Source organism: Pelobates fuscus, chromosome 8 (genome assembly GCF_036172605.1).
Source record: "Pelobates fuscus isolate aPelFus1 chromosome 8, aPelFus1.pri, whole genome shotgun sequence".
NCBI lineage: Eukaryota > Metazoa > Chordata > Amphibia > Anura > Pelobatidae > Pelobates > Pelobates fuscus.
Window position 1 is genome coordinate 69,701,794 of NC_086324.1, and position 72,089 is coordinate 69,773,882.

The 72,089-nt window shown below is 42.4% G+C and overlaps 1 protein-coding gene across 1 annotated transcript; it reads right to left on the minus strand.

The window, feature by feature from the left end:
* Positions 1-29,798: 29,798 nt before the first annotated feature.
* ACKR3 (atypical chemokine receptor 3) lies at positions 29,799-47,532 on the minus strand. The gene is made up of 2 exons (XM_063430011.1): positions 47,455-47,532; positions 29,799-31,763 (listed from the first exon to the last, which is right to left on the minus strand). Exon 2 carries the CDS (start codon positions 31,734-31,736, stop codon positions 30,627-30,629), a length of 1,110 nt encoding a protein of 369 aa, XP_063286081.1. The 5' UTR covers positions 31,737-31,763; positions 47,455-47,532; the 3' UTR covers positions 29,799-30,626.
* Between the last annotated feature and the right edge of the window lie 24,557 nt (positions 47,533-72,089).

Genomic DNA, 72,089 nt, shown 5'->3' on the forward strand with positions numbered 1-72,089 from the left:
TCTTAACAAAGAAAAACTGATCACTATGGAAAGTCAAGTATGCACACTCCTTGATAATCCATCATGAATCTTAACAAACGTAAAACTTCATCATGCACATGCAAACAGACTACCGTATATACTCAAGAAATTTTAGTTGTAAGCTTAATTTTAAAACGCAGATCCACGGGTCCATGCTAGTTTCGATAGAATTTAGTTCACATTGAATGCGGGGTAATATCGAGTTACCGGTAGTGCTAGTGTACTTAGCTGTACGTTGACCCAGATACCGGGTACACACACGGACAACAGCAGGCTGATTTAGAATACAGTGCAGCGATTGCTGATTACTGCCACCTATCTGTACGCTTTCCACGTCACTGTTGCAGCGGTGGCTGTTATGAGCCACAAGCAGGACCACTAGCTGGCCAGATAACGCTAACCGAATGTGCCTTTGGAGCTGAGCGTGTGCACTGAGATGCAGAGGAGTAGTTACCGCAACAGTTTGATTGTTCCAGGATCTTTGCCGAGGTAATATCTGACAAAATAATAAAAATCCCAGGATTTCATAGCCCCAAGTTTTACCCTCGACTTATCCACGAGTAATAGCATATTTTACAATTGTTGGTCAAAAAACAGCACTCGACTTATAGACGAGATCAACTTATAGACGAGTATATACGGTAGATATATTCATTCTTGTTATCAAAAGAGTGAATATACATTTCTGTGACATGAAATGTTAGAACTAGCCTTAACTTTTGAACTTTTAACATACCACCGAAAAAGATAGTTTCATTTGCTTAGGATCCCTTCCTGCTAACTCAAGTTCTTTGGACCGTTTTTCTCTCATTTTCTGAGCACCACCTTTCTCTTTAGATGTTGTTTTACTCTCCATATTTATCAATATGAAACCAACTGTAAAATTTATTTAACACCAAAACACGACAATGAGTTACATAAAAACAGCAAACATTTACTAATGTAGTGATTTAACTCCTAAATGGCAGATCTATACAGGGGCATGATCTATACACCAAAACTGCTCCATTAAAGGACCACTCTAGTGCCAGGAAAACATACTCGTTTTCCTGGCACTAGAGTGCCCTGAGGGTGCCCCCACCCTCAGGGACCCCCTCCCGCCCGGCTCTGGAAAGGGGAAAGGGGTTAAATCTTAACTTTTTCCTCCTGCTCTCCTCCTCCGATCCTCCTCTTCTCCTCCCCGTCGGCTGAATGCGCACGCGCGGCAAGAGCTGCGCGTGCATTCAGCCGGTCACATAGGAAAGCATTCATAATGCTTTCCTATGGACGCTGGCATGCTCTCACTGTGAAAATCACAGTGAGAAGCACGCAAGCGCCTCTAGCGGCTGTCAATGAGACAGCCACTAGAGGACATAGGGGGAAGGCTTAGCCCATTCATAAACATAGCAGTTTCTCTGAAACTGCTATGTTTATGAAAAAATGGGTTAACCCTAGAAGGACCTGGCACCCAGACCACCTCATTGAGCTGAAGTGGTCTGGGTGCCTAGAGTGGTCCTTTAAGCAGGGGCATGATATATACACCAAAACTACTTCATTAAGCTAAAGTTGTTGTTTTGTTGACTAAAGTGTCCTTTTAAGTGAGCATTTTACAATCACTTAGCGCACACCTCACCTATTGTAAAATGAAAGAAGATTGCAGATTTAGTGTCAGGAGAGACTGGCCAGTGGCCAATATATTTATATTTAGTCAAAAACATAATGGTGGCACTTTGCAAATTGACATGTTCGGCAATGACACAAACAAAGGGCACGGGGAGAGACAGACATAGTACCTGTAATTTACACTAATTATATGCTCTGGGGACCAATATACAGCCTGCTTGCTGCCAGAGGTAAAAATGTACAAAGCAGCCTGGTGTTTTACACCCAATAGACAGCAGCACCTGTCGGTAAAAGCCAAATTACTCATCTTTATATGGACACAAAAATAAAAATATAATTTCCTGGGATTTTGACAAATAAAACTCAAAAAGACTTTATCTGCATCTGATCATTAAGTACATAATGAGCCTTACAACCCTGGTTTGAGAATCAGATTATTTTAACTTGTCAGTTATAGCAATGTGTTTTAAAGAAAGCAGCTATGTGAGGGGTTTCATCTTGTATTAGTAGTGCCACAGCAGCAGCATGGACGGCTTCAATTATATTTTTGTACTGGGAAAGACTACCGGCAGTAAGTTAATATTGATGAAACACTGCAGCTCTCTGATTACATGGTTTAGGTGGCCGCGAGGATCTTAACGAGAGGCTGTCTAAATCGCCTAATTAGAGAGACGCCTCTGGCTAAGAGACCCGGTCTCTGTGCAGCATATCAGTGTATCACTGAGCTCTACAGCAATAGAACTCACAGTAATGTGCAATTTGTAAGTATATCACACATCACCTCATCAATACAATGCACAGGACTGGGCAGTGTTTGAGTATATCTCAGCCAATCCACTCCTTTCCTATAGGAAAGCATTGAGAAGCTATTGCGCATGCATGGCAAAATGCGATGCATTGAATTAATAAATCTCTATGGGGAGTGTACAGCGTGGTGCTAATCATCAGCGCTGCACATTATGCAGCACTGACCTAGAAAGCACCTCTAGCGGCCATCTGAGGTGTGGCCACTAGAGGTGTTCCTAGGCTGTAATGTAAACAATGCTTTTCTCTGATAAGGCACTATTTACATTAAAATGCCTATAGGGAATGACTATCTGACACCAGATCAAACACATTAAAGGACCACTATAGTGCCAGGAAAACATACTCGTTTTCCTGGCACTATAGTGCCCTGAGGGTGCCCCCACCCTCAAGGTCCTCCTCCCGCCGGGCTCTGGAGAGAGGAAGGGGTTAAAATCTTACCTTTCTCCAGCGCCGGGCGGGGAGCTTTCCTCTTCCTCTACTCCTTCCTAGCGACGTCATCGGCTGAATGCGCATGCACGGCAGGAGCCGCGCGCGCATTCAGGCAGTTCATAGGTAAGCATTTACAATGCTTTCCTATGGACGCTGGCGTCTTCTCACTGTGATTTTCACAGTGAGAAGCACGCAAGCGCCTCTAGCGGTTGTCAATGAGACAGCAACTAGAGGCTGGATTAACCCTCTGAAACTGCTATGTTTATAAAAAAAAAAAGGGTCCTAGCTGGACCAGGCACCCAGACCACTTCATTAAGCTGAAGTGGTCTGGGTGCCTATAGTGGTCCTTTAAGCTGTAGTTTTTCTGGTGATTATAGTGGCCCTTTTAGTATTCCTGTGTACATTACTACGTTAAAACAGTAGATTTTATTAGCAGGGATCAGTATTTCTAAATCTACATGGCTCCCTTCTTAAGTAAAAAAAAAAAAAAAAATTGTTAAAGGACCACTATAGTGCCAGGAAAACATACTCGTTTTCCTGGCACTATAGTGCCCTGAGGGTACCCCCACCTTCAGGGTCCCCCTCCCGCCCGGCTCTGGAAAGGGGAAAAGGGGTAAAACTTACCTTTTTCCAGCGCTGGGCGGGGAGCTCTCTGCCTCCGATCCTCCTCCGTTACGCCCCGTCGTCTGAATGCGCGCTTGCGTGCATGGACGCTTGCGTGCTCTCACTGTGATTTTCACAGTGAGAATCACGCAAGCGCCTCTAGCGGCTGTCAGTGAGACAGCCACTAGAGGCTTTGGGGGAAGGCTTAACCCATTTATAAACATAGCAGTTTCTCTGAAACTGCTATGTTTATAAAGAAATGGGTTAACCCTAGCTGGACCTGGCACCCAGACCACTTCATTAAGCTAAAGTGGTCTGGGTGCCTAGAGTGGTCCTTTAAGATTTAATCTGCTAATCAAATGTCACTTTAGTGAGAGAGAATCCTTACAATGATAGAGAAAAAAAAAACTGAGCAAATTTCTAGATTTTTAGAACACAACTTTAATTTGCAGATTATTTGTTTTTATAAATGTGCACATTACAAATATTGTACTGTCCCCCACCCCCCCAAAAAAGATCTCCCTCATTACAAGATTTTTCAATTTTGCAGATTATTTTTTTATATATGTACACATTGCATTTATTTTACTGCTCCCCTCCCCCCAAAAAAGATCTCCCTCATTACAATCTTTTTCTATTTTGCAGATTTTTCTTTTTTTAAATATATAAATGTGAACATCATCGCATTTATTGTACTTCCCATCCACCCCCTACCCCTAAAAAAAATATCTCCCTCATTACAATCTTTTTTTATTTATTATTTTGCAGATTTTTATTTTTTTATTTGATAAATGTACACATTGCATTTATGGGACTGCCCTCACCCCCTCCCCCTAAAAAAGTATTATCTCCTTCAATACAATCTTTTTTTATTTTGCAGATTATTTTATTTTTATATAAATGTGCACATTCTCGCATTTATTGTACTTCCCACCCACCCCTTAAAAAAATATCTCCCTCATTACAATATTTTTTCATTATTTTGCAGGTTTTTATTTTATATATGTACACATTGCATTTATTTTATGGTACTGCCCCCACCCCCTCCCCCTAAATAATAATATCGCCCTCATTACAATATTTTTTTATTATTTTGCAACCTTTTTTTTTTATATGAACACATTGCATTTAATGTCCCCCAACCCCTCCCCCACCCCTTAAAAAAAAGTTTCCTTCATTACAACTTTTATATTTTATTTTGGAGACTTTTAATTCTCTTTTAATATATGAACATATGGATTTACTGCCCCTTCCCCCTAAAAAATATCTCCTTCATTACATAAATCTTGTTTTATTATTTTGCAACCTTTTTTTTTTTATATGAACACATTGCATTTACTGCCCCCCAACCCCTCCCCACCCCCTAAAAAAATATTTCTATCATTACAACTTTTTACTTTGCATACTTTTATTTTATTTTATACAGGAACATATTGATTTACAGTAAATTTCTGCCCCCACCCCCTCCCCCTAAAAAAAAGAAGTCCCCTCATACAGTCAATATATAAAAAAAAAAAAACGAAAAAAAAACACTTACACTTCTGAAGATACTGGCAGCTGCTCTCTCAGGGCTCGGATGCTCGATAAGGAAAGGGTGTGAGGGTGCTCCGTTCCGCCGGCCTTGAGGTGGAGGCTATGCGCATGCGCTGTTACCGGCCATGACGTCACGGTACGCGCTTGCGTATGCTCGCTCAGTCGCAGGGGAGGTCAGAAGGAGGAGCCAGTTCGCCCTTCACTATGCGGTAATGCCGACCGCATAGTGAAGGATCGGAATTTGGAACGCACGTCCGGCGGGGCTGAAGAGGCAGCTGCCTTGGTGGCCCCCAGAAAGAACTCGGCCGGCGGGGCTGAAGAGGCAGCTACCTTTAGCCCTGCGTTAAAGACGGCCAGCGGCCGTTTTTAACATGCTTTGGGGCGGCCTGGGGGGCAATTGCCTCCCTGCCCCCCGGCCCAGCCCGCCCCTGGTTGTAAGACACACTAAAGAGGGAATAAAATACACGAAAGCACAAAAGGGGTATTACATTCAAAAGAGGGGATAAGAAATTCAAAAGGGGGGGTTACAAAACACACAGGTGAAGATGCACTTTTTTTGAGGGGGGAGAGGGGGGGCAAATTGCATCTTCGCCTGTGTAGCTAAAAAACCTTGCACCGGCCCTGATTATGTGCAGTGTATACTGGGATATTGGCACTTCTAGCTAAATAACCACTATAGTGCTTTATAGTGATTATAGTACCTGGAGTGTTTCTTTATTATTATGTCATTTGGCCCCTCAAAACTTTCAGCTCCCGGCCCATGAGGCTCTGACTACTTTGCTTTTAGCTCCTAATTTATGTGGGGTGGGATCTGCTTTAAGGATGTTTGTGAAATGTGAAGAGACACTATATCATTTTAATGATGTCAGAGACTCCAGGAATGTTGTAAAATTTAAATTACACTGTTTGTTGTGTGGTGAGGAAGTCGCTAAATTCAAATGTTTTATTGGTCTTCTGCAAATTAACTATCGTGGTTTTTGTATTAGGTGAATGTTAAAGATTGTGCAAGTGAGACAGTTGTAACGTTATACAAAAAAGAAAAACTGAAGGGTAAGGAGTAGGGGGTTTACGAATGCATTCCTAGAATGGTGGGTACAAGCAAAGTGCAATAAATGCTTGAAAGAAACAGTGCAGTGAGTGCAGTACAGTGATTAGAATAAAGATTTTATTTTGTTTACATAAAATACCATGTATATACTTTATATATAATATAAAATAATTACAGCATGTGTACAGAATGTTAAAAAAAAATAGCATTATGATCACCTACCATCTTGAATTTCCTAAACATGTTAAAAATGCCTCATTATGTACATAAAAGATATTTTGGAACTGTAGAAGATGTTGAGGATGTGACGACTTTTTTGTATTAATACCGTATTTATCGGCGTATAACACGCACCGGCGTATAACACGCACCTCATTTTTAGAAAGAAATTCCAGGAAATTTCCCCCCCTCCCATAGTATTCCCCCCCCCCTCATCCCATAGTATTCCCCCCTCATCCCATAGTGTTCCCCCCTCATCCCATAGTGTCTGTCACGATCCCGGGGAACCCAACACGCTAACACACACACAGACACACACACAGAAAGTGTGCTGTACCGGTCCTTAGAGTGGCCGGGCTAAGCACACAAAGAATAGTCAGGAGACAAGCCGAGTAAGGGGAACCAGAAAACAGAATAACGAGAAACAAGCCGAGGTCAAAGGGTAGGAGAAAGTCACAAAGTCAGTATAACAAGCCAGAGGGTACGTAACCAGAAAGCACACGTTCACAATCGATACTATAAAGCAAAGACCACAACAGGGCACAGATAGACAGGAAAGGTAAGTATTTAAATCCTAGCCTGAATCCTGATTGGCTAACCACCAATCAGTATTAACAAACACACGTGGGGGATATCTATACCCCCCACTGTGTTTGTTGCACTGTAGCTTTAACGCCGGGTCACGTGAGTGACCCCGGCGCTTAGATAATAGTGCCGGCTCCCAGCGTGCAGCGTTAGACATGCTGCCGCTGGGAGGAGGAGAGGAGGACGCGAGCGGCGTGTCAGGAGGAGAGGACGCCGCTCGCTTAACGGTAAGGGGAGAGGGGACCGCGGGCGGCGACGGACCGAGGGTGAGTGCTGCGAGAGGATTGCAGCCTCCCCTCACCGCTGCCCGCGGAGCCCTGACATAACCCCCCCCTCGAAGACCGCCCAGGGGGCGGGAAGCCGAAGGCTTCAAAGGAAACCGCGCATGAAAGGAGCGGATCAAGGAGGGGGCGTCCAAGTCAGAGACAGAAACCCACGACCGCTCCTCCGGGCCATAACCCTTCCAATCAACCAGATACTGCAACCGACCTCGAGAGAAACGAGAATCAAGGAGAGCAGCCACCTCATATACGTCACTAGAGACCGCGCGGAGGGCATCGGAACGCCTGAGAGAGCCAGTGAACCGATTACAGAGCAAGGGCTTCAAAAGGGAGGTGTGAAAGGTGTTAGGTATGCGCATGGAAGGGGGCAAGGCCAGGGAGTAGGATACAGGATTCACCCTACGCAACACCTTATAGGGACCAAGGAACTTGGGCGCGAACTTCATCGAGGGAACCCTAAGGCGGAGATTCCTAGAGGACAACCAAACCCTATCACCCGGAGCATAAGAAGGAGCCGCACACCTACGACGATCAGCAAACCTCTTTTGAGTAGCAGCAGCACGACAAAGAGCAGCATGGACCTGATCCCACATCTTCCGTAAGGAGGCGAGGTGCTCGTCCAAAGCGGGCATTCCCTTGTCGGAGAATACACCGGGAAGGACAGCGGGTTGGAACCCATAAGCCACCATAAAAGGACTTGCGCCAGTAGAAGAATGAGACACAGTGTTCCTGGCAAACTCAGCCCAGGGAAGGAGACGGGACCAGTTGTCCTGGTGTGCATTCGTGAAACAGCGTAAATACAACTCCACAGACTGATTTGCTCGTTCGGCAGCTCCATTAGATTGCGGATGATAGGAGGAAGTAAACGATAAGGAGACCCCCATCTCAGCACAAAAGCCTCTCCAAAACCGAGAGACAAACTGAGGGCCCCTGTCAGATACGATATCTTGTGGTATACCATGCAAGCGGAACACTTCTTTGGCAAACACCTGAGCCAACTGAACCGCAGAAGGTAGCTTCTTAAGCGGAATGAAGTGCGCCATTTTGGAGAACCTATCCGTTACAGTCAAAATTACTGTCTGCCCATCAGATGAAGGAAGATCCACAATAAAGTCCATGGATAAGTGTGTCCACGGTTTCTTGGGTACAGATAGGGGCATAAGGAGTCCCAGGGGTTTAACATTAGGGGACTTACACTGTGTACAGACACGGCAAGCCTGCACGTAATCTACCACGTCTTTTTTGAGTGAGGGCCACCAAAACTGTTGGAGAAGACCCTTGTAAGTCTTGGTAACCCCTGGATGACCAGCCGTTTTGGCTGTGTGAAATAAAGTCAACAACTTCTTTCTGTCTTTTACTTTCACGTACAGCTTACCAGTAGGTGTCTCAGAGGGTGCTTGGGGTTGGTATGACTTGATACCATCAAGAAAAAGAGACGAGATAACCAAACGGGTAGTAGCTATTATATTAGTTGTGGGTACAATGGGCTCAGGAGTGGAGGTAATAGAATCTACAGGTTCGTACTGGCGGGAGATGGCATCAGCCTTGACATTTCGATAACCAGGCCTGTATGTGATTATGTACTGAAAACGTGAGAGAAATAAAGACCATCTAGCCTGACGAGAGGATAACCTCTTAGCATCTGCGATATAGGATAGATTTTTATGATCGGTTATAACCAAAATCTTGTGTCTAGCTCCCTCTAACAAGTACCTCCATTCTTTAAATGCCATCACTATAGCTAATAATTCCCTGTTCCCAACGTCGTAATTCTTTTCAGACTCTGACAAGCGTTTTGAAAAGTAACCACAGGGAAGGAGGGGTTCGTCATACGATTGTCTTTGTGACAACACTGCTCCTATACCTGATTCAGAGGCGTCTACTTCCAGTACAAAGGGAAGGGAAGGATCAGGATGGTGTAACACAGGGGCAGTGGCAAATGCCTTTTTTAGAGTCTCGAAGGCCACAATAGCATTAGGATTCCAAACCCTGGGGTGTAAACCCTTTTTTGTCAGTTTAGTGATAGGGGAAATAATGGATGAGAAGTTTTTAACAAACTTTCTATAATAATTGGCAAACCCTATAAATCGCTGTATTGCCTTAAGTCCTTGGGGAAGGGGCCAGGACAGTATAGCTTCCAATTTTGAAGGATCCATGCTGAATCCTTGTTCAGAAATAACATAACCCAGGAATTGTACAGAGGTTTGGTCGAATAAGCATTTCTCTAATTTACAATAAAGACCATTCTGCAACAACCTTTTAAGCACCATCCTAACATGAGTATGATGTGTCTTCAAATCTGGAGAATATACAAGTATGTCATCTAGGTAGACTACAGCACAGACATGCAGTAGATCTCTAAGGACATCGTTTATGAGGTCCTGAAAAACGGCAGGAGCATTACACAATCCAAAAGGCATGACCAGATACTCGTAATGCCCACTACGCGTATTGAACGCCGTTTTCCATTCATCATTCTCCTTAATACGAACAAGGTTATAAGCCCCCCTGAGGTCTAGTTTAGTAAAATATCTAGAACCTTTGACACGATCAAACAATTCGGTAATGAGGGGAATCGGATAGGCATTTTTAATCGTTATATTGTTTAGGGCTCTGTAGTCTATACACGGTCTCAAATCGCCCTCCTTTTTTGCCACAAAAAAGAAACCAGCACCAGCAGGAGAGGAGGACCTTCTAATAAAACCTTTACTTAAGGCCTCTCGTATGTACTCCTCCATGACCTGGTTTTCTTTCTCAGAAAGAGGGTAGACCTTACCCCTAGGAGGCATAGTACCCGGTAATAGGTTTATGGCACAGTCATACTCACGGTGTGGGGGTAGCTTATCTGCCTCCCTTTTTTCGAAAACCAAAGCAAGGTCTGCATACACAGAAGGGACAGAAACAGAAAGCGGTTTAGCCGTGGGCACGTTAAGTAAACAAATGGGACGTACTTGGGCCATACAGTCTCGTTGACAAGATTCCCCCCAGGAGAGTATGTCTAAACAACCCCAATCAAGTACTGGGTTGTGTTTCACTAACCAGGGAAAACCCAGAACTATGGAAGCAGTAGGGGAGTCAATTATTTGGAAGGTTAACCTTTCCTTGTGTAAAGCACCCACACACATCTCTATATCTTGGGTCTCATGGGTCACCAGAGGTCTCTCAAGGGGTCTACCATCTATGGCCTCAACGGCCAAGGGTGTGGCCTTTTGGATCAAAGTCAAGGCTGCGGTTCTGGCAAAGGTCTCATCCATAAGGTTGTCAGCCGCACCTGAATCGATCAAGGCTTTAGTTGTTATGGTGGTTTTATTGACCAAAAGAGAGACCGTAATAAATGGTCTGGAGATGGACACATGAGGGGACAAAGTCATAACACCCGAGGCCGACCCCTCTCTAGGCCTTAGGTGCTGGAGTTTCCCTGTAATTTAGGGCATGTATTACAGTGGTGACCCCTCTTTCCACAATAGAGACATAACCCCTCCCTTCTACGATACGTTCTTTCAGCCTCAGTTAACCCCGTAGCACCCAATTGCATGGGTTCGGGGGATGGTTGCCTAGGAGCGGGTAACGCTAGTAATGCAGTACTGGGTAGAGCAGGTAACACCCGTGTATCCAGCCGTCTTTGACTACGTCTCTCTCTAATGCGGTTATCAATAAGGATTACATAGTCTATAATATCATCTAGAAGGACAGGCAGTTCCCTGGATGCTATTTCATCCAGTATGTAAGCGGCCAAACCCTCCTGAAAGGCTGTTACGAGGGCGTCGTTATTCCAAACCACTTCAGCTGCTAGAGTGCGGAATTCGATAGTATAATCCGCTACAGATCTGTTACCCTGTCGAACCCTAAGCAGAGCTTTGCCAGCAGAGGCAACCCTACCGGGTTGATCAAACGTGCGTTTGAATGCGGACAAAAAATCCGCAAAGGACATAGGAGACATATTTTCCCACATGGGGTTTGCCCATGCTAAAGCTCTCCCAGACAGGTGGTTTATCAAAAAGGCAATTTTGGATCTGTCGGTGGGATAGGAACGTGGATTCATCACCAGATGGATGTCAATTTGATTGAGGAAACCACGACACAATGCTGGGTCACCACTATAGCGCTGTGGCGGTGTCATATGGACTACATGGGCAGGAACGGGTACTGGAGTGGCAATGGGTTCGGACACAGCAGCAACCGCCTCCTGGACGGCAGGCTGCAGGTGTGCAGTACGAGCCAGTATGGTCTGCAAAGCTTGAGCAAACTGATCCATACGGTGGTCCAAGCCATCCATTCTAGCCTCCTGATTAACTAGGAGCTGTGGTATGTCAGCAGGTTCCATTATGGCCCTGTTGTAATGTCACGATCCCGGGGAACCCAACACGCTAACACACACACAGACACACACACAGAAAGTGTGCTGTACCGGTCCTTAGAGTGGCCGGGCTAAGCACACAAAGAATAGTCAGGAGACAAGCCGAGTAAGGGGAACCAGAAAACAGAATAACGAGAAACAAGCCGAGGTCAAAGGGTAGGAGAAAGTCACAAAGTCAGTATAACAAGCCAGAGGGTACGTAACCAGAAAGCACACGTTCACAATCGATACTATAAAGCAAAGACCACAACAGGGCACAGATAGACAGGAAAGGTAAGTATTTAAATCCTAGCCTGAATCCTGATTGTCTAACCACCAATCAGTATTAACAAACACACGTGGGGGATATCTATACCCCCCACTGTGTTTGTTGCACTGTAGCTTTAACGCCGGGTCACGTGAGTGACCCCGGAGCTTAGATAATAGTGCCGGCTCCCAGCGTGCAGCGTTAGACATGCTGCCGCTGGGAGGAGGAGAGGAGGACGCGAGCGGCGTGTCAGGAGGAGAGGACGCCGCTCGCTTAACGGTAAGGGGAGAGGGGACCGCGGGCGGCGACGGACCGAGGGTGAGTGCTGCGAGAGGATTGCAGCCTCCCCTCACCGCTGCCCGCGGAGCCCTGACAGTGTCATCCCCTTTCCATAGTATTCTCTCCCCCTCCCATAGTATTCCCCCCTCCCATAGTATTCTCCCCCCTCCCCTCCCATAGTATTCTCCCCCCCTCCCCTCCCATAGTATTCTCCCCCCTCCCCTCCCATAGTATTCTCCCCCCCCCTCCCATAGTATTCTCCCCCCTCCCCTCCCATAGTATTCTCCCCCCCTCCCCTCCCATAGTATTCTCCCCCCCTCCCCTCCCATAGTATTCTCCCCCCCTCCCCTCCCATAGTATTCTCCCCCCCCTCCCCTCCCATAGTATTCTCCCCCCCTCCCCTCCCATAGTATTCTCCCCCCCCTCCCATAGTATTCTCCCCCCCCTCCCCTCCCATAGTATTCTCCCCCCCTCCCCTCCCATAGTATCCCCCCCATAGTATTTCCCCCCCTCCCCTCCCATAGTGTACTTCCCCCCTCCCCTCCCATAGTGTACTTTCCTCCCCCTCCCCTCCCATAGTGTACTTTCCTCCCCCTCCCCTCCCATAGTGTACTTTCCTCCCCCTCCCCTCCCATAGTGTACTTTCCTCCCCCTCCCCTCCCATAGTGTACTTTCCTCCCCCTCCCCTCCCATAGTGTACTTTCCTCCCCTCCCATAATTACTTACCTGTCCTGAAGCGTGGGCCGGCTTCACAGCGCGCACCGCGGTACAGGAACTTTAATTTAAGGTTCCGGCGGGACTGAAAGGAAGTGTGCACACTATTGTGCACACTTCCTTTCAGTCCCGCCGGAAACCGGAACCTGAAATTAAAGTTCCTGTACCGCGGTGCGCGCTGTGAAGCCGGCCCACGCTTCAGGACAGGTAAGTAATTATGGGATATCGGCGTATAACACGCACCCACGTATTTTCCCCTATTTTCAGGGGGAAAAAGTGCGTGTTATACGCCGATAAATACGGTAATTGATTTTATATATGAATTCATTTGGATCATTCAATCCGCATGAAAAACTAAAAATACATTTATTTGGATTAGTTGATCTATCTCATTAGATGGAAGGGGGCTCAAATTGCCAGCACAGCTTCTTATGGATATGTTTTATTGTGTAAATAGATTTTGTTTCCAATTAGATGAGGAACATATGCTTACATTTTAAATCAAAGATTTTATATATAACATTTGGTAAATACTAATAATACTCCATATTGAAAGCCATTTTGGCTGAGTCGTCCAGAATTATAGTTACATCAAAAGTCAAATATTTTAAAGTAAGCATCCCAATATATCACAGATTCGCTTGGTATAAACATGTGTTGTATCAAAATGTAAAGATAAAGTTATTCTAATAGATATCTGTAAAAGTATGAAGTGTTGACACAATATACTTGTGAGCATGTTCCCCTCCCACTAACTGACCAATAGGGTAGTAGGAGGAGGTATTTAAACAGGGGCAGGACAAAGTCACTTCTATCGCCTTAAAAAAGTTGTCATTACCGTCAGCACACCAATATTCTGCATACATTTGGCACTCCAAAGACAGACATCAGAAGCACTTGCACTCTACACCTGGCACTTTGAACGGATGCCTCCTACAACGCTAAATTCTCAGAAATTAGAAGATACCAGCAGCAGAAACGTCTTACTATCTCACGCCAATGCCAAAGGGGAGCAGAAGATATCCATAGTGGGCTTATTAGACAGAATACGCTCATTGCACTTATTTATAGCCTGATTCTGTTTAGTAAGTGCATTTACATGTCGCAGCATATTTTTTACTTTATGCAATGTTGCCCTATCATTATTATTATTATTATTGGTATTTATATTGCGCCAACATATTCCGGAGCGCTTTACAATATTACAGGGAGGGGGCAGGGGATTTAACGATGGATGAGACAATTACAAAATGTTACAGGAACAGTAGATTGATGAGAACCCTGCTCAAACGAGCTTACAGTCTAGAGGCGATGAAGTATAAAACACAATAAGACAGCAAACAAAGAAGGTGGGAGTGAGGCAGAGCTGGTGGAGAGAGTAGAGTGCTGCCCTTTACGAGAGAGCAAGGGACAAGTATGTGAGATAGAGGTTTATCTGGGAGGCCATAAGCTTTCCTGAAGAGATGGGTTTTGAGAGACTTCTTAAATGATTAAAGACTAGGGGAGAGTCTGATAGTAGTTGGCAAGCTTTTCCAAAGGAAAGAAGCTGCCTATGAAGTCCTAAAAGTGTGAGTTGGCCGTGAGCAGCAGACAGGAGAAGGTCATGGACAGAGCGGAGAGACCAAGAGGGGGCATACCTGTAAATCAGTGAAATGAGATATAACAGGGGCTAAAATTGTTCAGTGCTTTATATGTAAGGATTAGTACTTTGAATTGACTTTTATAAGATATAGGAAGCCAATGTGACAAAGGGGTGAGGTGTGAGAGGACCGATCGGAGAGGAAAATCAGTCTGGTAGCAGCATTCATTATCGACCAATTAGGAAAGAATTATAATAATCAGTGCGACAGATTACTAGAGCATGAACAAGCTCCTTAGTAGCGTCTTATGAAATATTTTACCTTTTGTTTTTATGTAATAAATTAACATTGAACTTTTGAGACATTGAGATTGAAATTCAAGAGATTTTAAGTATATTATGGTAAAAAAAAAAAATCTTTATTCTAATCATAAATTGCACTATTTCTTTTAAGCATGTATTACACATTCCTTTTGTGGCATATATGTTTTTACATTTTGACTGATTTGAAGCATTGGTAAGGTTGTGGCAACATATTAGCTGTATATCTCAACCTATTGTTATTTTTTCTATGTGAACTGCCTTCTGAGGTATCGAACTCCAATGCAATATCTTACAGACTGTATTTTTATGGCAATTCAGATCTTATTGAGAATTTTCCATAGTGTGTTGCACCCAAAGTCTGGCCATTATTATTATTATTATTATTATTATTGCCATTTATATTATAAGAATATAATATTCTTCTATGAAATATTGTCTTCTACATTATATTTATAACTCTGTCCAAGTTTGGATAGTAATATATGGCTGCAAACACAGAGCAAGGTTTAGCCCAATGCTCATAGTTTATGACTGCCATCCAAACTAGGATAGATTTGAGACTATTTTGAGCAGAAATTGAGCCCATGCCATCGATGGTACCATAGAGGTTGTAGGTATCACCCAGTGGTGTATACAAGTAACACGGCCATTCTGCTTGTATATAGAGATTGTCCAGATACTTAAACCTGCTTTGGTTGGTATTGGTAGTCATTATCTTCCACTCCATTTCTCTTACAGAAAATCATCTGGAAAGAATTGTCAGGTTTAGCCATCACTGAAATTACAATTTCTAGTAGAATTCAAAGCAACCAATTCCGCTTGTCAACTAAGGCTGACATACTACTGTTCCTATCACACTAAATTGATCGTGGGACCCATGGTTCCTGCGATTTCTATGATGTATGTTGGCATGGCATTACGTAGTGCGAGTACCTGAACTATCCTATATGTCAACGTTATCCTCCGATTCTGAGACAGAAAAAATTACATGGTGTTGAAAAGAAATGCGAGTGCACTGAACTAAAATTAATTTGATGATGAACTATGTAAACACTTGAAGTGAGCTGGAAGGAAACATCTCTTTCTCAAAGTTTCAGCCATAGTGCCATGCAGGCTGCTATAAAAAAAAGCCCTAGCATTTCTGGATTGGCAAATGCCCAGTGAGCTGCTCATATTAGCTGTAGACACGAGCCTAACATCCTTCAATTCTTTAATCTGCCTCACTCTATGTGATAATGACCATCTGAGGTGAGACTGAGGAAGACCGCTGATAGGATGCCATAGAAGTACAGCTGCTATATTAGTGTTCCCTGACTAGAACACAAGTTGTTGGCCATTCTTCTAAGTCATCCCATTGGTTACCACAAAAGGTATATGGCGCAATTATCACTTAAATACAGGCACTGCCTGTTTTGATTTGACTGGTTGATTAGATCAGATGATTTCCCTCTAATAGGTCCAAAACAGCTCTGTACCTTTATTTTACAAATGAAAAGAGTCCTATTATTTTCATATTAATGGGGTAAACTACTGTATTGGCTGTGTTATAATTCTGCACTCTGTAACTTCTTGTGCACCAACTGTTTAATAATTACTAAAAAACAAAAAACTAATTTCACTTCTTCTTAGTCTTTCTCCCTCAGTCTCTCCAGTTGGCTGCTACGACTTGTTTGTTCTTCTCCAGGTTTCTCTTATCATCTGCTTTGTATTTTTTGTATCTGCTACTTTCTATGGCTCTCATAATCCCCCCCTCTCCATTATGATCTTTTATTAGGTATTCTATGTGATTGTGCTGCTCTCTGCACTGTTTATCCCTTCTGACATATGCTCAATACACCTCTAAACTAAAACGCAAGACAAAAAAAATGCTACATCTTTATTTAGACCACAAGTTTGCAAGATTAAAATTCATGCACAACCTTTGATATCTCAGAAATCCAATCACTATGCTCAGAGATGTCTGAGACTGTCCATGAGAGTGGTAGGCCCTCTCCATGAGCAAGTTCACGATCTTTAACCAGCAGACCTTCCAAAATTCCAACACCGCAGCGGCGGTCACCCATGAGTAAAATAAATAAGTCCACGAAAAGATAGGGTGACGTTCGCCTAGGAGATCATTCATTGCTCATTGCCTATTTAAGTTTGTAAGATGTAAAATATTATGTAGAAATGTATTGTGGAATAATGCATGCGTTTGATTTTAAACCTGCAGATGGCCTTAAATGTGTCTTAGTCTTTGTTTTTTTTGCACATATTTTTATCAACAATATATGTTTCTCCTATAGTTTGAGGGAGATAAAATTATAACATTGTGTACATCTAAAACAGTTGTTGAATATATTTATAACTTTCTGTAGCCTGGAAGCAAGTACCATATGCCAAACACACTTTGTTAGTTATAAATTAAGAATACCTCATCACTATTTATATTGCAGCCAAAGTTTCAAAATACAAACCAAGCTTAAAAAGAATTTTAAAAAAGTAAAATAGTGTTCACTTGAATATCATTATGCACACTGCGTCTTGATATGCAGTTTTAACCCTTCGGCTACTGGATGGGGCTTTGGTGCCGAACGAGAGAGCAAACTCTGGATGGGGCTTTGGTGCCGAACGAGAGAGCAAACTCACAGAACAATATTTAATCACTTGCCAGAAATGCAATTCTTGGCTGTGAGATTCTGTGTACTAGAACTCTTATGCTGTCAAGATAATTGCATCAAGTGTTTAAGCGCGGTTTTCTTTTTGTTTGAGTGGATGGTTACATTGTATCATCAATCAACTTTTGTATAAAATCAAGTTTTGCGTGCCAAAATGAAATAAAACTCGTCAGTCGGGATGCAAAATGAAAATAAAAAAAAGTGAGAAAAACAAAAAAAAAACACCACATTTTAGACCCTTAGGCCTGCAAATTTTATAAATCACATTTTAACCAGAGCTCTAGTGATTGAGCTGATGGGAGAACCATAACTGCCAGGGAATTTGTGTACTGTGGTTTGTCAATATTAATCATAATATAAGTCTTAGAAAGCTGAACAGAGCTCAATATTTTAATTTTTAAAATGATCAAAACACATCCATCTGCTCAAAGTGAAAGTGGTCTGTTTACAATAACTGATCTAAATAACATTACTTAAGAAGCATATTTGACCATTAATTCCTTAAAAATGCTTTAAAGCACAGAAAATACATTAGCTAAACATTCACGTAAACAGAAAAAAAGTAGACACATTTATTAAAAGCATTTGGATCAAACAAAAAACAAAAGAAAAACAAACAGAAACAAAAAACAGCCCGAGGTATAAATGTTCTACATACTTCACAATCCACCCTCGATGTGCAAAATGTAAGTCTTACGAACTGCACAGATTGGGGATTATTGCTTTGTGTAATTCCTTCTGAACTGTGCTGGCCCAAGACATATTACACAGTTGTGATGATAAGTGGAACCTCTCTGATAAAGAATAAATGATAGGCGGGGTGTTAGTGGGAAAATATGAAGAACAGCCATCTAGATCTCAATAAGCACCTTTCATTCATATGAATTTATAAATATCACATAGGAATCATGTCTTAATGTAGCCACCAAGCACCATATCCACTACAGTGCGCTGTAGTGGTTATTGTCTTAGGAGTGCCCTGGCACCCGCCAAAGTAGTCAAATCGTTTTAATCCCTGCTCCCCAACTGCATCTGGAAGCCTTGTGCTTAGCGTGGCGTTGCACGACTGAGCTCATTGGCTAAAAGCAATCAGCTGGTGTTTGGAGAGTTCCTTCCAATGTGATTTTATTTTTCTAAAGAGCTCATGTTTGACACTCTCAGCCAATGAATTTCATATGTGGCTAATGAGTAAGAAAGAACTACCAGTTAAGCAATAGAGGGACTGGGCCATAGTCATAAGCACAGGACCCATGTAAGTGTCAAACCATTCAAAAACATTTTAACACCGGAATATTGCCAGGGAACCCCTAACACCAAAAACAATACCGCCCACTGTAGTGTGATGTGGTTATGATGCTGGAGTGCCCATTTCAATCTACACCCTAGTGTTTGATTTGGTTCCTTCCTGAGAATTTGTTTAATAGATAGGAATGAAAGATGTTGCATATAGAATAGCACAATCTTTAATGTTTGACTAAATTTTATTGTTTCCCATTCTCTTTATAAGAACCTAGAATGACATGGTAGGTTTACCTGGGCTAACATAGCCTACTGTTCACGTGTCTCCAGTTAGGCAAGATCTTCCTGATTTGGGATCTACATCCTGTCTAACTGCAATACAATCACTCCCAGAAGTGAATAACCTTTAAGGCTCACATGCTTCTTTTTCTGAATTGTATTCCCACAAAAATAACATTACATTACCCTAATAAAATGGTAATGTGCATTTACCAAGTTGGAATACAGCTTAAATGTCTGGCGTTAAGCCAGACGTTGACTTTGTGGTTCTGTCCCACTATCCTGGGCTTGTGTAGCCAGCGCATTATTTATTATTATTTTATTATTTATATAGCGCCATCAGATTCCGTAGCGCTGTACAAAGGGTATATGAGCCTCATTAGACATGCTATCTCTGTGCTGAGTAACCTCATAGTACTAAAACCATTATGAATGGGCTGTTGAGTGGAGCTAGTGAAAGTACATGACTGTTAGGCACACATTACCTTATTAGATACTTACATTACCTTACTAGATACCCTGCCCTCTTTATGGATATCTCAGCAGCTTTAACAAACTGACCTACTCATTGTCAACACCCCCTTCTGGCCCACTCATCTGCCTGTCCCACTTCTATACCTGTTGGGAGGTATGAAAAAGGGACAGCTGATGCTCTCAGCCAATGAATAATGACCTAGAGATTTAGGACAAAGCAAAACAGTTGATGACTCTTCTCTCCAGGTGGTATCCAAGATCCAATACCATCTGTTCAAGTGTCTCGAGTTATTACAATCTTGTACTACACACTATTTATCCTTTCTCTTTTCCACTATCTTTCTTTACCCCATTTTGTCTTCTGTCCCATCGCCCCTCACCAATCTTGTGTCTCAATTTATCCCCCCTGCAATTCCACCACCCCTTATATGTCTCTCTCTATCTCCGCTAATCAGTCTCTCTCAACACTCACATTTCAAACACACAGTTTGTATTCTGCCATGTAAAGGAATCCAAGGATAAGAACTTCCACATCAGGGCCTCACTAACCCATTTTAGGGCCCCATTTTTTCTGAAAAAATCAGAGTTTACATTAAAAAGCTGTCAGGGACAGGCTACATACACCATAACAACTACATTAAGCTGTAATTGTTCTGGTGACAATAATGTCCCTTTAAGCTTTTTTTTTTTCAATCAGGTTCTATGTCAGATGTAAGTTTAGCATTGTATCCATATTCATTGTAACCTCACTGACTGTCTTGTCTATAAATGTTAGATTAAAGAGGTGGTCTGTTTTTTCCCCATCTGTATGAATAGATATTTTCATTTATATACTTGTATCTGCACTTGTATTTACCTGTGACTAATTGCTACATTTGTACAGAATTCATGGTGAAAATGTTCGATAAGATCTTACACGTTGACGTCAGGAGGCGGGGTCGGAATGCCTGACCGAGGGGAGCTTCGGAAGCGTCTGAAGCAGTAGCAGCCACGGCGGAAGCAGCCTTCTCCCTACTCCATACTCCTGCTCTCTGCCCTCCAGCATACCCACCATCTACTCCACGTCCACCCTATTCCGCAACACAAGCAGACTCCTTACCTTTTTTCCCCTCCGGGTGTCTCGGACCGCTCGGAAGGCCGGCCTGATATTGAAAAGCGGGAGATTTTTGGCGCGAAGCCAAAGCAGTGAAGAGGGGCTGGACGAGGTCTGGGTTCAGAGCTTGACTCCGGGGGCGAAGGTAGGAACAACAGCAAAGAAAATTTATATAATGTAATAAAGAAAAATTGAACGTGGGGCTGGAGAACAGAAGGAAGAGGAGGGAGACCAGAGGGGGAGAGGAGAGAGACGGGAGGAAGGTGGAGGAAGGAGACAGAAGGGGAAAAGGGCAAGAAAGGGAGATACTAGGATTGTGAAGACCCTGCGAGTGCAGAGGAGATTAATGGAGGGATGTGTGGGCATTCAGAGACTCCCTAGACTCCCCAGAAAACAATAAACGGCGGAAAACGCCAAATAATTGAAAACGTTAAAGGGGCAGATAGGGTACAATTCAGATAACGCCCGGAGAAAGCCCAGACACAGTGGATGGGTGGACGGATTCGTTAAAGGGGCAGAAGACAACATAATCCAAAGAACTTTAATGGGGTTGACAAGGATACAGTCCAAAGAAAGCAATATATGAACTGATGCCCTAAGATCATGATTTAGAGAAAGCCTTGAGGAATCCCAGAGAACAATATATGCATGGTTCACTCTATATAATAAGGATTGATTCTGTTCCAAAGGAAGATTTACAGTTACAGAAATAGAAATCAAGGAAACAGAAATCAAGGAATCAGAAGGAGAAAATTAAGAAGAAAAGCAAAGGTTTTTGTTTTTTTGTTTTTTTTTCTCTCCAGCATGGCTTCTAAAAAAGCTCAGGAAGAGCGGAGGAAAAAAGATAAAAGAGACCTACCACCTGACAAAAGACTATCAGGGTACTTTTCCCCATCTCAACGTAAGACACAAATTACACAAGAAAATACAGATGAAAATGCAGAAATGAATTTTAGTTTAATTAAAGAGACACAAACGTCTACCACTATGACGGAAGATATTCTCACCAAAAACTTGGAAAAATTCTCCAGAACATTAGCTGATGATATGGCCGCAAATACGAAAGAACTAAAACAAGAATTTATAACGATACAAGCTAAATTAGTAACTATGGAGGATAACTTTACTAAGTTAGATAACAAATATAAACTCTGTCAAGAAGAGATTATTATGATGAAAAATAAAATAGGAACATTGGAAGCTAAAGTTAGCGACATGGAAGACAGATCCAGAAGATCAAATATTAGAATCCGACACATCCCAGAAGAAATCTCCAATGAGAATTTGGACAACTTCCTGATGGAATTTTTTCAAAATTTAATTCCAGGCGTAATTTCACACGATTATTTAATGGATCGCCGACATCGACTACCTAGACCCCATAATGCTCCGGAGACATTTATAAGAGATGTATTGGTTAAATTTCATTCATACCAAACAAAAGAAAAAGTTATGATGGCGATGAGGAATAATCCTATATTAGAAGACAAATTCAAGAATTTATCGATATTCCAAGACTTATCATACTCAACAAGAATGTGGAGGAAAAGCTTCCAAGAATTGCTGCCTATTTTAAGACAGAAGAACATAGGCTACAGATGGGGATTTCCCTCTCTATTAAGAGTGTCTTGGAATGGAAAAATGGTTAATTTTGCCTCAAAAGAAGCACTGAAGGTCTGGATGGAACAACTAAATATACTTGAAATACCCATAACTAACCCATGAAGAGGTTTGGAAAGAAGCCCATAATAAAACAAGGACTTTTTCCTTTTTTTTTTTTTCCTTCATAGACTCCTGTACCATCTAAAGCCTATAGTATTACTTGATTGGTAATAGAAAGGCCAAGAGGAGGGTTGAGGGGAGGGGTGGGATTGGGGAATTATGTATGTAAATATTTTCGATGATATTAAGACACATAGAATAAGGAAGGATTTTTGAAACATTAGGTGTAGTAGTAGACACTGGAATAATTCACAATCGGAAAATGAAAGCAATGGGATTAATATATATATATATATATATATATATATTTCTTTTTTTTTTTTTTTTTTTGGTATTAAATATAAGATAAGGATGGATCCCTAAAATATTATGGGTAACAATAGGCACAAGTATAATTCACAATTTGAAAGCATAGGGATTAATATTTTTTTGGTATAGGACAAGGAAGGACTCTTAAAATATTATGTGTAACAGTAGATAAAAGCATAACTTAAAATTTAAAAAAGAAAGAATAGAGATTAATATATATGTTTTTTTTTTTTTTTTTTTTTTTTTTTTTCTGATTTCTCTTCTACATAGACACTTGTTTGTATCACTCAATGCCTATAGCATCACTTGATTGGTAATAGTAAGCTAAGAGGAGGGTAGGAGGGGGGGAGAAGGGGATCCATCGTAATAAACTTATGACGGGGTTAATAAACACAGGACAAGGAAGGATCTTTGTAACATTTTGTGTATTAGTAGACACAAGCATAGCTCACAATTCGGATAAGAAAGATAAGGGATTAATATATATGGTTTTTTTTTTTTTTTTTTTTTTTTTTTTTTTTCGGGGTATTAAGAAATATAGGATAAGGAAGGATTTTCTAAAATATTATGTGTAACAATAGATACAAGCACAACTCACAATTTGAAAAAGAAAGAACAGGGATTAATACTTTTCGATGGTATAGGATAGTGAAGGATTCTTAAACTATTATGTGTAACAGTAGATACAAGCACAACTCATAATTTAAAAAGAAAGAATAGGGATTAATATACATATATGTTTTTTTTTTTTTTTTTTTTTTTTTTTTCCCTCTTCTCTCCGTCTCCCTCTCCCCTCCCTCTCTCTTCTCTCTAACGTCAAAATACATGGGTTTTCAGAGAATATAAGGGAGAGGGAGAAAAGAGGAAGTAGTTTTTCCCCTCAGGCCAGGGTTCCTCACCCCGGCCATGTGTCCATGTTGAGACACTAATACCGTTAGGAGGGTTTTTTCGTCTCTAACCCACTTTCGAGAGAATGGCTCCACCCACCAAGGTTCTTGGGCGGGTTGCGAGGCCAATCTGTTTTTTCTGGTTCATTACCAGAACAGAAGAGTATGACTGTATAATTATTGTTAGGGTAAATGTTGAGAAGTATGTAAGCATGCCGATGAGAGCACTGGGAGATTCTGGTAAAGAATATGGTTAAAATGATTTCAGTAAACACTCAGGGCTTAAACTTACGAGTGAAAAAAACTCTGGTATATGACTTTTTTAAGAATCAAAACGTAGAGGTAGGGTTCTTACAAGAGACACACTGGAGGCTGATAGACAAGGTAAAATGGGGAGGGACTAAATTTCCATATGTATTCCAAGCTTCCCTTAACGACAGGAAGAAAAGGGGGGTGGCCATAATAGTGGCAAGCTCCGTGAAATTCGAATTAATTTATCAATATGTTGACATCGAAGCTAGATTTTTGATTCTTGTCTGTAAGCTAAACGAAATTAAATATACGTTAGTCAATATATACCTGCCTAATGCCCTTCCAGTTACTACACTAAGAGATATATTAGAACAAGTTGAATCTATAAAAACTGGGGTGTGTATTATCGCAGGAGACTTTAATTGCGTTTTGGACCCAAGCTTGGATAAGAAGCTAGCTAAGGATTTAAAAGTGAATGGTTCCGTAACAAAAATGGCCAAATCGTTAAATAGAGTAATGAATGAATTTGATTATTTTGATCTATGGAGATCTACTTTTCCAGAGAGACAAGATTATACTTTTTTTTCTAAAGTACACTATTCATATTCGCGGATCGATATGGTATGGGGTAATGCAATAGCCTTAGAAAATCTAGAGAAGATTGAAATTAGGGATAATACCTGGTCCGATCACAGCATTAATATCTGGACAATGAGAGATCAGTGGAATAAAACCAATAAAGCTACATGGAGATTAAAAGATCATTTACTTTATAACAAATTAAATCTAGACTTGCTTAGAACACAGATGGAATGCTTTTTTGAAACTAATAGGCCTAATGATACCTCACATGCTAACAACTGGTGCTCTTTTAAAGCTACAATGAGGGGTAATTTAATAAGTTTAGAAGCACATTTAAATAGAAACAAAAGTATGGATTTAATTCCTCTCTACAACAATTTGGCTGAACAAGTGAAAAAAAACAAGACGAATCCCTCTAGACTTAAATCAGAGGGGATCAAGGTGATTAAAGACCAAATTAATCAAATTAATATAGAAAAGAATGCAAAAATCCTGGCAAAGCTAAAGCTTAAAGAATATAGCACAGGGAATAGAGCTGATAAACTATTAACTAAGAAACTTAGAGACAAAAGGGTATCAAGTAAAATAACTAAGATAAATATGAACGATAAGGTCCATATTACCCCTACGTCCATAGGGCAATGCTTTAATACATATTATAGTAACTTATATTCTCTCTCAACAAAAGAAAAAGACATAGACAAATACCTAGAGGACATGGATCTTCCAATAATATCAGATTCTCAAAGAACATCTCTTAACGTTCAGATTACGTCCCAAGAGGTTGAGGAGGCCATTAGAAAATTGATGAACAACAAAACCCCAGGTCCTGATGGATTTTCTAATATATTCTATAAGTCTTTTTGTGATCTTCTCAAACAACCTTTAGCATCTTTATTTAACAATATAGTAGAAACAGGGCAATTCCCCAAAGAAATGCTAAGAGCTAATATAACACCAATATTGAAGCAGAATAAAGATCCAACTCTGGTGGACAACTACAGACCTATTTCCCTCATAAATACTGACGTTAAGATCTTTGCCACAATATTAGCAAATAGGATGAAAACCATACTACCTGATATAATAGATCCAGACCAAATAGGCTTTGTACCAAATAGAGTCTCTTCTGATAACACAAGATGTATTATTGACATTATAGACCTGGCTAATAGAACAGGCAAAAATCTTGCTATAATAACGGTGGACGCTGAGAAAGCGTTTGATAGAGTGGAATGGGTTTTTATGAGTAAAACCTTGGAAAAATTTGGAATCCAAGGTTGGATACACCGAGCCATAATGTCCCTATATAGTGGTCCTTCTGCGAGGACAGTGGGCTCTAATATCTGCGCGGACTGGTTCAATTTGTATAATGGAACGAGACAAGGCTGCCCACTATCCCCCATTCTTTATATAATCACTATGGAAATTTTGGCCAATAAAATAAGATCCAATAAACATATAAGTGGGATAACCATAAAACAAAGAGAATGGAAACTGAAACTTTATGCGGATGACCTAATTTTGACCCTGACCGATCCTATTAATTCTATCAGGACCTTTATGGAGATAGCAAAGGAGTATAGCGAAATTTCAAACTATAAACTAAACGAAGACAAAACTATTATATTAGATATTAATTTAAATATAGCCACCAGGAACCACCTACAAGATTTATATAACTTCAAATGGGCTAAAAATAATATCCCATATTTAGGGATACTTTTGACAAGAGATCTTATAGATTTAATGCAGATTAATTTCTTGAGTAATTTTAGAGACATGACAAAAGCCCTAAATAGATGGAAAAAAATAGAAATTTCTTGGTGGGGTAGAATGAACTTAATAAAGGCATATCTTTTCCCTAAATGGGCATATATGTTTCGAATGCTTCCTATAAAGATACCTAGACCATGGCTTGAACTGGTGCAAAATTCGGTCACCAATTTTATATGGAAAAATAAGAGACCCAGACTAAACAAGTTACTTTTGGCACAAAAAATCAAAGAAGGAGGCTTGGGCTTCCCAACCATTAATGATATATATCTGGCAAACGGGTTTTTTCATGTATACCGAACCCAGCTGGAATGTGTTAAGAATGAGGGTTGGTATAATTTAGAAAGAGAGATCTGCCAGGTCCAAGATCTAAGTTCTTTGTTATGGTATAGCTCTGTTGATCCCAAAGTTCGATCTATAAGAAAATTAAATACATGTATAGACTCAATATTAGAAATTTGGCATATTATAAAAAGGAAATGCAATTTGGAAATCAAAATTCCCATAACTCTTAAAATTGAATTAATTCCATATTATGTAACAGATCTGAATTTAAAGTGCTGGGTTATGAGTGGTATTGTCCAGACAGATCAGTTGTTTGTAAATGATAAAATTAAACCTTTCCCACAATTGAAGCAGGAATTCAAGCTCCCTAATAAAGAACTATTTACATACTTGAGATTAAAACATTTTTTAAATCAAAGAATTGAACATAATTTACAAGCTGGGGCTAAGATGATATGTCTATTTTTAAACAACAAAAGAGTTAATAGAGTCTCTGCTTTAGCAATGAAAGCTATTCTAAAACTTGATGCACCTCCTGTTATTACCTCAGTTCAAAAATGGGAGAAAGAACTAAAAATAAGAATTAAAAGGGAAGATTGGTGTACGATTATATCTAAAACAGCCAAAAATATTCATTGCTTAAATTTACTGGAAACACTATATAAAGTAATAAACAGATGGTATTTTGTCCCCACCAGATTAGCTAATATGTATAGCTCGACCTTACCCATATGCTGGAGATGTAACCGACAAGTGGGTTCTTACTTACATATTTGGTGGGACTGTGAGAATGTAAGAAACTTTTGGCAGGAAACTTTTGTTATTATTGAAAAATTGATTTTGAAGCCTATACCCAAATGTCCAGAAAATGCTATTCTACACTTAAATATTGATTCTCTATCTCAGAAAGATTCTACTGTCTACATTCATTTTATGATAGCTGTAAAAATTATAATAGCTAGGAATTGGAAAAACTCACTTCCCTTCTCTGTAGATAAACTTCTATCTCAAGTAAAGTTCCAACTGGGGATGGAATCCCAACTAGATAAGTTTCATGGCAAAGACTTGAAAGCCAAAGATTATAGCACTTTTTGGAGAGAAAAACTACAAAATGATAGCGGTAATTAGGTTTGTCCCTGAGTGATACCCAGGTCACACTTGCTAAACATAGGGGCTGATAACCGGCAAAGGACCCTGGTGTGACTCTGAGACTATGTGATGAACCAGCAGATCTCCCCTGCTCTCTTTTCGGCATGCAAGGTGATGTAATGTATATGTGATGTAATGTATGTACATGTATGTATGTATATGTATTTATTGTACTTTTTTGTGACTAAACTGCGAAGACTAAGTAGTATGTAACCAAGCACAACGAATGTTTTTGTTTTTGTATGTAAAGAAAGAAATTAACTATAACGACAATAAAAATTATATAAAAAAAAAAAAAAAAAGATCTTTTGATACATGAATATGAATAAGAAGTGAGTTATTAATCTCCCCTCTAACAAGCACAAGCTGTTTAAACAATGCGTGCCTTTATTAGTACAATTATAAGGAATAATAGTTCATTTCCATCTTTAGTGTAATAACACTTATCTAAATCTCAACATTTTAAATATGCAGCCTGTGCACCTTTTCCTTTACCAGAACATGACTTTGTGACTTGGTCATGTAAAAACCTCTCGATATGCCATCCAGTAAGGGCCACCTTTCATTGCTTGGGGGAGGGAGGTGCGTAAAATCCCCACAGTCACCATCAAACCTTCTGTCTGTCTCTGTCCGTCTGGCATTAATTAGAGGGGAGGGGGTAGGGGAGTAGGTCTGAGTGAGAAGCCTTGTTCCAGCAAGTCCAGTAATGAGCAAGGTGCTCAGGGGTCATAGGGAAGCCAGACATTACAGGCACTGACTGTTTACTGAGGGCTTAGTGTGACTTTGTATGTGTATTTAAGTAGAAGACTACACTGGGGTAGATTAGATGCTAAAAAAAATTAAGCATTCCTTAGAACACGCTACTAAATGTATGGGTTGTGTTCTCCTTGGTTTATCCTATGTGATGGAAAATGTAGTCATCCTTCAAAGTTAACCCTTTCAGTTATTTTCTTTAAAAAAAAAAAAAAACTTAAATTACCCCCCAAAAAATGTAAAATTATTTATATATCCACTATATATATACATATATATGTATGTATATATATATATATATATATATATATATATATATATATATATAAAATATTGAATGCATAATTAGAATCAAAATAACATTTTACATGTACTTGCTTTTGTGATGACAGCTAAAAATGTAAATTAGGTACATTTGATCTTTTAAGTTCCAACAATGGATGAATTCCATGATAAAACAGCATTTAAAGACTGTATATTAAAATTGGGTGCCGCACTGTTTTAAAGATCGCAGAGCTATACAAAACTTACCGTGTTATGCATGTGGTCCTTAAGTGGTAAAACATTTTTATTTTTGTCTTACATTGGGTTTGAAGACAAAGAGAAAATACTTTATCTTTTGTCATGCAATACTTCTGAAATGTGCAGGTAAATTAGTCTAGAAGAGTGGTACCCAACCCAGTCCTCAAGTTCCCCCTTAACGGTCCAGGGTTTAGGGATTACCTTGTTGTGTCTGAAGTGCTTTTTTTTTCTTTCTAACTTTAGACACAACAGGGTAATCCCTAAATCCTGGACTGTTAAGCAGGTACTTGAGGACTGGGTTGGAAACCCGTAGTCTAGAAGGACAAATTTATAGTAAAAAAATAGGTAACACTAAAATTAAATAATGAATGTCAATGACTTTGCTTATGGCTATTTGCAAAGAAACTGCTCATATTTTGGGGATTATCTAATGCCCACATAAAGTAATAACAGTTGTGAAGCTAATATATGCTGCATACCTTGCCTTAAGTACTTTATTCAAAGCAACAGGGTGATATGGTTTATAACATATTTATGGAATGTATGTATTAAAGCAGAAACATATGGTTTAATGTTAGCTTTCCTAAAACCTACCTCTTGGGGTCTGCCATTTACAAACGAGAGCTAAATTACAAGAATAAGCCATTGTAGTGCTTGAGTCAGACTCTTTTTAACTCTTTGGTTTCCAGATCTTTAAAATGAGCTGATTTCGGAAAAATGGCCAAGTAATTCGAGACCTCTACCTTACATCTTGTGCCCCTCTAGCTGTTATTTAACCATGGATAAAATTGCTGAAAACACAGATGGATATTTAAACAGTCACTTAAGGATACAGTGTCTGTATTACAGAGCTGAGGTTATTTTATTTAACTTAATAAGTGTCTAGTCTGAAAGGCAAACATAACACACCATTCTTTCACAGGATAGTCTTTGTCCCTTTCCTTTGATTTCACATGTTCCGTTTCTCAGCTTTTCCTCTTTCTCCGATGGTCACTTTATCTCTACTCTACTGGTGAGGTGCCCTTTAAAAGCAGGACTAGTAAATATCGGACCCCTTGGTTATGCTAAAGCATAACTCCCATCACTTCACTTGCTATCACTTGGAGACGGAACGTGGCAGGAGGTACAATCCCATTCATTCTTTCGGTTCTATTTCAAAAAAGCTACGAATGCCAGAAAGGAACACACCAATTTAAGCTTGTATAAAACTTTAATGGCTTAGAAGAGCTTTGGATTGTTCATCAAACCATCAAAGGAACATATAAAACAAGAAGCAATTCCAATGTTCACATAACATTACAACTTCAAAAATATAGATATTACATATATGCAGATATATAAAATGTCTATTGGAATTTCAAATACAAAGTACGGCCAGTTTAAAAAAAAATGTTTTTTTTAAATACAATAAGCTATAGAAAAATATATATATTTATATAAGGGCTTTAGAGAAGGTGTTTTATAATACATATAATACAAAGGCAGTGGCTGTCAGCATTTGTAGGCTGGGTATTGCCTATTGGGATGTGTGACTTAATACTCTGGGACGCTGCCAAGTCTGAGTGTTGAGCTGTAATGTCTCTATTTACAATATTGTGCAACGTCGACTGTGAAAGTAGTCCAAGCGCTGCTGACTTTTTACCATTATATGGCTAAAAACAGAGTTAACTTGTAGCTGCCCAGTCAACGCAAAAGGGGGCATTACGGCCCCAGTATCAGTGCTCTTTACAATATAATAATATTGCTCTCAATGATAAGTATATTATAGTGATAAGTGTTTAACAACAGAACAGAATTTCTGGTGCAAATAATTATTTTGAAAGATTTTTGGTTAAGGTCCTTCATGTCAAGCATAACATGGTAAATTGACACCTCTATGAGCAGATTTGGCACGGCCACGGGACCCCGTTTTCTCATCTACCAGCAAGGGCAGAAACATTAATTACATTTGGTCCCATGCACCCCAATAAGTACTGTAGGGGAACAGTAAAAGCAGCCAGTGTAGTCTTATAAAATACTTCATTTTGGTGTTTGCTCCACAGCTGAATATTCTGCCTCTGATACTTTAGAAGAGTCAATAAGCTTTGTAAGTCCAGTCTTTGATGAATAACGGAAGATGAAGGCCTTCATGATCTCATAGCGGTAGTTCCGGTGGATGAAGCTGTAGAGGATCGGATTGATACAGCAGTGGAGAAGGGAGTAACATTGGGTGATATGAAGGGCAGCATAAAGGAAATTATCTAGCTGGCAGTTGAATGGGATCAGATGTACAAAAACCAAGACATCCAACATGACCATGATGTGGTAGGGTAGCCAACATACCATGAAGACCACTACATAAGAGACTATGAGCCTCCCACTGATTCTGCGCTCTTGATCTCCAGCAGATGAGGAAGAAGATAGAGTCCATGCCAGGAGACAGTAGAAGACTGTAATAATTGGGAATGGAATAATAAATCCCACTATAATGGACAGAACCTCCATTCCCAGGACCCATTCCTTTAAGTAATCTTCTGGGTATATAGATCGACAATATGTTTCATTGTTAACTGGAGAAGTTACAGTCTTTAAGTAGTATGTATCAGGGAATGACACTGCAAATGCCACCAGCCACACAAGGACACAGACCAATCGGCGTATGATCTTTCTTCTACGCTGACCTGCGTTTCCACGTAGTGATACTGAAAAGTAGCGGTCAATACTCATGCACATGAGAAAGAATATGCTACTGTACAGGTTGATGGAGAAAATCAGGTGGGTGATTTTGCAAGTCATCTCCCCCATTGGCCACTGATTATGTTGAACTAAGGACACCACCCAGACAGGCAAGGTGAGGAGAACAAACAGATCAGCCACAGCCAAGTTAAAAATATATAAGTGAGTCTCATACCCAGTGGACTTTGCCCGGAGGTTGAGCCAAATGACTACTGAATTAGCAATGAGACCCATTACAAATATAAATATGTAGACAATGGACAGGCTATAGAGCAGAGCACTCTTGTTCAACGTGCTAGTGCATGATAAAGACTCCACGATGAAACAGTCACCACCTGAGCAGCTCAAGTTGAGGTCACTGGAGTTTGCACCTTCAATGTAGTCCATGGCAGCATCAAAGTCGGCTACACTCATTTTTGTGACAATTCAGTAACCACCAACCTGAAGAAAACAAAAGACACTGTTAGAACAGGTAACAATTATAAATCAGATTTACGGCAATACATTTAAAAATGGCTATGTAGAGTATGTGTGGACCACATTTTTACATAAACCATTTCATTTGTAGACAAGTATCCTGAAAAATAAAAACATCTTGAAGAAAAACATCTTGAGAAAAAAAATAGGTACTTAAATCTGAATATTACAAATTTGCTGCAAATCTTCAGCATCTGCATTGACCAGGAATGGGCTGAATTGAACCCCTGCCAAACAACTGGGAATTGTACACCCAAGGGGAAACTGTGATATCACAAAGTAAGGGGTTTATAGCAGCAGCAATATTTGCGTATTACTGCAGCTAAAATGTATAACATGAAAATGAAAAGGAAGCTCCTTGAAGCATAACTTGAGCAAAAAGTAAAGGCAGTTATAGCACTTGGAGTGTACCTTTTAGTACTGGTTTGTTAGTAGAGAAAGGTCTTTAAAAAAAAAAACCTGGACATTAGCATTAATAGTAGATTATCAGCTTTTCACTAGCAAAATATTTCACCAGTAGAACTTCTTCAACTTTTAAAAAGCCTAGACTGAGACCGTCTTTGTTTTATTCCTACAAATGGAGAACCAAGGGTAAAGACTTTCAACCAAGAAAAACACAACTTCAAGAACAGACATGCTAAACATGTAAAAAAAGATGACTACACAAACAGAAGAAGCACAATGAAACTGCGTGGTTTTAGAACGGAACAAAAAGAATGGGTAAACAACTGAGGAAAAAACAGACGTACGAGCACAGACAAAGGCGTGGATACGATGATGGGAGTCATAACTAATACATGATCCAGTATAAATAGAATTATTGACAGCTCTATCACATAGAATGTATGTGTGCAGTTGTAACCTGGCAACACACTAGACTGTCTGCATACAGGTTAAACAAGCTGTAGCATTCCAGTTGTGGTGAGAATTAAACATTCATCACCCCCAGCCATTTTGAAGTTGACTCTCATCACCCTCTCTTTAAATATACCTTTTCTTCGCATGTCTTAGGAGTATGAGAGGAGCTATTCCATACCAGCTGACAGACAGCAGGATTCCATAACATATCAACTAGCAGTCGTAATTAAAAAAAAAAAAAAAAAAAATGAAATATTTTATATACATGTGTGTAAGATGATCATCTATACTATTCATAAAAGGCTTTAGGAGTTCCTATGCATTTCAATGGTGATCCGATTCAGCAACCCAACTTGCAGATAATTTTCAAGTGAATATTTCCCAAATTTGCTTTTTAATAAATATATGGTAGAGACTACTGTGATGTGGCCATACCACCACCATGACTACACTGAGCCAGTAAGGGCTGAGTCGGGAAGAAATAGAAAACCAGAAAGAAGGTAGCCTTTAATATATACTCACATATACAGACTACAAACTGATGTCTCTTCTTTGCTCGCTCACCTCTGACTGACATCAAAGAACAACCCAATGTGAAAACCACAGCATCTCCACCTCCTCTCAACAAAAGGAATTTATAGCTGCCCCTGCTGACTGGAACCATGCTCACACTGACCTGGAGTTTGGCACTCAAAACACTGACACGGAGAATCTACAGATTATATGCTACACAACCACATACAGATTTTCTAACCCTGCTATAGAAATAAGGCAGCAACACGGAGCTGTTTTTATATCAGTGTCTGCCATAACCACCAATAAATGTATATCTGAATATACAGTAGTTTGCGGTCAAGTGCCAAAAGCAGGCGGCCTTCACCATGAGCCACAATGGTTACAAGGCCCATCAGATAGGTGGATTAATGTTGGGCTGTATTTCTAACATTTCATCTACACGGGGCATTACGCTGTGAGTGAGCAGAGTTCTAAAACTTTACAATCCATAGGCTATTTCAATCTGGACTCAAACGGTAACAGGAAATCAGTTTAAAAACCCAGATCTGCTTTTCTTTTTACGTGTGCCCTTTGATGCCTAGATGACCTCAAGCCACACTTGCATAAGCTCAAACCCCATCCCCCATAATAACAAACACATGTACCACACGTACCAAGTGTTAAGAGGAATGCGAAGGAAAGAGGGTGAGAAAAAGCAACATGTTGGTAGGAAGGGGTTAACGTCCTTATTGAGCTTAGATGTTTAAAGGCTTTTTAAGTGACCCAGCTGTCACTCAGCATGACCTGGTTTCTTCTAGCATTTGATGCACCCCTTTAGTTTTGCTAGGTACATTTTTGTATTTAAATTAATAATTTATTCCCTGGTTGCTGCAGCTGTGTAACTGCCAAAATTACTTTTATCAGCAATAGCATATTATTTTAAACTCCAAAGTCAGATGACATTGGAGACTGTCTCAACTTTGCACTAGAAAACCGATCAAAATAAACATCTGCAGAGTTATTATATGGTCATACCGTCTGAATTGCACAACTGAAGCAGTGATAAATATCACAGTGATTATGTTAATTATTGTGTCATGGGTTAGTGTGACTCCCAAAACTAGGTGACTCAGTGCTCCACCATAACAACTTATAAAGCTTGACTCCCAACACTACCCACACTAAAAGCTCTTCTTGTGATTGAATACTTGGTTTGCAAAGGTGAAATGTCAGCCTAGTGTGCATGCTCATGTTATTTCCACCCAACTAGACCTGCTCACAGTGCTGTGAATGTGCTCAAACATGCATCATCGAATGCCCATATATAAAATTATAACATATTACAGAAGGCCTTATGTGTAAACGATCACATTCCAATATGACTTGCTCTTGAATTTAAGCATTACAGTTTTTTAACTGATTTTCCCCTTTGACAAAGAAAAGCAGACCATCAGAGAAATAACTAACACATGGCGTGCTAGGACAGAAACGAAATGTGCAGGACATGCCTCTGTATAATAAATTACTGTTACATCAGTAATATAAATGCAATGAATGTATGCTACCAGTTACTAGAATGTGATCTGTTGTTATATTGTTATAGACTTTCAAAGTGTGAAAAATATTTTGGCAGTAAGCACCCCAAACTGCAGGGGGAAAAAAATATTCTGGTAATGTTAGGATAAATAGAGGTTTGCTACACGGTCAGCATCTCTGACTGTATCCTCTGTCTTTAATCCCAATCACAGGTCCTCAGCAAATCTCACATTGTGTATCCAGTGGATTAGGACATGAAAGTGTGTGTGATGGAACAGTCTCAGATTAGGGAGGGAGGTGGGGGGGATCTGCTGAACCAATGTTTCTTTCCATATACAAAGGAAGCTGAGCCCCCCTACAAACAACCAATTGTTTATAGGATCACGGACATGAAAGGTGACTTATAATTAAAGATCCTTGTCTGTGTACCATTTTATGGTATCAAAGGCAGGAGGAAAAGCTACCGGATACAATGTTTTAATAGCATCATTCTCATTATCTTGCTACATTGAATAGCAGGGACAGTCTATGGGTAGACCTCCAGCTGGTAAAAAAAAAAAAAAACACAAAAAACTACAACTCCCATGATGCTTTGCTAGCCGTAAAGGCTGTCACATCATGTTGGCCATCTTTGAAACTGAGCAGAAACAGTCTTAGTCATGTTTAAACGTCAATTTAGATTATTAATAATAGTGTAGGAGACGCAATTATAGTGTACCACATTAAATGTGATCAATGGAAGTTAGTTTTTGAATATGCAATAGAAGAATATGTTCTTTGTTTGGGGGGAGGGTGTGTGTGTGTGTGTGTTTTCGCAAAGATGACAAACTTGTGTCTCCATTTGTAGCACAATATAAAAATATGTATCAGGATAAAAAAAAAATCACTTCTCTTTTCTAGTCTATTGCACATATATTGCATCTCCAATATTCCAGTCTCAACCTTCCATAAAGAAGGATCTATATCCCGCTGATAAATCTGCCAACAAAAGGAGACAGTGACAAACATTACAGCTTCTCAGGGTAAATTTAATGTCAAAGGTGTCTGCTAACACAGCCCTCCCAACCAGAAAAAAGGCAGCATTCTATCTGCATTTTGTGCCTTTCTATTTATTATCCTCATTTGTTACAAAGGCCAGACCTCCCCTTAGCCAAAGAGATGTGCAAAGAGACTAAGGATGGCGTGACTCCCCCCATTGCATTCCACCCTAACCAGACTACAGTAGCTCGAAGCTCCATTATTTACAATATAACACAGTGAGTTGTGGCGGGAGTATAATATAAAGTACGAAATACTGTTTTAAATCCTGTTCATTGGCATAAAAAGGTTGAAATCAAATACTTTGAGGTCACATTATTTTCTATACATGCTCTCCTAATGGAATATTATTCCCCTCTCTAATTACCAGTGAAAGATAAGAAAGGGTGACGGAGCTCTAGAGCAGTGTTTTTTAGCTAGTATGCTATGGTATAGTGCTATATAAATCAGCACAAAGTGTGCTCAATACATTGACATTAAAGGAGCACTATAGTGTCAGGGGTACAAACATATTACTGACACTATAGTACTGGAATGCAGCATTAGGTCACTGGCTCCACTCTCTCCAGAGATTAAAGGTGATTTTACTCACCTTTTCCCCACTCCGTTCCGATCTTGTCACAGCTGTCCCCGCCTCCATGGCTCAAATTATCAAACTTGACAATCTCACCCAGTCCAGCTACTGTGCATTCGCGGCAGCACGTTGCACCAATCAGCATCTTCTCATAGAGATGCACTGAATCAATATATCTTTAAGCGTCTCCATGCAGGGCTTGGAGACAATGAAAGTCAGTGCTGCACACTGCAGAACTGACACAGGTAGCACTTTAGGGGCCGTCTGAGTGACTGACACTAAAGGTGTTCCTAGGCAGCAATGTAAATACTGCCTTTTCTCTAAAAAGGCAGCTTTTACAGTACAAGGGCTACAGTGACAGGCTATAGACACCATAACCATTACATTAAGCTGTAGTGGTTCTGGTGACTATAGTGTCCCTTTAATTTATATTCTAGCAGCATGCTGATTTATCATTCTATGCCAAGGGAAAATGGTAATGGGGATAACCCAAGGACCATAACTACCTATGCTATCAGTGGAGAAAGATAAGAAGTAAACGTTCACACATCCATCATTTTTACGTTCATGAAGTTTATAAACATCACATTTATTAAGGGGTTAAGCAGTTTTTGTTCCATTTAACCCAAACTTGAAACTCCGGTACCGATCTCCCCTGCTTTCTGTGATCCATGATGCAATTCCAACACTCCTTTAAATGCTTCTGTTTGGGCAACAGCGACTGGCTAAAAGCTGCCAATCACCACCACCCAAGCAAAAGCACAGGAACACCTGCTGCAAGGCCATAGGAAACAGAGCAGATGGGCCTCACTTTTAAACCATTTAGAAAAAGTTTAACCTCTTTAGGTAAAAGCATGCCCGGGTACTCCTTACCTCAATATAACTTAATTAAGATAAAGTTTACTTGAGGGAAGAGAGTCCCTTTAAGTAGGTATTTTTTTAAACATGTGTCAATATAAAATGTCAAATTCCCATCTGGCAAATATTTAAACTAGTAAGTCAATTTAGCAGAATATATGTGTGTAGCTATCTAATAAAGCTGCAAGTATATGTGACGTTTATAAACTTCACCAAGGTAAAAATAATAAGTTTTCGTCTATTCTTCCTCCAATTATACTACATTCAGCCACAAACTGGCTGAACCCTCTTATTCAATTGAAGCATATCTATCACTCAATGGATCCATCGGCTGAAAGCCCCATGCATCGATCACCATCCATTTTCAGAACCATGACTGGCATAACTTACTCTAACTTACGGATTGCCAGTCCCTCTTTCTATGCGCCGTCATCTTTCATTTTCTAAGTCATGAAATGGTGCAGGATGGAGGTAAGTACTTCAATCCCGGGCCAATGACAGCGCTGCGGAATTTGTTGGCGCTTTAAATAATAATAATGATGACAAAACTGACAACGGCAGTGAAGCGTGACTAAAGTTCCACCCTTTGTCAACTTTTGTTGTTCTTTTCAGGCGTCCCATTTACACCAGACATTAATGGCTAAGGAAAAATACTTTTTTTCTTTGCAAAGTTTAACAATGTATTCAAATGTGTCACCTGTGCGAATTTCACTTTAAAAGGTGAGTTTCACTGTAAAAAATCAGAGAACCTGACATCAGATTACCTGTTTCTGCAGTAGAATTCAGCTATTGTGTTTATTCGCTGGCTGGGTTAATTACATTATTATAACGAGCTCAACTAGCCTAATAACAAATACATTGGGTAATCAGGTTTTGTTCTTTTTTAAATAACAAAAAATATTTTTAAAAGATTCAAAGGAGAACCTGTTTTTAAAATGACTCTGAGACGCAATTTAACAATCATGTCTTCCTGTAACCTAACCCTAATACAAAAGGACAATACAGTTCAGGATTATGATATGTTCCATTGAAAAAAAAAATCCGCTCTCACAGCTATAGAACGAAACAGTCAAATTGTATAAATTACCTTCAAAAGTGGCCCAGTTAAACAGGTTTATCCAAATCAGATTAACTAAGGGTGATAGCATCTTGAAAGCTTCCCAAAGTGTACCATTCAGATTAGATTCTTCCTGAACATTAAATGTATAAAGGACACTGGGACCTGCTCACAGAGGGGAGTAGCAGGTAAATACATTATAGAGGTGTCCATCACTGCCTAATCTTACAAAATAGCCTAAATGGGTTATCTGAATTCCCATTATATGCTAAAATCGTTCCACAGTGCGAATAACTTAGGAGGTAAACTTAATTCCAGGCTGGGAATGTTTTAACCATATTGGCACTAAGTACTGTCCTCTTAACCACCTAAAAAAATAAATAAATATATATTTATTTAAACCCTGTTTTGTTTTGTTTTTTTGTTTTGTTTTGTTGGATCAAAACAAAATTGCATAAAACCGATTTAAAATTGGAAACGCAGGCGTTGTGTGCCACATTAAAAATAATATATACTTAGGCAATAATTTTGTAAGCATATATCACAAATAATGATAATTAGCAGAAACCCCCCTTGTCTACCAATCGTTACAAAATATTTCTAATATTTTGTGAAGATTATTCAGTGCATTGAAAATAATCACGATCTGAATAATTCATTTCACATTTTAGGCAAATATAGCTGAACTGGAAAAAATATCTAGCTAAGCTATAATGTTACTAGCTAAACTATTTTGGCTTACAATTTCAAATACACCGTAAATACCCCGGTTAGTAAACAATCCTGACCACTCGATTGCTTTACATAAGTCCTGAATATCTATGTTTGGAAATGTAGGTTCCCAAACTATCTGTAAATTATAATAACTGAATATGGCTATAATGCAACATACGATGGTCAACATTAAAGTGCAGATGCAAATTGCAGTGCTTACCTGGTGCACATTTATATGCTGTATATTAATGTACTCCTTGCCTCAATCCCAGTTTAATGCTCTCCTGTTCTCTACTGTACAGAGTGTTGGGGTCATCTACATTCTCTCTGAAAGCTGAACACAGTCAATACAGGGCAAGATTTGTTTAGTAAGAAGAGGAGGAGCAGTGCAGGAGCATTAAGCCCTGCATTTGTTTTTCGCTTTTGTTTGTTTGTTTTTTTTATTTGAGACTAACTTTAAAGCAAAAGACATTTGGCCGTCCAGGTAGACACATTTTGTAAGGAAGTGGTTACACGTGGCCGAGGTTGTTTAATTTGTAGGCCTTTTAGCTTGAGTTTTGTAATTCAAATTTCAATTTGTTTCTATTTTTCAATAAACCCCAGAGTTTTTCACTAATCCTTGAAATTCCTTAGAAACCACTAAAAGGCAGGACAAAACAGCCGATTTTGAACAATTCGCAAGCAATGTTTTTGTTCTGCTTTTTTAGCCTACAGTTTACAATCTCCTGGTGAATTCTTGGTAACTGCTTAGGAAACAGTCCTATTGGAATTGAATACGTACTGAATACCCGGCTGCCAATTTTAAGCTAAAATAGCCAAGGTATGATTATAAGTATGAATACATTTTCCAGGTTAGTACCTTCAGCCTAAATTTTGCAATTTTCATTTAAATTCACTAAACCCCACCATATCTAATGTTGACACCTTTATACTCTAAACTTATTTTTACAGAACCATGTAGGAATGTAATTATTGACATTTGTAAAGCCATATCATTTTACTGTAACAAGGTTGTTTGTTTGTGTGTTTGTTTATTTTTTTCAAAATGAAGACTAGATCATTTTCATATTATGAACAGATTTACGTATATTGGGATATCACAGGTATGTAACTTTTATAAGAAGAAACTCTACATAATATACATAATATACATACATGACATATAAATGGCTGATGATGCTAGATAACACTATTACGGGTGTCAGTCACTTAGTTCTAACAAGTCAATATTGCCACTAGGCCTGGATTTACGACCAGTTAGTTATCATAATTAGAGTGTTGCTACATAGATTAGTGGCAATTAAATGATCATATCTTAAGGGGTCAGCTTGTAACAACATCCCATATGTGCAAATATCAGTTCTAATGGACCACCAACAAACAAGGCTTTGTGTCCCAAGGGAGATATTAAAGCAACACTCCAAGAATCATAGAGTGGTTATGGTTGCAGGAGTGCACTGAAGTCGCTTCTCCCCCCCCTCTCCCCACCCCCCTCTTCTTCCCCTTTTAAAGAAGTGCTTAGTTAAGGAGAGCTAATGTAAGGTCCTGATGAGGAACTTCGAGCATTCTGGAAGTCAAACTATTTAAAAATGAGTTGTCTCTTTACAATGGAGATGGGGCACCATACCCACTACAGCGAGTTTTCCAATAATATATGATGCTACTACCAAAAATGATGCAAAGACCATTATATAGTTCCTTTAGAATTGGTTTAAGAAGAATTGACATAAGGCAGATGCATCAGGGAGGCTAAATGAAAAAGAGTGAGGACACTATATTCTATAAACTTCTACTCAGGACCAAGCAATCAGTCAGAATTTGAAAATATGCTACAAAACTATGAATTCCACATGTTGTCAAAAGATACATGGACAGAGCTGATGATCAGCTTGTAAAATATATTTGCTATCCAGAGAAGATACAGTCAGACAGCACTAGATAGAATTTGTATGATGTTGAAAGATACAAGAATATTTGTGCTCTGCAGCACGTAGGATTAAAGGGACACTCCACTGCTTAAATACTAAAAGAAAATAACTATTTAGAAAATATACCATCAATGAAAACATGCATACATTCAATTATGTATTTTTACATTGGGGTTATATTTAAAAATTGCTTGTAAAAAATTGCAGATTTCTTGTCTGCAGCCTTTCAAGCTCTCCCCTACTAACCCCGCCCAGACTTTCTGTGGCTGCCCAATCACAGACTGCCCAATGCAGCTCAATGAGAAGTTTTTGCAAGGCAGGTGCTATGGGCAATTGCTGCCTCTTGAGATTAGCTTCACTGAGCTAACCAAACCAGGAAGTAACAAGACCTGTTGTCTGATTGACAACCATGGGGTGTAACAAGGATAATTCATTAAAGTGCTCATTTCTATTGCATATTTTCTAAAATGAAAAAAGGAGTCTCTTCACACATAAGGCGAGTGCTTTAGGTGTTTGGAGTGACCCTTTAATATCATGCCAGATGGAAATCAATTAATTGTGGCAGTTCCTATGGGATGATCTTATTATTAATCAGTGCATTTTTCTCTCATCTTTTGAGCTGTACATAGTGCTGTCAATGTGCGGAAATTATAGCTGTACAGGAAGGTATTTGCTTAGTGGCAATGTTTGGAATTCACTACTCAAGCACATACAGCCCTTCTGAGCAAAAATAAGGTTTTTATATGATTTTGGTCTGGTGGTGGTCCTGAGCAGATGTTTGAAAAACACTGTAACATCTCTTGATAACTTTGGAGAGATGTGGGGACCTTTTAGATGGAATTAGATTCACTAAACCAGTAATTGTGGAGAACAGACAATGGAAGGGTATTGTGTATTTTTTTAGGCCAAAACAGCAGAATTTAAAACGATTTCAAATCAATAGATTTTTTGAAGTTTAACTATGCTGAATAAAACAAATAGGCACACACCCTGCCAATTCCCTTGTGTGAATAAACTTATACTCACAGAATGTCTTCTAATTATACTGGTCCAATACTTAATAGGCTAAACTAAAAAAAAAAAGTTATAAAAGTACGTACGGCACAGAATGTCTTTTTTTTAGCTGCAAAACCAGACAAAGCAATCAATATGAATTATTGAGGTGCAATTAACTATCCATTACTCTGCAAGGAATATCTGCCTCAATTATGTAATGTTCTTGCTAAACAGAGAAGATGTTATAATTTAAATAGTACACCCATAACTTGACTGCCTACGGATCCAGAGGACAAAACTATCATCACTCTGACTCTTTAGTTAAGTGATTGCTTTGTTGACCACCAGGAAATAATTTTCAGTTGCGGAAGGGACGAGGAAAGGATTGAATGATAGGAGCAGAGCCAATGGATAATAGCTAGCTTAGGACAAGCTGTCGACACAAAGCATGAACAATTCTTGTTTTGTTGAAATGTAACTTTTGCTCTCAGACAGGCTCAATCTCCCCTTACAGGAAAGATTTGTCACTAGCTAGAAATCTATTTTGTTGTTCCTGTAATATCCAAAATGAAAATTCTGCTAAACAAAGAAAAAAAGCAAAATGTACAAATATGAAGAAATGCGGTATTTGTCACCATGAATCTAGTGTGATCAAGGCTGTATTAAAGCTATATAGCTACATAGCTGAAAAGAGAAATTCGTCCATCAAGTTCAGTCTTTCTCATCTGTTTTTGCTGTTGATCTAAACGTTAATGCAGGATGTATTTATAAGGGCACTTTGTATCACATGTACAAATAAAATCAATGTATTTCATTTGTACTGTAAAACTTTAACGTATGCTTCTGTACCTTCTGCATAAAGCAAAGCTGTACCAGTACTGGGCCTCCAACTATTTGCAAACTGCAACTCCCATGAACTACTGCCAGCCCAAAACACAACACAGCACTGATAGGAGTTGTAGTTTGCTAATAGATGCGGGTCTGGCAAATTAACTGAGGATCACAGCCATGCGCTCTCACAATGCCAAAGCAAAGGCAGTGTTTTGTAACACTGAATGAGCTGAGCATTGTGGTAAATCTAATCATCTATATATTTGTATATTTCCTAAGGAACTCTGCTCTCTCTCTCTCTTAGTCTCTTGTCACTTTGCATGGATTTCTAAAATGTCATTAAATGTCCTTTAGAAGTGATCCTCCCCGAAACTAGGGTAATAAGGCTCCCTGGGGATCTCCATTCCATCTATTAACCTCAGTGAAACTCAGCAGCTATTCTATTCCCATCTCCCCTGCTGACTCTCTCCCTCCCTTTCATTTCATCTTCATTTTTTTGGCCTCTCCCCTTCTGCACTTGTTATTCCCTATTTCTCTCATTTGTCCTGAAGTCTTCCTTCAAGGTTTCTCATTTGAATTCCTTTCCGGATACAATGTTATTGGGCCCTCTGGCAGGAGAAGTGTTAATAACCTTGTCCAATCATTACAGGAGCGGTCCCAAGGATTCCATGTTTGTAGCTCCAGGGATTTTTTTCACTACACTATCTATATAAACTGTGTTAATGAGGTATTGTGGAATCAGAAAGTGCTTTTTTTTTTTTTTTATAGAGTATACAAATTTTAATATAGCCTCATTGAATACATTGTAATGCACATGATGTATACACAAATGTGATCACATGTTAAGATTTCTATACCCCACATTAGAGAGTTAAAAAAAAACAATTTACTTAGCAACATACAGAGCAAAAACCAACATTGCACAAACCCCATTCTAAAACCGCAGGACACTGTAATCAATGCCACAAATGAAAGGAAAGCTGACATTTAATTATGCAAATACCTGCAGTATAGAAAAAGTAAAGACCCTCCCCCCCCTATTACCTGGGCAAATATTTAGATTTATAATTGCACTAGAGGACTTCTTTTAACCCTTAACACACTAAGCATACTTTCCCAAAAGACACAAGGTTAAAATGTTATCACATTTTTGGAGATAAAATCTCCCTTATTTGCTCTGAATTTCTGTCAACCTTCAGTGTTTCCTGTGGTTTGTGTCCCTTATCAGCTGTTTGGCAAGTAATTTGTCCATGTACACAATGATAGTTAAATCACACAATTAGGCCTCTAAGTGTACCTGCAGTGTGTGCAATATGTGCTGGGACCTTGAATAAAAGTCATATCAAACAAATTATAATACAAAGGCTTGAGGTGACACAAATGTGGTCACCCAGCATGCAAATTGATTTGTAAGTGGATATTTCCCTTTAAAAATAAGTTATATGTAAATGCTTACTCTAGAAAGTGCTACAATAATTATATGTGGCAGTATGCAGTATTGTGCGAGACTGACTTATGTATTGAAAAACTAGGAGGTTTTTACCCTTAAATAGTTAACAATGCTAAGGTTGAAAACTGGTTTCTTGAGATATTCTTAAACATTCTGAGATGTTTCCTGAGATATTCTTAAACATTCTTGGCCTATAAATATATATTTAGTATTCTGTATGTATATATGGATATTTAGGGCCTTGCCATAATACAAGACAAAATCAAGGATATCATAAATGTTAAAAGTATGCACACTTAGTTGTATAAAAATTTATATCTAATTATATTTTTTTTACAAACAACCAAATGCATCTATGTAGACATTCTATGTATTAAATATAAGAAATTACTTTTATAACGCCTCTGAAGTCACATATAAGGGGTCATTTTAACATAATGTTGGTAATTGCTTTGTAAATGGATGCAAAGTGCCATCAAAATAACTGTACAGTATACACACCATTAGACTGAAGTCTATATTAACATAATTCTGTAAACACTTGTAATCATGTAATGATACGTATGGGAAACATTACTTTTTAAGGGTATATTCAATTAATTATACTAAACTGAAACTGAAATTATAAGCACGAGGCTAGGGAGGTATTTTAAGTATGAAACAAAAAAAAACTATTATGTTTTTTTTCCCCATCATTGGTATTTTTGATAATAGTAATAATTAGGTTTATTTTACAATTTAACATTTAGTAAGCAAAACACATATACAATTGATAGACTTATACAGTACAAGCAAACAGATAATATCCAGACATTCCAAACTATATATAAACAAATACGCAAAACTTTCAAAATTATTTGATCATTTTTACAGGATAAATAATACAAAATAGAACGGCGTGACAAACATCAGACAGGCCAGTCAATCAACCAGTGACCTGGCATGAGTGACAGATAGGGGTTTTAAATAAAGTGTGATTTAAAACTGGAATTAAATGTAAATTCCGATTGCATTTCAGATTTTAGGCCTACGCCTACGTTTTTAGTTCAGCAATTTTGGCCCAAAATTTTAAACTCATTTTTAATTTTAGACATTTCACATTCTAGAGAAAACTACTGAAGTGTCTGGAGTTTATCATCCATGGTTTACAAAGTCAAACTGAATATAGTCAAAAATAATCTTTGCCCTATTTATTTCTCACTGTTAGCATACATAATTCCATTTTAGAACACATTCAGTCCCCTTTCAAGTCCACTGCATTCTCCAGAACAAAGTTTAGTGGTGTTAGGTTTAGAGAGAGATGTGACCAACATGCACAAACAAGATGTGTTGGAGGGAGCTCTAATAAACCAATGATAGCTGTGTACATAATGCCAGATATAGTAGATATAGCTGTCTATACAGAGACTGGAGAATTGGGGAGATAGGTGTGTACACACAGCTTGGCTGACATAGCTGTGTAAACAGACACATAGAAAGAGACAGTGCTACAAATAACACAATAGACAGCTATATGTATACTTTATATAGGAAGTCAGACAGATATCTGGGAGTGGGTACATCATGCAAGAGACATGCTAGTGACAGGTCAGTCAGATAGCCATGTATATCATGTCAGAGCCATAGCTGCCACGGATTAGCCATACCTCTACACAAAGTCTACACAGCACTGTTTATACAGACTGTAAGACAGCCGTGTACATTATGACAACAGGGGATATATAGATACATATGCATACCACAAAGCACAGTAATTTGTGGTATATAAAATCCAGCACCAAGAGAGAGAGATCGGTCGGCTCTGCCATAGAGCTCGCTATGTTAGTAAATCAGAGATCATTTGCACATATCCCATTCATGTGACAGCCCATATTGAGAGCTAGCTGTCTGAAACAATGTATACACCTTCACGCACGTTTCATTTAACTCTCTGAGTGCTGGAAATGTTCCCAAACACAATGCCCCCTGACACAGTCTTGGCACTCACATGGTTACAGATCTCAGCAAGCTCCATAAACACTCGATCTGCACCCTCACCTACAGCCCCATCACATAAAGGAGTCACCCACAGCCCCCTAACAACCTCTCACTTACAGATATAACACACAACCCAAAAACAGCCCTCATCTAAAGGACTAATTTACAGCATCCCCATCCACCCCTCACAAACCGACCCCCAGGGATCCCTCACCTCAAAGAGGAACTCACAGCACTCCGACCACTACTCACAATCTCCTCAATCACCCCTCACCTAAAGATGTAACTCACAGCCCCCAAAGTATCCCTCACTAACAGCCCCCTAAAGTATTTTTCATCTACAGCCCCTTAAAGTATCCCTCACCTGCAGCCCCCCATGTATCCCTCGCCAACAGCCCCCAAAGAACCCTCACCTACAGCCCCTCCAAACATCCCCAACCACCCCTCACCTAAAGAAGTCGGACATAAACTTCTAACCATCCCCAATTTGTCAGTCACAGCCCTACAAGAGTCACACGCTCCCCAGCCACCCCTGACCTACAGGAGTTTCCCAAGCTCCAAGCCACCCCCCACCTACAGGAGTTCCCCAAGCTCCAAGTCACCCCTCACATACAGGAGTCACCCCCAGCACCTATTTACCCCTCACATACAGGAGTCACCCCCAGCACCTAGTTACCCCTCACATACAGGAGTCACCCCCAGCACCTATTTACCCCTCACATACAGGAGTCACCCCCAGCACCTAGTTACCCCTCACATACAGGAGTCACCCCCAGCACCTAGTTACCCCTCACATACAGGAGTCACCCCCAGCACCTAGTTACCCCTCACATACAGGAGTCACCCCCAGCACCTAGTTACCCCTCACATACAGGAGTCACCCCCAGCACCTAGTTACCCCTCACATACAGGAGTCACCCCCAGCACCTAGTTACCCCTCACATACAGGAGTCACCCCCAGCACCTAGTTACCCCTCACATACAGGAGTCACCCCCAGCACCTAGTTACCCCTCACATACAGGAGTCACCCCCAGCACCTAGTTACCCCTCACAAGTCACCCCAGGACCCTTACCTAAAGTAGTCTCTCACCCCTCGCCGAGGTAAATCCCTAGATCTCTTTCCATCTAGGCGGTGTCACCGAAATATGACCCTCTGCTCTCCCTCTCTCCTTGCTACACAGCGATCACTCTCAGACAGCCGAGGGGAGACAACCCCCATTAAGTTCAGCCAGGAGTACACTAGTAGTTGTGGTTATTAAAGCCTATGGGGGCCAGCCTTGTATAGATCACATTATATAGCGGTGCTAAGTATCTGGGTCTGCATTAGTATTGAGCCGCTTACCCTGAGCCCGGACTGTGGATCTCTCACTTCTCAATGTCCTGTGACCCGACTATCTCTGAGCACGAAGCTCCACTCCACTGTATATATAGAGCAAGGAAACAATGCACCGCCAGGGGGCGCGCTGCTGTGTGACTATAGGATGGGAGGAGGGCTCCCAGCTCAGAATCTGGTCCTCTCACATCACAAGCTGGTCCCAATAATAGGGGAAACCAAATAAGTGTGTCTGACGGTAGGTTACAACTTGTATAGAGGACTGACAGAAGTCAAGTTCATGTTTATTCTGCACTCATTCTTCAAGTAAGAGGCAAATGTGTACAACTTGCTCAAATACATCAACATCCTCTAATAAATGATGTACTTGTAATTTGCTATTATACATTCACTTTATTTATTTTACATTTCTTATATACAGCTTTTACTCAGACCCCGTCCCAAAAAATATTTCCCCCCCAACTTTTCCCTTTTTCACACTATGGACTAATATCTGCTTAAACAAATTTAACATATTCAGACATACTTAGTTCCTGGCTTAGTACATGGAGAAAGCATGTACTAAGGTTAGGTAGCTTAAACAAAATTCACCAAATAACTTTTATTTTCGTTTGGCAAAATATTAATTTACTAATCAAATAGCACGTTTTTGTTGCTGTTTTTTTTTTTTTTTTTTTTTTGGCGTGTGTGTGTCAGTTTTCCAACTGTGCAAATCAGCTCAGAAATTAGAATTATTTCAGCATCTTTGCTGACATCACAATAAAAATACACAGTAATTGTTTGCCAAAAATAACATAGCCCCTTCTGCATTTCTATTAGGGGTGTTTTATCTTCCTGTCTTCTTTTGCAGACTTTGTTTTACAAGTTGATTATTTTAGCTTCACTACTGCCATCTACCTAATTTTACTTTATTTTGTGTTATGACATCTGTTTTTTCATGTCTAGTATTAACTTTCTTTTCTCAGAAAGAGTATTCTGGAGAGAGTCCTGCCTGCACTTATACTATGATAGTTTTTGCAGTTTTTTATTTTAATTTTTTTTTTTTTTTATTACTGGGCATAAAAATTCTTTGCAATTTTCTGTAGGTATTAAAGGAACACTCCAAGCACCATATCGACTACAGAACGCTGTGGTGATTATGGCGATAAAAGTGCCCTGCCTTCCCCCCAATGATTTGATTTCTTACCTGGGTCCACCAGGCACCGCTCCCTGCTTCCACTAATTCCAACACAGTGCAGGAAGTTCTTAAGCAGGAGATTCCACTAGATCTCCTGACTTCCTATCAGCTAAGCCCTATACTCCTGGGCTTAGATAAGAGAGCTCAGAGAGCTTTGGGCTCTCTTTCTGAAGTAGTGAAGGTGGGGTGTGGCACCTGGTGGAGCTCAGGTTAGAAGTCAAACCAAGGTCCTCATGGCACCTAACCACTCCGTGCTGGTGGGGTGCTCTGTAGATAGGCAGGGTGTGCAGCGCTAGATCCCCCCTCCTCTTGCTACCCTTTCAGAGAGGTGGGGCCTAATGAAAGGGAGACGATATCTAGCCAAGAGGTGGAACTTAGCGCAAAGCACCTGGGCAGTCCGCATCCCCCCAGGATCGGCCCTGCTTGTAGTATTCTTTTCAAGGGACACTAAAGACACTCAGACCATTTCCTCTCAATGAAATCGTCTGGATGTAGTGTCCCTGTCATTTAGTCCTGCTGTAAGAAATACAAGTGATTTAAAGGGACACTATAGTCACCCAGACCACTTCAGCTCAATGAAGTGGTCTGGGTGCAATGTTCCTCAGGTTTTAAACCTTCAGGTGCAAACATAGCAGTTTCAGATAATCTGCTATGCTTACATTTGGGGTTAAGCCAGCCTCTAGTGGCTGTCTTCCGGATAGCCACTAGAGGCGCATCTGTGACGCTGGAGGCATATTATGCCTCCATCGCGCAGAGCGTCCATAGGAAAGCATTGAAAAATGCTTTCCTATTGACAGCTTGAATGCGCGTGCGGCACTTGCATGCGCATTCGGCTCCCCTGACGTCGGCAGAGGGAGCTGACGTCGGCGGGGGGGGGGGGGGAAGAGGTCACCGGCGCTGGTTTAAGGTAAGCTGCTGAAGTGGTTTTAACCCCTTCAGCGCCACGGGAGGGGGACCCTGAGGGTGGGGGCACTCTCAGGGCACTATAGTGTCAGGAAACCCACTTTGTTTTCCTGACACTATAGTGATCCTTTAATCAGTGGGTGAGGAAGAGGTGGGACCCATTCATGGTTATCCACTGGTAACAGTGGGATCTAATGATGATGCACATTTTATTATAGATTGGTTTATGAATGTATATATGTTTCTATCCATGTATATACAGGTACATATTCATCACAAATGGGCCATGACAGCACATACAACCAGATGGCACATTTATTTATTTTAATGTGAAAGATCAAATCGTTTCACTTACCTATGAGGTAGTGAAGTGAAATCATAGAATCCACCTACAAATTAACCGTTTGGTTACAATTCAGCTCTTGATAAATAACTGAATTTCTATACTTTGCAGTGTAGTTTGGCTTATTATTCAACAAACTCAAATCATAATAAATTGTAGATCCAAATTTAAAAACAGTAGCCATGTTTACATTTGACTTGCCTTTAGTCAATATTTTAATTGGATGTTTTATACAGCTAAGCAATTTTACTAATTTTGCAATCTAGGGTGTAAATTCAGAGTTTAATAAATAACATCAGTTCTATTTTTCTGGAAAAAAAATCTGCAAAATGTAAACCAAAATAGTGAATTTAGGAATATAAATGAGTGATTATTGTGATCTTTTTTTTTTTTTTTTTTTCAATTTATAATTTTTTATTTTTCAAAAAAATGTATCACAATAGACAGTACAGGACAGTACAGGACTTATTTAAAAAAAAATATAGACAATAAAACAATAAAACAATAAATACGTTTCGACAGTACTAGCCCTCTAAGATACTGAATCTTTTAGTTTATTACCCTTAATTATCCTCTTAATTATAAATTGGACGACATACCAAATTTAGTATCTTTACTTCAACTTGAGAGAACCTTAAATAGCTATTTACTGTCTATGATAAACCATGTAAGCATAAAAACAAAACAAACATAAAGTCACACTGTGCCGAGATCTATATATCCTGATAAATAATACCTTACTATGGGGCTTGATATTTTCCCCTTTACTTTTTCCCTTTCTTCTACTTTCTCTTTTTTTTTTCTTTTTAAAAAAAAAATAAAAAAATGTACATTATTAATAGCCAAGAGAACGGCTTTATATAGAGATGCAAAATATATAAACATTACAGCCCCAAGACATATCAACAATGTTAGCTCTGTAAGATGAAAAATTATTACAAAAAATTCTGATCTGTCTATATTCATAAGTCACAGAAAGTTTATCATCTTTTATTCTTCTCAAAAGAATTTTTTTTTTTTTTTATTGTTCACTACGTAGTTTTTTAACAGTAGTGTCCAATACTCATACTGTGCTAAAATCAAATAATGGATACCACTATTTTCCTTATGTAGGGCTTAACTTTTTTACCCATTCCTCCCATTGTTCTATTCTAGGATTAGTATAGTTGTCTTGTCTCAGGATTCCAATCTCCATTTTGCAATGGTTCAGGACCTGAAATTTTATCATGTCCCAAGAGGGGGAATCAGATAATTTCCAATATCTCGCCAATGTTGCTTTAGTCTCCGTTAGAATGTGGATCACTATATCTTTTTTGCTTCTTGAAATTTTAGGCCAGCCTAGATGTAATACGAAGGACTTACAGGTAAAGTCAGGATCTACTTTTATCACCTCTTGACAAAATGTTGCTACTTTATTCCATAGTTGCCTTAGGTTTGGGCATGACCACCAGATGTGGACATAGTCTGCTCTAGATGAGCCACATCTCCAACACTTATATTGAGAGGATGGGTACATTTTTGCCAGTTTAGTGGGGACATAATGCCATCTATTAATGATCTTATAATGACTTTCAGATGAATTTAAACAATGGATAGCCTTAGTTACGGCATTATTTGCATTTATCCACTCATTTCTTGTAATAGTAACCTGTAGATCTTTTTCCCAAGATACAAGGGCTGGAAATGTTGGGCTCAATTTTTATAATTTATATAGTTTAGCACAATGTGATACTAAATTTTTATTATTTTTAGAGTTAATTAAATTCATGAATGTATGTAATCCTTCAGATGACTCTATGGCCCCATGTTTATGTAAAAAATGTTTTATCCTTAAATATGTAAATTTCTCTCTATACGGAAGGGAAAATAGCTGCCTAATGTCCTCAAAGGACATAATTTGATTCTGTTGCATTATTTGATCTATATTATTAATACCATTAGCCGTCCAGTTTTTTATATTTAAATCTTCTATATTGACTGTCAAAATGCTGAAGGGTATATCCGTGATAATTTTATCCAGTATCTTAAGTCTCTTTTTCCAGTTTTTCCACTGCCATAATAAATTATCCGTAATTAGGCCTATGTTTGTATTATTTCTCTTTTGTAGACTCCAAAATATAGCTAATAAGTCTGGAGATCCCAGTCTTGTGGCTTCTATTTTTGCCCAAGCTTCCTCTGCGGAGCTCTCTTTTAGTGATATAATTAAATGAGCCAACGCGCATGTCTCATATGTCTCTAAAATATCTGGGACCCCCAACCCACCCTTTTTGGAACTCATATTTAGTATTTTTTTATTCACCCTCTGGTTTTTTTTTCAGCCATATAAACTTCTCAAAAGCTGTCTGTATCATTGTAAGCCATGATTATTGTGATCTTAATTCCCTCTTTTGTCAGAAAACCAAATACTGGCATGCAAGTATTGAGAGAGTGTAATAAACAATGCATAGGCACACAATGTCTTATGACATATGCATAGTTCCCTTTTGGCATATGCTTAATCTACCCCATACCCCCCAAAAATAATCAGACACTTTGTATTGGGAAAATTATTATCACAGCTTTAATGATATAAAGATAAAAATATAAATTTATAAGGTCATTGTCAACACAATACATAATACAATATTAACCCCCATTCCTTTAATATAGCTACCCCGACAATAACCCACATAAACAATAATTGATACCACCTATAACGTATAAATAAACATAAAAAACATAAACCATTGCCACCGAGGGCATGATTTTCCAGCTTTTACAATGTAGGGGCATACCAAGATACACCCAACACATACCAGGTCGGAGCTACCAACGAGTTCGAACCTACCAATTCCAATCCTAACTGTTCTTAGCGAACTAAAACTATCAAACCTATGAACAAATGACCTACCCCCCAACTTTTCTATCCATCCCCTTACGCCGTGACCAAGCAAAAGCTACACAATAAAATGGAGGGAGGGTGGGACAACAACAGGTAAGTGAGGATTTAGTAAGACGGCCCCTAAATCTAAAATGGTCCCTATATATACTCCCCTTACCCAAAACCCCACCCCCAATATCCACATAGCCAATCCATACATACCCTTGTTCAGAGGCGGCTCTCTGTTTAGGCGGCCGCATAAGGCCTCGCGCTGGCTGGGGCCTCGCAGCCGCCTAAACCACCTGAGGCAGACTGTGTCAGGTCCTCGGTCAGTGACTGAGGACCCGACACCAGAAGGGGCCCGACAGCTTGCTCAGTATGCCGCCTGGTGCGAGGCCCCTCCTGTCTGCCCGGCCAGCCACAGTGTGCAGAGCTGCAGATCATGTGACTCACGAGAACTGGCCAATCAGAGCGTTGCTGTGGGTTACCATGGCAACACTCTGACAGGTCTCGCGAGATACATGGTCTGCAGCTCTGCGGAGCTGCAGACCGGAAGTAATGGCCACCGGACCACCAGGGTTAAATTAAGGTATGTAGTCCCTTCTCCCTCTCACATCACCCCCTCATCATCAACCCACTTCCTCAGCATCAACCCCTCCCACACCATCAACCCCCCTCACTCACCATCACCCCCTCCCTCACCATCAACCCCTCCCTCATCATCAACGCCTCAACATCACCCCTCCCTCATCATCAACCCCCTTCCTCAGCATCACCCCCTCCCACACCATCAACCCCCTCCCTCACCATCACCCCCCCTCTCACTATCAACCCTTCCCTCATCATTACCCCTTCACCATCAACCCCTCCCTCATCATTACCCCCTCACCATCAACCCCCCTCACCATCACCTCCCTCTCACTGTCACCATCACCCCCTCTCCCTGTCACCATCACCCCCTCTTCCCATCACCCCCTTTCCCTCACACCATCACCCCCTCTCCCTCTCACATCACCCCCTCTCACCATCACCCCCCCACACCACAAACTCCCTCTCCCTGTCACCATCACCTCCCTGTCACCATCACCCCCCTCTCCCTCCCTCTCATCACCCCCCTCTCCCTCCCTCTCATCATCACCCCCTTACACACACAGCCTCCCCAGACACACTGTTGGCATCCCCTCACACTGTCACCTCCCCACACATTGCCACCCCCCCACACTGTCAGCCTCTTCATGCATCCACACTCACATTAACCACTCCTAATCCTGTTAGTCTCACCCCCTCCAAAATCACCTGCCCTCACTCTGCCACACTAACCCTGTCACATTAACCCCCATTAATCCTGTCACACTCGTCACTCCTACCTTGCCACAATTGCCCTGACACACTTACCTCCACTCGCCCTGTCACACTCCCTCATCAAACCATGTCATACACCCTCTCCTTCATTCTCTTTCACAAACCCCCCCGCCTTGTCCATTTACCCCCTGTGCCCTGTCACGCTCTCCCTGCCTCTCCCTGCCACTGGTACCCCTTTACTCCCCTTGTCACAGTCAGCAGCTGAAGACATTCATCATACACACACAGTCAAGAAACATAGCTTTGCCATAAACACAATGCACAAAGGCTACAGGCAGACCCCCATACACACAACACACTTCAAGCAGCTACCCCGTACGCATAGGGTTAAAGACAAAAACGCAAACATGCTCACAGAGACATACATTCACACACACACACACACACACACACACACAAGAATACTCTCTGTCAGACACACTCTCAGGCACATACACAGGTAAACTGTGCATCAATGTGTGTATGTGACAGTGTTCATGTATTGCAACTCTATTTTTTTTCACATTTGTGTTAGTGGGGCCTTATGTTTGAGTTTCGCCTAAGGCCTTATAAAGTCTAGAGTCGCCTCTGCCCCTGTTCTATGCCTGTCTCCTTGCAATGTCAAGGCCCATTCCCCTTAGCTGCGCTGCTCCATGGGCTACAATATGCAGACAGTATCACTGATACAAAATATACACACATATAATTTGTGTAGTGCAATTGTATGCAAATTCAAGGATGGGCCTAATTTGCAAATTCACTTTTAGGTTTGGCATCTGGAAGAAAAAAAGTTGAAACTCCATTCGAACTATAGGATTTGGATATTTAGAAAACACAAATTAGCATTTTCCAGAATTGCATTTTGCTGCAAACTGAAAGGATTCATAATAAAAATAAACAAAGCCAAAGCAACCAAATGATGTCATCATGACCTTTCCAAAAAAATCACAAGAACGTAAAAATGTTTTCTCTCTACGTACTTCCTTCACTGCACTGGATAAAAAAAAGTAATGGTTATTTTTAATTTATTACAGCTGCCAATATTCTTATTTAAAAAGCGCCAACAAATTCCTCTGCGCAGTATAACAGATGGACTAACAAACAAGTAGTTGCAACAGGACACATTGAACGTACAGGAACAGACATTGCCGAGGGCCTGTTCTAACAAGCTTACATTCTAAGGAGAGAGTGGTAAAATGACATAAGCTCTGGTATGCTATCTCAAGGATTCACAGGACCTGAGCAGCGGTCCCCCTATACTAGCACATTAGGTGCAGAGCATTGTGGGTTAATATCACAGGTATACAATAGACCAAGCAGAAATCACCTTGCTACGCATACCCAGTCTTCTTAAAGCGAATCCTTTATTCAGCTAAAATCCAAAACACATCCAACAACTTGAACAAGCAGTAATATAGACCAAAAACTAACTGGATCACTGGGGTACAGCACAGAAACACATTTCAAACATCTCTCAATCTCTTATGAGGCTTTTCGCTACACCAGAAATTATTGAGAATTAGCAAGAGAATTGGAAATATTACGCAAAGTGGCAAAGGTGGAAAAAAGTTAGCGATTTCTTCCATTACAGTTACTTTGGCCTTAAATTAACCATTGCCTTAAGAATCCTCCTCAATTCCCACCATACTGAATAACCCCCACCTCCCACGTCTCATACTATTATTATCAAGTTTCTCTCATCAGGTGTGCCTGCAGGTCCTAACACTAACCTAATTATAAAGTGCTTGCACATAAACACAAACTTAGTACACAAACAAAGCAACACCTTCGCTTGCCACTTCAATGAGAGGCCAATTAACTAGTATTTTTTGTTTTAATACCTCCTTTTAATCCACGGGAAGATTCGAATAACATACAGATTCCTGGATGTGTTAGTAGATGAGAGAAAAAAGTTTGGCACGTTAACATACTTTTTAAATACAATCTCAATCAACACATTGCTCAATTCTTTTCCAAAATACAAAGAATAACGTTATTGCTAAAGGCGTTTTAATACATTAATTGTTTTGTAACCTCTTACCCTCTGCACATGTTAGATGATGCAATAAATGCACAGATAGGTAAACACATATGAAGTGAGACAGAGGCCCTGGACATTGTGGCCCCACTTCCATGGGTTTCCAATGTACCTCGGCAGAGTTAATTTAATCTGACACTGTTGGTTTGTTTTCAGTGTCTACATCCCTTACAAAGCTCCCTTATGTTTCCATCTCAGACTGTACAAACTGCTGGAATTGCAGCGATCCCCTGAGGGACAAAACGCAAGCTGCCCGGAGAACATGATCTGTAACCGGGCTTTAACAAGTTGTTGAAAAGTCACAAATGATGATAATTCAATAAGGCACCACAGGGGTCGGATTACCATCTGATAAGGCAACCCTAGAGATCCCACATCGGCAAAGGTTTTCCTGCCTTATTCATTTCGAGATCACAGAAGCCATTTTATGGTAGGATTTTAAAGTAAATTTCAGGGATACATAACTGTATGTAAAGGGATATATTTAGCGGGGCATGCACTAAATAGCGGTAATAGATTTAAAAAGTAACATCGTACAGCATGAGTAAAAAAGTCATAACAATAATCATTCAATCAAAGATTTCAGATTTATGCATTTACAGACAAAGAAAATTCCTTATGATGATAAAAAAAAAAGTAACTAAAAATGTACAGAACACAAGGCTGCCATAAAATAGAACATACGCTTATTGTTAGCGTGAGACCAGTCTATATACATCTATAATCAGACATGCACATAGGAGACAGGAGTGTGTACAAAAGAACAATAAAAATTATACATACTGCTAACTCAATAAATTATTCAATAAACAATGAATTGTGATTTCGCAACTGAATAGCAACATTTCTTTATAAATACACAATTTGCAAAGAATAGCAAAATTGGGAAAATGTTTCAAGATTAGCTATTTTGGGGCCAAAGTTTGAAATCTTGTCAATTTATTACAACTTAATTGTTTGTTTTTTTGTTGTTTTTTGGGGGGATGTGCTCAACTCCCGCAAACTTAATTTAATCAAGACCCTGATAACTATATCTTTTTCTTGATAACACCAACAGGAACAAAGAATGAACACAGACAATGGATAAACAATAGTGCGAACATGTTACATATATATGGTTATTGAAATGGTTATTCACTAAAATGTGATTTGTTTGGAATCCAAAGTGAAAACAAAATTAATTTCAACATTTTGGCCAAAATAGCTTGATCGGACAAAAGTTTGCTTATTATGGCCTAGAGTTTGAAATTCACTTGGACTTTATATGGAATTTCTGAGACATCACATTTTAGTAAATACCAAGGGTAGAGTATTTAATTTACTGAGTCCATTATTAAATGTCTGTAGGATGACACGTGATTAAGCTAATTCATTTAGAGGTTATCAGTCTGGGCACAAGACAGCAGACAAACATAGACAGAAGAAACAATTAGTCCCATCAACATCTCTATCATAGTCACCTTAGTGCGTCAGCATCCTTACAGCCTCTCTAGTCGGAGAGAACTCGGACACAAGTCCTCAGTCTGCTATCTCTTGAGTTACAGGAAAGGTTTTGTGTAATGTCAGTAGACGCCATTCCAGGAAATCAAAGGGTTTTTATTGGCAGAGTCTCAGTGGGAGATGGCAGTGAATATCTAATCCTCATCACAGTAGTGGGGTTTCAATGTTCTAGAACAGTTACGGGCCATTCTGTCCACCACTGGCTTTTTTTACTATGTCTCTGTGTCATCAATACCTTCGGTTTATGGACCCAGTATAAATCACACAACTATGCTTTCCATTCACAGATTTTTGGGTAAGGCTGCTACAATTCCTTTAACAATAATTTTTATTTGTTTGCAAAGCAGAGCTGTTATCTGGGCAAGCAATTAACAAAACAACCACGGACAGAATAGGACAGATATTCAAATTCTTGGGAAAATATTCTAAAGAAATCATGATTCTCAAATGCATAGCCAGTTCTTTGTAGGTAGCTCAATGGTTTGAAAGTTGCACAAAAAAAATGCCTCTGAAAAAAACAAAAAAATAAAAAAAGAATATTTTTTCACATTGTAAAATAAAAAATTATATCAAAAAATGCCTAGAAATGAATAGACGCCCGTGGTGGACAGGTGCCTTGAGGCAGCTAGCTACTCTACCTATTGAGCAATCCAGTCCTGCCTTTTATCATTTATGGGAGGTTATTTTAACTAATCAGTTACTTTATTCACTTGTTCCAGGCATTTAATGTTTCATTTCAAAGCAGAACATTTTAAATGTGTAAGTAAGGATGAAATAGAGCTGTTTTAGAAAGAGAGCAGCATTACTAGACCTGAACATTCATAGCGGTTCTCCAAAGGTCAAGGTTAGGGTTAGGGTTAGGGGAGCTAGGGTTAAGAGGAACTTATGATTCATAGGAAGAATCGTGGTTGTTTCCTAAATCCCTCTAATCCTTAACCCTCCATAAAAATCGGTCCTTAAATACCTCTGTAATGAAACAGGGGAACTGCATGGAGTACACTGTTGTACCTACTTGATGACAGCTCCAGATATGGTGCACCCAGCACTATCATGTTCATCATCATTGCAACAAAATCCTTCATTACCTTGGTACTTGGAGAGCATTGTTTCAGGTGATATAAATAAAGACACTGCAAGCTATAAGGTTTTAGAAGAAATGTTTCAGGAGATACAGGAAGGAAGCACATGCAATAGAAAAATAAACCATAGAGTTAGTTGCATGTAAACCAAACATAACATCCATAACATCTCCCTCTTCTAGCATTCATAAATCAACATTCTGAAATTTGGAGTCCAAATCACTGTCCTTGTAATAACATTCTAGAGGTTAAGTCTCTCAGGTGGTTGTGGTTGTGAATTTCTGCCACTACGAGTGCAGGTTGTGCAAATAGTCTTTTAGCCATCTCTGAGGTTACTGGACTCTTACCTCCACTTGCTGGCATGCTTTGAACTTGACTGCTGTCAGGTCCTGCTTGCTCAGGGCTGTCATTAGTATGTGGTATCACTTCTATACACTCTTTACTGCCGACATATGAGTGTGTCCTTGTAATACCAGGTGTGTCTGACTTGTCGACTGGATATTGTGAATTAGGCTTCTAGGCCACTCACAGATCCACACGATTGCGTTGGTATAGAGTTCCTTCGATATCCACAAGATAAAAGCGTGATGTGACCTTTTGCAGACAGGCTCCCATTCTCCAGCGACCAGTTTGATCTCCAGGAAGCGGATTCATACGGATTTGTTCCCCAATATTCAGTTCAGAAAAGTCCCTAGCAGATGAGTCATATCTTGCCTTGAACACTTGCCTCTTAAGTCGTAACCTTTCTGGTACACATTGTATCACAGAGGGTTCAAGTAGCTCGTTGGCTACTGGTAAGGAGGTCTTTAATCTCCTTGACATCAGTCTCAACTACTATCCATACCCTTGGTTGGAGTGTTTCTCCAATGTAAGATGGCTTTCTACGAGTCTTTACCATCACTTTTAGCTTTTTTTGCATAAATTCTTCACTATTTTCACAGCGGATTCAGCTTTACCATTAGCTTGTGGATGACGTGGTGAAGAAGTCACATGCTCAAACTCCCATTCAGTAACAAATTTCCTGAACTGTAAACTTGCAAACTGAGGACCATTATTAGAAATCACTTTAGCTGGTTGTGAACTTCTGGTTGTGAACAGCCTGCACATTGGCTGTTTTTCTTCTTACATCCCCTCTTGAGGAAACGATACCGTGAGAGTGGTGTGTTGCTGCCCTAAAAGCAAAAAAGTTCATCCTACGGAGCCAATATTATATAGGCTCAAGAACATGTGAGTGGTTCTAGCTTTTTGCTCAATATCAACCAGAACTATTCTGTACTATCTACACTATTATTATTATTTTTTGTCTTGTTTTTTTATCTCGGTTTCATCTTGTCCTTTAAACTCTTGACGGTTTTCCCCACATGCTTAAGGACATGTCGGAAAAGGCTAGTCCTTGTTTTAAATAAAGTATAGTTTGTCCTGGTTGGTTTATTCAGGGATCCCACTAATGGAGTCTTCCAACTTGTTGGCTGTCTATTTGGTTCCTGGATTCTGGGATAAGTTTAAAATAGCTAGTCCTGAGAGGACCAAGTGCATTTGTAAAGGCAGTAACAGATCATAGTGCAGACAGAGGTGTTGATACCTGCGTGGGAGAGGAACAGAAGAAGCAACGGCGGAGGGGACAATACCTACCTGGAAGAAGAGAGCTGCAGCCTGGTCAGGTGGTAGAGTTCCTGAGAGACACCAGTCAATCTTCGGCAACTGGGTCTGAAGCAGGCCCGGACTGGCCATCGGGCATACCGGGCAAATGCCCGGTGGGCCGCGATGGCCGTGGATCTCCCCTGCCAGCCCCCGCAGGGCCAGCGCTACACGAGCGCCGGCCCCGCTGTGTGCCTGCATGGGCCGGTGGGGAGATCAAAGATCTCCCTCACTGACCCAGAGGCACTGACATGCGGCCGCCGGCAGGAGAGGGAGGGAGGCAGGAGAGAGGACCGGCGGAGCTCTATCCAGCAGCTCCGCCGGGTCCTCTCGCGAGGTCTGAGCGTTGCCGCGGGTTAGAGTTCACTCTCACCACTGGACCACCAGGGAAGAAAGCATGGTCCCCCCACCCTTATGGCAGAACGGCTCCCCCCCTCCCAGGCTAAAATAAAGAAGGGAGGGGGGGATATAACTTTTTTTATTATTAATAAAAAAATATATATTTTAATTTAAATACAAAATACATTCACACACACACACACACAACACCCACAGCACCCCCAGACACACACAGAACCCTTAGACACACACAGCACCCCCAGACACACACAACACCCACAGCACCCCCAGACACATACAGCACCCCCAGACAGACAAAGAACCCAAACACACACAGCACCCAAACACACACAGCACCCCCAGACAGACAAAGAACCCAAACACACACAGCACCCAAACACACACAGCACCCCCAGACACACACAGCACCCCCAGACACACACACAGCACCCAGATGCACACAGCACCCCCAAACACACACAACACCCACAGCACCCTCAGACACATAAAGCACCCCCAGACACACAAAGCACCCAAACACACACAGCACCCCCAGACACACACAGCACCCCCAGACACACACACAGCACCCAGACACACACACAGCACCCAGACACACACACAGCACCAAGACGCACACAGCACCCCTAAACACACACAACACCACAGCACCCCCAGACACGTACAGCACCCCCAGACACACAAAGCACCCAAACACACACAGCACCCCCAGACACACACAGCACCCCCAGACACACACACAGCACCCAGACACACACACAGCACCAAGACGCACACAGCACCCCCAGACACACACAACACCGACAGCACCCCCAGACACACATAGCACCCTCAGACACACACAGCACCCTCAGACACACAAAGCACCCAAACACACAAAGCACCCAAACACACACACAGCACCCAAACACACACAGCACCCAAACACACACAGCACCCCCAAACACACACAGCACCCCCAAACACATACAGCACCCCCAGACACACACAGCACCCCTAGACACACAAAGCACCACCAGACACACAAAGCACCCAAACACACACAGGACACCCAGACACATACAGCACACCTAGACACACACACAGCACCCCTAGACACACACACAGCACCCCTAGACACACACACAGCACCCAGACGCACACAGCACCCCCAGACACACACACAACACCCACAGCACCCCCAAACACACAGAGCACCCCCAGACACATACAGCACCCCCAGACACACACAGCACCCCCAGACACACAAAGCACCCAAACACACACAGGACACCCAGACACACACAGCACACCTAGACACACACACAGCACCCCTAGACACACACACAGCACCCAGCACCCCCAGACGCACCCAGCACCCACAGACACACACAGCATCCCCAGACACACACACAGCACCCCCAGACACACACACAGCACCCAGATGCACACAGCACCCCCAAACACACACAACACCCACAGCACCCTCAGACACATAAAGCACCCCCAGACACACAAAGCACCCAAACACACACAGCACCCCCAGACACACACAGCACCCCCAGACACACACACAGCACCCAGACACACACACAGCACCAAGACGCACACAGCACCCCCAAACACACACAACACCCACAGCACCCCCAGACACATACAGCACCCCCAGACACACAAAGCACCCAAACACACACAGCACCCCCAGACACACACAGCACCCCCAGACACACACACAGCACCCAGACACACACACAGCACCAAGACGCACACAGCACCCCCAGACACACACAACACCGACAGCACCCCCAGACACACACAGCACCCTCAGACACACACAGCACCCTCAGACACACAAAGCACCCAAACACACAAAGCACCCAAACACACACACAGCACCCAAACACACACAGCACCCAAACACACACAGCACCCCCAAACACACACAGCACCCCCAAACACATACAGCACCCCCAGACACACACAGCACCCCCAGACACACAAAGCACCACCAGACACACAAAGCACCCAAACACACACAGGACACCCAGACACATACAGCACACCTAGACCCACACACAGCACCCCTAGACACACACACAGCACCCAGACGCACACAGCACCCCCAGACACACACACAACACCCACAGCACCCCCAAACACACAGAGCACCCCCAGACACATACAGCACCCCCAGACACACACAGCACCCCCAGACACACAAAGCACCCAAACACACACAGGACACCCAGACACACACAGCACCCCCAGACACACACACAGCACCCAGACACACACACAGCACCAAGACGCACACAGCACCCCCAAACACACACAACACCCACAGCACCCCCAGACACATAAAGCACCCCCAGACACACAAAGCACCCAAACACACACAGCACCCCCAGACACACACAGCACCCCCAGACACACACACAGCACCCAGACACACACACAGCACCAAGACGCACACAGCACCCCCAGACACACACAACACCGACAGCACCCCCAGACACACACAGCACCCTCAGACACACACAGCACCCTCAGACACACAAAGCACCCAAACACACAAAGCACCCAAACACACACACAGCACCCAAACACACACAGCACCCAAACACACACAGCACCCCCAAACACACACAGCACCCCCAAACACATACAGCACCCCCAGACACACACAGCACCCCCAGACACACAAAGCACCCCCAGACACACAAAGCACCCAAACACACACAGGACACCCAGACACACACAGCACCCCCAGACACACACACAGCACCCAGACACACACACAGCACCAAGACGCACACAGCACCCCCAAACACACACAACACCCACAGCACCCCCAGACACATAAAGCACCCCCAGACACACAAAGCACCCAAACACACACAGCACCCCCAGACACACACAGCACCCCCAGACACACACACAGCACCCAGACACACACACAGCACCAAGACGCACACAGCACCCCCAGACACACACAACACCGACAGCACCCCCAGACACACACAGCACCCTCAGACACACACAGCACCCTCAGACACACAAAGCACCCAAACACACAAAGCACCCAAACACACACACAGCACCCAAACACACACAGCACCCAAACACACACAGCACCCCCAAACACACACAGCACCCCCAAACACATACAGCACCCCCAGACACACACAGCACCCCCAGACACACAAAGCACCACCAGACACACAAAGCACCCAGACACACACAGCACCCCTAGACACACACACAGCACCCCTAGACACACACACAGCACCCAGACGCACACAGCACCCCCAGACACACACACAACACCCACAGCACCCCCAAACACACAGAGCACCCCCAGACACATAAAGCACCCCCAGACACACACAGCACCCCCAGACACACAAAGCACCCAAACACACACAGGACACCCAGACACACACAGCACACCTAGACACACACACAGCACCCCTAGACACACACACAGCACCCAGCACCCCCAGACGCACCCAGCACCCACAGACACACACAGCATCCCCAGACACACACACAGCACCCCCAGACACACACACAGCACCCAGATGCACACAGCACCCCCAAACACACACAACACCCACAGCACCCTCAGACACATAAAGCACCCCAAGACACACAAAGCACCCAAACACACACAGCACCCCCAGACACACACAGCACCCCCAGACACACACACAGCACCCAGACACACACACAGCACCAAGACGCACACAGCACCCCCAAACACACACAACACCCACAGCACCCCCAGACACATACAGCACCCCCAGACACACAAAGCACCCAAACACACACAGCACCCCCAGACACACACAGCACCCCCAGACACACACACAGCACCCAGACACACACACAGCACCAAGACGCACACAGCACCCCCAGACACACACAACACCGACAGCACCCCCAGACACACACAACACCGACAGCACCCCCAGACACACACAGCACCCTCAGACACACACAGCACCCTCAGACACACAAAGCACCCAAACACACAAAGCACCCAAACACACACACAGCACCCAAACACACACAGCACCCAAACACACACAGCACCCCCAAACACACACAGCACCCCCAAACACATACAGCACCCCCAGACACACACAGCACCCCCAGACACACAAAGCACCCCCAGACACACAAAGCACCCAAACACACACAGGACACCCAGACACATACAGCACACCTAGACACACACACAGCACCCCTAGACACACACACAGCACCCCTAGACACACACACAGCACCCAGACGCACACAGCACCCCCAGACACACACACAACACCCACAGCACCCCCAAACACACAGAGCACCCCCAGACACATACAGCACCCCCAGACACACACAGCACCCCCAGACACACAAAGCACCCAAACACACACAGGACACCCAGACACACACAGCACACCTAGACACACACACAGCACCCCTAGACACACACACAGCACCCAGCACCCCCAGACGCACCCAGCACCCACAGACACACACAGCATCCCCAGACACACACACAGCATCCCCAGACACACACACAGCACCCAGACGCACACAGCACCCCCAGACGCACCCAGCACCCCCAGATGCACCCAGCACCCAGACACACACAGCACCCCCAGACACACACAGCACCCCCAGACACACCCAGCACACCCAGACACACCCAGCACCCAGACACACACAGCACCCCCAGACACACAAAGCACCCAAACACACACAGCACCCCCAGACACACACAGCACCCCCAGACACACACACAGCACCCAGACACACACACAGCACCCAGACGCACACAGCACCCCCAGACACACACAACACCGACAGCACCCCCAGACACACACAGCACCCTCAGACACACACAGCACCCTCAGACACACACAGCACCCCCAGACACACAAAGAACCCAAACACACAAAACACCCAAACACACACACAGCACCCAAACACACACAGCACCCCCAAACACACAAGCACCCAAACACACACAGCACCCCCAAACACACACAGCACCCCCAGACACACACAGCACCCCCAGACACACAAAGCACCCCCAGACACACAAAGCACCCAAACACACACAGAACACCCAGACACACACAGCACACCCAGACACACCCAGACACACACACAGCACCCCCCAGACACACACAGCACCCAGACGCACCCCCAGACGCACCCAGCACCCGCAGACACACACAGCATCCCCAGACACACACACAGCATCCCCAGACACACACACAGCACCCAGAGGCACACAGCACCCCCAGACGCACCCAGCACCCCAAGATGCACCCAGCACCCAGACACACACAGCACCCCCAGACACACACAGCACCCCCAGACACACCCAGAACACCCAGACACACCCAGCACCCAGACACACACAGCACCCCCAGACACACACACAACCCCCAGACACACACAGCACCCAGACACACACAGCACCCAGACATGCACACAGCACCCCCAGACGCACACAGAACACCCATACACACCCAGCATCCAGACACACACAGCACCCCCAGACACACACACAACCCCCAGACACACACAGCACCCAGACACACACAGCACCCAGACACACACACAACCCCCAGACACACACAGCACCCAGACACACACACACAGCACCCAGACGCATACAGCACACAGACGCACACAGCACCCCCAGACGCACAGAGCACCCCCAGACTCACACAGCACCCAGACACACACAGCGCACCCAGACACACACAGCACGCTCAGACACACACAGCGCACGCTCAAACACAGCACCCTTTTTTTTTTATAAATTCTTTATTTTTTGTTTTCAGTAATATGTGGGTAGGGGGTACAGAAGAAAAAGAAGGGGAAGGGGTGGGTAGGGGTAACATAATGCAATCACAATTTGTAATCCCTGCGTCTCAGGTCGGGCTCGTCTACTCGGAGCCGAGGTCGGGTTTGGTCGTGGGTAGGCTGCCACCTGCGCTGATCCGTACCCTACTGCTTGTTTGTGTGCCTGGTTCTAGGGTCTGTGTGCGGTCAGGTCTTGTTGGTTCCGGTAGGGCCCGTCCTCAAGGCTTTGGTTATGTGAGGTACCCCTGGTTCTCGGGAGTGCCTGTAAGCATATTGTCGGGTGACTCCTTTGGTTAGGTAGCCTTGTCTAGTGTTCTGTGTTTGGTTCTAGGGACTACGGTATTCCATTGTTAGTTTTGTTGCATCAGTGGATTAAAGGTCTCGCGTGTTTTCTGTTTGGAGCTAGGTGGGTTCGTCTAGGGGTAATAGGTCTAGGGTTGTGGGGTAAGGTGGATGGTGTTTGGTGTGTTGTTCGGGTCTGGGGACTGTGCCCCCTGTGGGTCTGGTTCCTGTTCTGTCCCCACTCTTGCACTGATCTGTTGGTGATCTGGGTGTCTTCTTTCTGGTTGGGGTTGACCGTTTTGGCCCAGGGTGCGGGGTTCGTGTTGTCGCGAGGTGTAATGTGTAGGTGTTGTCTCATGGTTGTGCTGGTGCGGGTGTGGTGGTGTTCCCTCCTCTCAGTGCCCTCGCTCGTTCCTCTTTCTCTCTATTAGTGGCCTGAGAGTGTGGTGCGTGGTTGGTGGGTCCCGCCCCGTGTCTGCGCGTCCACACCGACCGTGCCCCTGGTCCGCTGAGGGCCGTCAGGGCTCTCTGGACTGGTTATTGTCAGTCTCTGTCGGTGGGGGTTGGGATTGGTGGGCTTGGGGGGGGCGGCAGGGTTAGGTTGTGGGGTTCGTATGAGCAGTGGCCGTTGGGGTCGGGCCTGTCTGTCTATTGCATGGCGGTCGTGTGCCGGGTCTCCTCCCGGTCCTGTTTCGATGGTGTTCGGTTGTGGGTGGCTCTCTGGGCTGCGGTTTGACTTTTTGCTGGGATTGCTGGAAGGGTGAGTCTGAGTGGGCTTCTTGGGAGGAGCTAATGGTTCTTGTGGGTGTTGTTATGCAGTAGTCGTACCCGCGGCTTAGTAGTTCATGTCCCAGAGGTCCCATGTCCGGTGGAAGGCCTTGTAGGAGTCGTGGATTTGCGCGGTAAGTTCATCTAAGTCTCTCGTTTCTCTGATTTTACGGATAACTGTCCCCAGTTCGGGTGTCCGCTGGTCTGCCCATAGTTCTGCGATTGCCCTGCGTGTGGCTAGGGTTATGCGGGCCATCAACTTGTTTTCCTGTCTGGTGAGGGTGTCCAGTGGTTTGTTTAGTAGCATTGTCCATGGCTGTAGTTGGATGGGTTTCCCTATCACCTGTTCTATGAGGCCCTGTATTTCCGTCCAGATCTTTTTTAGTTTGGGGCATGTCCACCAACAGTGGAGGTAGGTGCCCTTCTCTCTGCATAGTTTCCAACATTCGTCGGTGGGTTTCTGTCCCATGTGGTGTAGTTTTTGCGGTGTCAGGTACCAGCGGAAGATGGTTTTATAGGCCTGTTCTTTATGTGTGACGCAGGTGGTAAGGGAGTTCGTGGCTGCCCATATCTCGATCCAGTCGCTCGGTTCATCCGGTGGTCCGATGTCCCTTTCCCATGCTGTGATGTAAGTTAGGTTGAGTTGGGAAGTGTGCGTTGTTAGCGTGGTATAGATGTCTGAGATTTGTCCTCTCCGAAGTGGTGCATCAAAACATTGTTTTTCGAATGGTGTTGGGGGTGCCAGTCCTGCCTGTTTGACTACTGGCTGTTGTGCTAGGTCTCTCAATTGAATGTATCGAAAAAAGTCCGCCGAGGTTAAGTCGTCTGCGTTTGGAAGTTCAGAGTATTTGAAGGTTTCCCCTTGTTGGTACAGGTGGAGGAGTCGGGAGATGTCTCTCTGGTCGAAAGCCTTGAAATGTTTTGCCGTCATACCTGGTGGGAAGATTTTGTTACGGTATATCGGTGTTACCGGGGAGAGGAAAGAGGACAGGTCGAACTTGTGGTTTAGCTTGTCCCAGAGAGCTATGGTGTGTGTGATTGCTGGGGTGGTTGATGGTGGTAGTGGCCTGTATTTCGGCGGGACCCACATGTAGGAAGTTGGGAGGTCCCATCCCATGGTGTCATGTTCCATGTCGACCCATCTTTTGGTGCCCGGTGGTGCGTGCCATTGTTGGACTTGGGCCAGTTGTGCTGCGTTGTAGTAGTGGAGAAAGTTTGGGAGCCCCAGTCCTCCTGAGAGTCTGGGGACGTACATCGTTGCTCTACGGACTCGGGGCTTCCGGGACTTCCAGACAAACCTGTCGATAGATGCTTGTAGGTGCTTGAAGTCCATTTTTTGTAGTGGGATTGGCAGTGTCTGGAATAGGTAGAGGAACCTTGGTAGCAGGTTCATTTTAATGGTGGTGACTCTACCCAACCACGACACCCCTAGTTTATCCCATCTTAGTAAGTCTTGTTGTGCTGTTGTTAGTAGCGGTTTGTAGTTTAGTTCATATGATTCCTCTAATTTGGTGGTTAGTTTGATGCCTAGGTATGTGAGGGAGGTGGTCGTGATGCGGAAGGGGAATAATTGTCTCAGGAGGGTGATTTGGGTTTGTTTCATGGCCATCGGCATGAGGGTGGATTTTGAGAGATTAATTTTGTATCCTGAGAAGGTGGAGTATTGGGCGATAAGGTCAATTGTTGCTTGAAGAGAATGTATGGGGTCTGCTAGCGTTAAGAGGACATCGTCCGCGTATGCCGCTACCGCGTATGTCTCCTTCCGGATTCGGATGCCCTGGATTTCGGGGTGGGTACGGATGGCCTGTAAGAGAGGTTCTAGTGAGATTGCGAAAAGCAGTGGGGACAGGGGGCAGCCCTGTCTAGTCCCGTTCGCGATGGTGAATGTCTGTGTTTCGGTGTTCGGGATCAAGAGCCGGCCTGTAGGGTGGTCGTAGATTGCGGTGAGGATATTGATGAATCCTTCCGGGAATCCTTGATGCTTAAGGACGCTGAAGAGATAGGGCCAGAGAAGGCGGTCAAATGCCTTCTCTGCGTCCAGGGATAGCATTACTGAGGGTATGGTGCGCTGTTGAACATACCAGATTGTGTTGTAGGCTCTCCTCGTGCTATCTGCTGCTTGTCGTTTGGGGATGAAACCGACTTGATCGGGGTGAATCATGTGGGGTAGGTATCTGTTGAGGCGGTTGGCTAGCGCTTTCGTGAGGATTTTCAGGTCAGCATTTAGGAGCGATATCGGGCGGTAGTGTCCTGGGTCTAGATGTTCTTTTCCTGGTTTGGGTAGGAGGCACACGTCGGCTGTAAGCATGTCTGGGGGAAGACGCTGTCCTTGTAGCAGAGAGTTAAACGTTGCGCATAGATGTGGGATGAGTACCGCCTGAAACGTTTTATAGTAGAGTGTTGTAAAGCCGTCTGGTCCCGGGCTCTTCAATGGTTTCAGTGTCTTAAGGATTAGCGTGAGTTCCTCCGTATCGATGGGTGCCTCTAGTGCCTCTGTGGCCTTGGTGGATAGGGCTGGCAATCCGAGGGGTTCCAGGAACGCGGCGATGGTTTCCGCTTGTGTCGCGGGATTTACGTGTGGTGGGGCGTCGTGGTTGTATAGGTTTGTGTAGTACCGTACAAATTCTGAAGCTATTTGTTCAGGTTTGTTCGTAATTTCCCCAGAGCGGGTGCGAATCTTTGATATCCTTTTCGTGTCCTGACGCTTCTTCAGGCAATGAGCGAGGAGGGAGTCGGCTTTGTTACCCTTCTCGTAGAACCTCTGCTTCGTCCACATGAGGTTCCTTGCCACATCTATTCTCGAAAGTTGCCGGATTCTTTCTCGGGTTTCTGTAAGCTGGGTTTGGAGCTGGTCAGATGGGTTTTGTTTGTGGCGCGTTTCCAGTGCCGTCAGTTCTGTTAGGGCGTCTGTCAGGTCCCTTAGGTGTTGTTTTTTAGTTGCTGTGGCTATCGCTATTAACTTCCCTCGGATCACGGCTTTGTGGGCTGCCCATACGGTTGCGTGGGGTACGTCCTTTGTTGTGTTGATTTCGAAGTAGTTTTTAATGTCTTCGGTCACCGTGTATACGGTCGCCTTGTCTCGGAGGATCCATGGGTTGAGGCGCCATCGCCACACTCGGGACATCTGGGGGATTTGGATGGTCATTGCCACCTCCGCGTGGTCGGACCATGCTATGTTGCCTATGGTTGTCTGAACCGTCCATGGTTGAGTCGCCTGCGAGGTTAAAAAGCTATCGATCCTAGAGTACGATCTGTGCATGTGCGAGTAGAAGGTGTAATTCCTGGCTGCTGGATGGTGCGCTCTCCAAACATCTATGAGGGGCGTTTCTTTGAGAAAGCTAGCGTATAGTTTGTCGTTTCTGGTTGTGGTTGGTGGCTTGTCTGGATGTGCTTTACGGTCCGCGGCTGGGGATTGTGTCGCATTGAAGTCGCCGCCGAGAATTACGTGTTTGTGGTCTAGGCTAGCGATATGGGTTCGGAGGGAGTCCCAGAACCGAGTGTCTGGGGTGTTGGGGGCGTAGATGGAGCCAATGGTTATTGGGGTAGCTCCCACTCGCCCTGAGAGGAATAGAAATCGTCCGTTGGGGTCTTTGGTCACTTGAATTTCATCCAGTGGGCATGAGTTGCGTAATAGGATTGCCACTCCTTTAGTTTTGGGGGCTGGGGAATTGGCCAGGTAGTATCTTTTAAAATGTCTGTTGGTTAGTGGGAAGTGTTTGTGGTCTGTAAAGTGGGTTTCCTGGAGAAGTATGATATCGGAACCCGTGCGGTTGGCCCACCGCAATATCCCGTGGCGTTTGCCCGGTGTATTCAGCCCCTTTACGTTGAGGGAGGTGAGGCTGAGTCTTAGGTTGGGGGGTGCCATGGGGGCGTCTCCGTTCGCGTGTGTCTAGTCAGAGGGAGGGGGGTGTGGGAGTCCGTGGTTAGAGATGTCTACCAGAGGAGGGGGGGGAAGGGCGTGGGTCTTGTCCGTTGGCAGGTGTTTGCCGGGAATGTTTTGTTATTTTTTGTGGGGGAGGGGGGGGTAGAGGGCCGGGGGGGGGGCAAGTCTCCGTCTAGGTAGGTCCGGTCCGTGTGGACGCTGCAGCCCTCCGCGGCGGGTACCCGGGTGAGGTTCGGGATGAACTGGGCTTATCGCTCTGGCCAGTTACCTGTTGGGCGGGGAACACCTTCCCCAAGTCGGGGGTCCTTGTAGTGGTCCCGAAGGAGATGGGTGTAGATCAGTAGGTGTGAAAAGGTGTGTACAAGTCGTGGCGCGGCCTGCCCTTGGCCTGCCCGATGTGTGTATCTGGTGGCTGAGCCTTGTGTGATGTGGGGAGGGGGCCGGGGAAGAGGGGGGAAAGGAGCAGGGGGGGAGGGGGGGGATGTCCCGGGCGGGGGAGACCGGGGTCTGTGGTGCTCTTGTGGTGGGCTCTAGTGAAAGTTCTCCTATCTAGGCTGGTTCCAGCTAGAGCATCTTGCTGCATCCGTTCCTTCTCGGAGGATTTGTGTTAACGCGAACTTTA

Coding starts and splice junctions, on each gene's coding strand:
- ACKR3 (XM_063430011.1), bottom strand. CDS start 31,736: ATGAGTGTAGCCGACTTTGATGCTGCCATGGACTACATTGAAGGTGCA.